Source organism: Lactuca virosa, chromosome 6, assembly GCF_052849685.1.
Source record: "Lactuca virosa cultivar CGN04683 chromosome 6, Lactuca_virosa_CGN04683_v6, whole genome shotgun sequence".
NCBI classification, from domain to species: Eukaryota; Viridiplantae; Streptophyta; class Magnoliopsida; order Asterales; family Asteraceae; genus Lactuca; species Lactuca virosa.
The window spans coordinates 275,248,068-275,309,759 of record NC_136431.1 but is presented as its reverse complement, the minus strand read 5'-3'; the positions used below and the strand labels follow the sequence as shown (position 1 = coordinate 275,309,759).

At 36.4% G+C, this 61,692-nt stretch overlaps 3 protein-coding genes across 3 annotated transcripts in view; 2 read left to right on the top strand and 1 right to left on the bottom strand.

Annotated features, from left to right (window-relative positions):
• Positions 1-29,327: 29,327 nt before the first annotated feature.
• On the bottom strand, positions 29,328-32,034 carry LOC145122554 (uncharacterized). Its single transcript, XM_079058144.1, has 6 exons — positions 31,978-32,034; positions 31,664-31,778; positions 31,472-31,554; positions 30,000-31,416; positions 29,697-29,885; positions 29,328-29,629 (listed from the first exon to the last, which is right to left on the bottom strand). Exons 1-6 carry the CDS (start codon positions 32,032-32,034, stop codon positions 29,328-29,330), a joined length of 2,163 nt encoding a protein of 720 aa, XP_078914270.1.
• A 5,668-nt stretch (positions 32,035-37,702) lies between these two features.
• Positions 37,703-39,366, top strand: LOC145119757 (small ribosomal subunit protein uS11x). The gene is made up of 6 exons (XM_079055472.1): positions 37,703-37,813; positions 38,343-38,462; positions 38,553-38,598; positions 38,711-38,796; positions 38,880-39,009; positions 39,105-39,366. The coding sequence occupies exons 1-6, from the start codon at positions 37,811-37,813 to the stop codon at positions 39,170-39,172; spliced, it is 453 nt and encodes a 150-aa protein (XP_078911598.1). The 5' UTR covers positions 37,703-37,810; the 3' UTR covers positions 39,173-39,366.
• Positions 39,367-61,691: 22,325 nt separating this feature from the next.
• Position 61,692, top strand: part of LOC145119756 (small ribosomal subunit protein uS11x) — a 1,669-nt gene continuing 1,668 nt past the window's right edge. The window contains exon 1 of the mRNA XM_079055471.1: position 61,692. This exon is cut by the window's right edge and continues 115 nt beyond it. The gene's annotated coding sequence lies outside the window, so the exon portion shown is untranslated.

Here is a 61,692-nt window from a genome sequence, read left to right as displayed (position 1 = left end):
TTTACCTACCTTCAACTATTTTATAACTCGGATTACGGCATCCCTCTTCCAGTTATAAATAGGTTGTTGGATCCTAGCCTTAATATTTCATATTGGGTGTCATATTAAGGACTTTAAATCAACTATCTTGAATATCTCCCAAAAAGATGTCTGGTCTAGACATTTATGATCTTCCCAAATCTCTTGAAACAAGCTTTCCTAAATGAAGATGATGTCCCATGGATATCATACTTCTTTCACCTCCTCCAATTATTCTCCCTAACCCACAAGTTCCTAAAAAGTTTAAGGTCACTCAAGCCCTATTGGCAAGGCAAGGTCTAGGTGTGATCACATCTTGGAGATGTAGTCACATATTGACAAGCCGGGAGAGTTGGGTGTCAAAGTCTTGAGAAATTTGGTGGCTCAACTACTTTCTAAGTCACATAGTGAGTTCTTTTGGGAATCCTATGAAACAGACTAAGACAAGACCCTTAATGATCTTATCTATTTGCTAAGATCAACTTCCTAAAACGCTATGGACATTGACAATGATGACATTGGATATCCAGTAAAGCTCTCTCTTCCCAATGGAAAGGGATCGGCCATAGTCAACTCGGTTGACCCAATGATAAAGAGAGAGGCGAAGTCTGAGATAGTCCCATTATCAAGGGTCCATAGGTAACTATTGCCAAAGGAAGGGGCATTGGTTACGAAGCTGCCAAATTTACTTAAGGATGTTAAAGTTAATAAGTTTGGCTCTACTTCAGGTAAAGTCCATTGTCTAACTCTATTAAGTACATGCTGATTCTGATCGTGAAGATGGATTTCAATCGCATGGTTCGGTGATCAGAATTTTGGGCTATTACTTAAGAGTTATGATATTTATATTGCTTAGGAATAGATAACAACAAGGTTTTCATATGGATTGTAAGGATAAGTTTTTCCGCAAAGTTTTAAAATAAAAGAAAAAGGTTTTGATTTTATTTATTTTAAGTATCCTTACAATGGCATTTGTGAAAAGTTGTTGCTTATAAGATTCCATTGATAGCAATATTGGAAAAATGGATTTGATTCTTTCGGTTGTGGTAGTGTCTAATATTACCAAATAAGGAAAGATTCTCATCACCCAAGGTTCAATTGGACCGAAACTTGGAATCATGCAAGTTGTATAGTATGATGAATGAGAACTTTCAGCTTGGAAAATTAAGACTAATTCCTTATGTGAATAAGGAAAGGACTAAGGGATCGAGTACACATTCTTGTGCACTGGTCAAGTCCACCACAAAAGATCAAGAAGACTATTCGTCATGATTTACTTAAGTTTAGTAAATATGGTTATACTTATAAGTTTAAGTATAAGTCTGTAGCATTGAAGAAGTTTCAATGTGAGACAGAACGAATAAGAAGAATCAAAGAATGGCAGAAAGATAAAAGTTTCTCAAATCTGAAAAGATGGGAGAGTACTTTAGTATCATGTTTTGTGATCATATTAATGATTTAAGAACCACATCACAATTGGTCTTCTAAGGACATCTTAGTGCATTCTTATGACTAAGAAGAGGAGTCATGAATTGTTGAAATGGTTAAATCAAGAAGATGTGTCATACTTCGTTTCAAAACAAGTCTTAGAGTCATACTCCAAGACTATAAGTTGAGTGGCATATCTTAAAGAAAGGTTTATAACACTTGTCAAATGTAAGAGTAAAAGTGTCCTACTCTTGTACATTTGAAGTTGGTAAGTTGTGATGTTTTGGATTAAACAAAGACCAACTAAGGCCAATTATGTGAAGTGTTTGTCTTGATAAAGAATCTGCACTATCTCTTGAATATTTGGCAAGATAGTCTTATATGTCAAGAGGACAGTGGGAGTCTTAAAGATCCTAAAAAGAATTTCAAGAACTAATCAAGAATAAAACCTGAGGTTCTTCACTAGCACACGACTTGAGGTTTATAACCTATCATGTTGACATATTCTGTGCCCATTCCAGTTAAGTTGGCTATACATTTGAGTTCTACATGTTCTCAATTGTTTGCATAGCTACTTGGAAGCAATGGCAGACCCTTGAGCTGCCAGGTGGCAAGAAGTTAAGATTGCACAAGTTCAATCCATATGAGTTAGGATTTGTCACTAACCTAGTCTTGTGATTATGGTTTGACAAATTCACATGGATAAGAACACATACACCATAAAATCTAAGTGTCATAAGGTTTCTCTCCGATTCATGAAATTGATGGAGAGGAAATTCTTTCACTAAGTAGATTTTAAGTAGATAGCAATTGTGATATTTGCAGTTCTCAAAGTCGTTAGTGGAGCGTGCGTGGTTAACCGGCACACTAACATGGACCTATGAGAAATGGCAAAAGGTCTAAACAATTGAGACTATGATTATGACATCCCTTTTCATAGTTCTGAAATTGTTTAGACACACCTGTGATCTATCTAAGATAAGGTGTATGATTTTGATAAAGTCTTATCAAAGCATCTCGTATCAGAAATCTGAACTTTGGTAAGGAAGTCAATAAAGTATTGATTTCTAGAAGTCCAGCTGATTTCTGAGTACATGTCAAAGCTAGTGGGAGCATAAGTGTTATGCTAATAATCATCATGTTAGTGGGAGCATGATAATTATTGTTAGTGTTGCAAGTTAGCAATGTTAATTATAGAAAACAAAAGTTTCAATTCGTGAGGCTGCAGGGATTGAAAAAGTTGTTTTGCTATAATTAAGGGAGAGGATATACTTCATTTCAGTTGTAAAGGCTTAGATTGAGACCTTAATCATCTTTAGTCAAGAATATATATATGAATTTCATGTTGGATTGGTTCAACTTAAGGAAATTCTATATATTGCGTTCTCAAAATTCGATTATGATTACGGCATCCCTCTTCATAGTCAAATTTTGAAAACATGGCAAATAAAAATATTGTAGCAAAAGACTGGTCTAGAATCATGTCTTTATGTGAGACATCATGAATCGTGTACCATTTGCTTTGGGTACAGGATCGATTGCATGTGCTATAATATTTTTCATTTCTAAATTTTTCCAAATGCCCAGAGGCATTAAGAAGGGAAAAGGTCTAGAATTGGATATGACTAAAATGATTAAGCAATTGTCGAGGACAATCTGAGGTTTACCAAAGATTGGTTGCTCAGGGACAGTTGGAAGTATAGTGCTAATTTTGGAAGGACCATATTGACATATTCTGAAAAGAGGCATCTCTTATTCAGAAGTGATAGTCAAAATGAGAATATGGAGTTGTCTCCATAGGTGGAAGTTATCTGTGTAAGATTAGAAAACTTAATGCAAGAAGCATGTCCAAAGCAATGTACTTTGAATATGAGTCTTAGTTTCCATGGAGTTGATCTCCATTGGAATACCTTATAATGACTGTTGACAAGTCTTGTGACTTTGTACATATTCATTACAGGAGGGTCAGTGCATATAAGTTTAAAATCTAAACAGATTTCGATAAATGATAGGAATTTGAAATTCTCACATTTTTCGATAAGGATTTGGGAGTGTGAAATTAGAATCATTGAAATTATGTTCAATTGGTTTATTTCACAAAGTAAGGATCATAGACAAACATAGAGTGCATACTTGGTGTATGGCAAAGCTATTGTTTAAGAAAAACATAGTGTACATGCTTGGAGCATGGGACAACTAGTGTTTTTAATTCAAGTATAAAGTTGATAAAACCGAAACAATGAATAATGAGTAATCAGTATGGTGATAAATAAAAGTGTTTATTTATATTCATAGGGTTTGATACCATATTTGATTCATTTATTCTTGTGTTTCACTTTGCATGTTTTGACTTCCAGAATAACTAAGTCGCTCTTCCTGAATGATTAAGTTATTCAAACCATCCACAGTCGGTCATATGTTGGAAGTAGATATGAATCAAGACTGTCATGGGTTGGTTTGTAGAGGTCCAAGTTTGTGGACAAAGTGGTGCTACAACACTCATGAGTGCTCATAAGTTCTGAGTATTGGATTCAACCCGCTCTCATTTGAATCACTTCATGGATTTTATCACGAGTGATCATGAGACGATAATATCTTATATTCTTCAAACCTAGAGATATGAGTTGTTACTATGAGTTGGTTGTACATTGATTGCACGAAAACGCATTCGGTAACTCGATGTTATAAAACGTGCCTTTGTGTATGATTCAACAAGTAGTAGAACAAGCCATATGAGTCGAAGTTTATCCATTCCTTTTACCTTCGGGATAAAAGCGATATTTGTGGGCCCCTCGATGATTTAAAGATGATACATGTGAGTGCTTGGCCAAGCCAGGACTGATTTGATTTGTTCAATCAGTCAGTCATCATGAATCGGAAATCGGGAAACAACAAAAGGACATAGAGAATGATTGATAATCCATGTCTCAGTCCATATGATATCTAGAATGGAGGAATATATGATCCCTTATCTAATGGACAAGTCATTGACAAAGGTCAGAGTTCGACAGAAGCTTTTGAGAGCTACGATTGCTGATCGGTTCCTGAAGTCATACGCAATAATAGTTTTAGACTTATCCAAGTGGGAGACTGTTGGATTAATGTCTAAGTCCATAACTATAATTGGTAAGACTTGACCCGACCCGGCATGGTCCATTTGGGTTGCATGGCATCATGCATTTGGATAGACTATAATGAGAGAAATAACACTTAAGGTTGGTTAATATATTATAAGTTCTAATATATTAATAAGGTTATTTAATTAGTATTGATCAAGAATTAATTTGGAACTAATTAAGTGATCAAAAGGAGACTAATTAAATATATGGGTTGATTGTGTAAATCATTCATTCTTATATATGTGGGCTTGTGATCCAAGATTCCTTATGTTGGACTAAGTCCATGGGGTGACCCATGGAGGTTAAAATCCATGGAGCATAAGGAATGGGTAAAGTTATGAGTTACATGGTGTAACCCTAATAGCCACCATATAAAAGAATCTCATGGCTAAAGAAATCGTGCACTAATGTGTGAATATGAGGGCTAGACGATTTCAAGGAGTGTTCCATTTCTCTCAAGTCATTCCATGTGCATTTGGTGTTGTGTGAACCATTTGAGGTGTCACACTTGGGGCACTAGGTACTCAAGCTTCATGGAGACAAGCTACATCAAACAAAGGTATGTATTCTATCCATTTGATTACCCAAGTATCAAGTATTGTATGCTAGATAGGGTAATACCTTGGAAAGTTCATAATTGCTTGTATAATAGAGAAAACATAGATCCAAGGTATTTAGGGTTGCATGTACACTTAGGAGTGTTAGAATGCGCAAAACCCATCACTTAGGAGACGAAATCTTGCATCAGAACCGAAACCCCCCTCAGCCGAAATGGACCGAGGGCTCTGTCTATTTCGGTCCCCTGATCATGCTGAACCGAGACCTGACCTTCGGCTCTCCTTTCCACTTTCGGTCCGAGAAGACCACACCTTCGGTCCGAGAGGCGACCTGCGCAGCCGAACCCCACTCTCAGTTTCTTCTTCTACTCTAGGTTCCATGAGCATTGACCGAACCTCCAGCCCTGAATTTCGGAAATTGACAATTCTTACCCGGTTTTCAACATTTTTAACGTTTTAAGCCCGTTTTTCGAGATTTTAACAAGGGATTTTCACCTAAACTCGTATTTTAACATAATAAACCCTAAATATTCATATTTAATTATGTTTTTGGGGAAATCCTTACTTAGGAATAAAAATCTAATGGGTAAGGCTTAGAGGTGGAGTGTTGACTTTGCTTTAGTGTATGACACAAGCAACCACCCCATGCCCACTCCATGAACCACCCTTGTCCTTCCACCATACCTAGTCATTCAATTGTACTTTCCCCACCATTTGACCAGACACACTCTTGGTCAAAGGCTGAAAACTCTTATCTCTCCTCATATTACTCTCATTTCTCTCATTCTCCACCAAATGAACAAACTCCTTTCTCTCTCACTTTCTCTCTCTAAAATTCGAGATTCAAGGCTATTCTCCAGACTTTCCTTCTACTTTTGGTAAGTATTATCATCCTCCATATAATTATTACACTCCTTTCTACTCCAATCATAGGTTACTTACACAAACTTTGTGTTAGTTCTTCGAATCTTCAAGCAACCTTCTAAGTGTTCTTGAGTTGAACACTACCCTTCTTTAACATCCACCCACTGAAATCACACAAGGTGAGTTCATACCCCTATATTTTCATGTTTTTCTTAAGTTTTAAGAGGGGGAATACAAGTTAAAACACCAAGAACACAACTAAACTCATTTAACAGCTTTCATCAGAAAAGTTTAACTCCATTCATGGACTGTTTTGGTCCACTTAAACATCTTAGTTTTCAAAACTGTATTAGATGCAAATAGTTCAGGTTCATACCTTTAAAATGACTACTTGCACACGTTCATACGACTTTTCTACTAATTATGGTGATTTTTACAAAACTGCCTATCACTGTAGCTACGAATTCGGACCAGTCAGTGAATATGAACGTTTTCACACCAGTTAGAAACTTCTAAAAATCATAATAAAAATTATGAACAAACTAGACACATTTTCTAAACTCTCAGAGTTTACGGTTCTAGTTTTTGGTTTTGTATGAATTTTCTGTGATTTCCTAAATCAGTGCAAAAATGGTAAAAACGAATTTACAGTTTACAACTTTCATAACACTTGTAACATGTTGAGCAAAGTGTTAAACCTTGATGACTTCATACTTTGCATGTGTTTTCTGTTATGATAAAATTATATAACAGAAAAATAGACATTTATTTGTAAGAATCCTTATTATTACAAAACGAGTCATAATAAACCTAGTTAGGTTTTTGCTATAATCTACATCACAGAAAAAGGTTCTTTTACATTACAAACACTTATGATAAACTATGGTAAGTATAGTTTATGTTTCATACACATTACAAACAATTATGTTAAACTATAATAGGTATAGTTTATGTTTCATTAACCAGTCAAACTCATTATCAAGGGGTTTTCAGTTCAGTTCACGTAAATCTGTTAATGAATAAAATTGTGAGACATTCGCTTCGTGTTACCTTCATGGTAACAAAGTCAAAAGTCCTGTAAATTGTAACCAGAGTCTCTCGTAGGGAGAGCGTGATAGTTGTGTATAGATCTATATTGGGTCTGACAAACCCGCACCTGAGCTGCATGCAACAGCTAGACCGGCAGGTCTGAGGTGACAAGTGTCATTTAACTTGCGACGCCTGAAGAACGTCGTATTATGAGGCCGTCTGAGTCTTAGTATGGTTATAATAACTCACATGGGGTATTAACAAAACATAAGATTTACGGGTTTTACTTCTAAATTAAACGAGTTTATGTCGATTTAAACTTGCATGAATTACTTTAAGTATGGAAAAATACTTGTACATTCGGTTTTGACTTTTAAAACTACAATGCATTTTATAAGAGAAATATTGGATTTTTCTTGAACAAACATTTCTTTTACAAAGAAAAGGATTTTTATCATCGCCTTCAAAAGCTTATGAACTCACCAACTTAATTGTTGACACTTTTTCAAAACTACTTGTATTCTCAGGAAATCAGTAAAAAGGTAATCAGCCGCTTTTGAGGATGGAACGCCAAGGAGTCTAACATTGTATTTTTGTCAACATAATGTAATTGATTCAGAAACATGTAAACATATACTATGATGCAACTTTTTCAATTATATTTATGTTGGTTGTCTATACTTTAAACATTATTATATTCGTTGTTGTGATACTATACATGAAGTCCTCCACCCCCGGACGTTTCCGCCATCCTAGGTTTGGGGGTGTGACATTATGGTTCTGCATCAGTAAGGATAATGATATTTCGGAATTTTGTGGCCTGCTTGTGATTGAGTTATATGCCAGTTGCATACCGAGAATTATTAGCGGATAGCGAAAGATCATATCCCAAATTGCGGGATTGGGAGAGTACAACGTCATCTTGGCTTATTTCAAGACTGAGGAGCAGCACGAGAAGCACCTGAGGGAGGTGCTAGAGACTTTGAGGAAGGAGAGACTTTTTGCAGGGTACTCAAAATGTGAGTTCTGGTTGCGCGAGGTGCAATCTCTTGGGCACCTTGTCAATCAGAAGGGTATTCTAGTTGTTCCGGCCAAGATGGAGGTCGTGATGTTGTGGGAGATTCCGAGGTCTCCAATTGAGATTCGGAGTTTCCTAGGTCTAGCAGGTTATTACCGGAGATTTATTCGGGTTCTTGAAAGTAGTGTGATCTTTTGGACTGACTAGTATTGAAACACTAGCAATGGTAAACGTGGTTTTCAGCAGATTGGGCATAGAATGGTAAGAAGGATCGAGAATCATTCCAGTATTGTGTGCCGTAAGGCGTTAGTTAAATCAAAGTGGGGGAGAATCATCCAAGGATTCAGAAGTAGGAGCAGTTTTGAGACTAGGATAAGTTTTGCATCCTTGTCTGAAAGGAAGACAGCCTATGTGGTTGTATGGTTCAAGGAGAATGGGAGATGGAAGTTCGGAAAAACTTGCCAAGGATGAGATCGAGTTCTTGGAATGTTTGCTAGCAAGCCTTAGGGAATCAAGTTGGGGATTCCAGTCAGGACATGAGTTCAGTTGAGTGCGGTTCAAGCACGTGTCGATCCAGTATTAGAGTGTTGTAAGTCTACGGGTGTAGCCGTAGCATTCACTAGCAGCCAGATAGTATTAGAGTGTTGTAAGTCTGCGGGTGTAGCCGTAGCATTCACTAGCTGCCAGACAATATTAGAGTGTTGTAAGTCTGCGGGTGTAGCCGTAGCATTCACTAGCATCCAGATAGTGTTAGAGTTCTGTAAGTCTGCGGGTGTAGCCGTAGCATTCACTAGGTTGGTAGATAGCGTGAGTGCGTTGTTAAGACGCAGAAGGAACAGTAGTACCCACCAGTTCGGGTGTAGCAGTGAGGATATGAAAATCCACAGATTGGATTTCGGAATTACCTAGACGGATTAGACCTGGTTAAGCCAGTGATAAGACTATAGAAGCGTCACTACAACTATGAGAGCAAGGAAGCAGGGGTCTGCTTAAGGTCATTCATGACATGAGGCTACCAATGGCCATGTAGCAATCACTTTTAGCCTTGGGTTTGGTGACGTCAGGATTCAACGTATGGACTCGATCAGTTAGATCAGAAAGTTATTAGAGCCTCAGGGGCATGGTAACTAGTAGTAGCTAGTTCTAGAGAAGGAATTCGTTCAGAAGACGTGTGAGGCGACTAAGTGGGAGTCCTTTGGCTCCGCAGCCGGGCTGGAACCCGGTATTTCGGATGACTGACGAATGAATTGAGACCAAGAGGGTCTCGATAGATTTTGGAAAGCAGCCATGTAGCAGCATGTTGTTTCAGGCAGTTCAGTGTTTCAGGCAGTTCAGTGTTTCAGGCAGATCAGTGTTTCAGACAGTTTTGGGTCTCCAGCAGTAATGGTATTTTGGGATTTTATGTGCGGTTAGAGTCACATATAGCTTGTGTTATGCTAAGTCACTTACAGCACGATTAACTGAGTTATGGTCAAGTATAAGTGAATTGCAGGGATAAGTGGATCTGTGAATTCTGTTGCTCTAGTGGGAACCTGGAGTAGTTAGCATGTAAGGAATGGTAAGGAATGAACTCGAGGATGAAATCTAATTTAAATGGCTGGAGTAATGGATAGCGTGAAAGGTATGTCCTTCGCAGTGGCAGTGGAGGTGGTTAGTTATGAGGAGTTGCCTTGGGAAAGCCAGAAAACGCGCAAGGAAAAGGGGGGGGGGAGAGCCCCTAGGATGTTCAGCATAAGTACTCGGGAAGTACCAGATGGATAGTCAGTTGGGTAAGATGTGTTCTCAGGATTGTTGAGATTAGAGTGCACTCAAGGTGATAAGCTACAAGAACTAGTTTTAGCTGGAATGACCGGGCAGAAGGCCATTGAAGGCGGTTCCCCGAGGGTTGGACCGACCAGATAAAGTGTGCATCGTACAGGAAGGTTGTGAGCAGATTGGAGGACGGTTGGTCGTGGCGGACTTCGAGGACGAAGTCTAGTTTAAGTGGGGGAGAGTTGTAACACCCAGAATCAGAAAGACCAAGGAAGGAAAGAAAAGCCCTAAGTCGAAAGAGTCAACTCGTCGAGCCCAAGGAAGAACTCGACGAGTCGGAGCGGGCTCCGTGTGGAAGATTAAGTGACCGACTCGACGAGTCGGCTAGTGGACTCGGCGAGTCTGGTCTGGGTCGGGAAACCCTAATTTCGGGACTTGGTACCCTATTTAAGCATCTCATTCTCTTCCCTAGGGTTCATTTGCGGCCCCTATAGTCCAGAACTCAAAACCCTAGCCTCCATAAGTGAGTTTGAGTGATTCCTTCTTTATTTTTGAGTGTTTTGGTGTATTCTTGGAAGTGTAGAAGGGAAGGAAAGAGAGAAAGTGCAAAGGAGAAGAAGGAGATCCAGAAGCTAGCTTACATTTGCTACTACATCTGGTAATAAAGTCTCTACCTTGTTCATTTTCCTAGTAGATCTTCATATATGCTTGTTTTGCCACTTTTGGGACATTTCAAGGTCCAAACTCGAGATTGGAGCTCCCTTAGGGTAGTGAGCTATAGATCTGGACATCATTGAGCCCCAGGAGCTCAAAGTAGCTACCTTTATGCAAAGCAAGGTCTTGTTCCAAACCCTAGGTTCCCATTTCTAGCTTATTTTGGTGTTTTAGCTTCATACCTCTATGCATGTACGTAAAGTTGGCAAATTTACTTGTTATATCGGCCCCAGAAGCTCAGATCTATGAATTGGATGCACTGGAATCGATTAGAATCAACTGTTTAGTGAGGACATGCATATGACTTGACGAGTTGTTCTTGGACTCGGCGAGTCGGAGCGCAAACTCCCGATTTCTCCGATTTTAGAGTTGTGAGCTGAATCGGCGGTGGAAGAGGACTCAGTGAGTTAGAACAAGGATCTGGAAGTAGAGGGACTCGACGAGTCTACGTCCCGACTCGGCGAGTCGAGTCGCGAGTTAGAGAAGTGTGAGTCCGGGAACTAGGCGAGTTCATAGTAGGACTCGGCGAGTAGAGTCAACCAGGAAGTTGACTTTGACCAGGAAGTTGACTCTGACCAGGAAGTTGACTTTGACCAGGGGTAAAATAGTCATTTTACCCTGAAAACAGTTATCAGTATCTGATTTAGTGTTTATGGGATTGTAGCCGGGGAGTTCCGGAGCAGCAGTCAGCCAGTTTCAGATTTAGCATCTCAGCAGCCAGCGTTACGAGGTGAGTTTCCTTCCAGTAGGAACGGGTCTACGGCCACAATGTCGGCCCGTTTAAGTTAGCAGTAGTTCCGGACTTCGGTCCGATGCATTAGTTCAGTGTGCTTGATGTCTTTGTGATTCAAGCATGTCTTCGTGTTATGTGTTCCGGACTTCGGTCTGATGTAGTATGCAGTATATGTGTTTATGCTAGTAGTTATGATTATGCTATGTTATGTTCAGTCAGTTCCGGACTTCGGTCCGATGCAGAGGGCAAGGCCCTGGTTAGTTCCGGACTACGGTCCGATGCAGTTTCCGGACTACGGTCTGATGCAGAGGGCAAGGCCCTGGTTAGTTCCGGACTTCGGTCCGATGCAGTTTCCGGACTTCGGTCCGATGCAGTGGGCAAGGCCCAGTAGTTGCTTTATATATTATTGTATGGTATGTGGTAGTTTGGGGGAGCTCACTAAGCTTTGTGCTTACAGTTTCAGTTTTTGGTTTCAGGTACTTCCGCTAGTAAGGGGAAGAGCTCGGGATGATGGCATGGCACACACCACAGCTTCAGTTTATCCTGGGAGTTTTATTCGGATATTTTGATATGTTTTGACATCAGTTGATTTGATAAATTTATTATGACATTTTAAGACGCATGATCCATGGATTTATCTTTTAATATTTGATATTATGGTTTAGTAAAGTTTTCAAACGAAAATTTTTGGGTTGTATTTTTGTGATGTTACACCGCAGTACCTGAAACACAAACTGAAAACCATAATCACAACGCCTAGTGAGTTCCCCCAACATACCACATACCAAAACAAACATACGACCGAGCATATATGGGTGCTCGACCTACCCCCTACAGTCTATCGCAACCGGACATCGGGTCTATTTCACCCCTACTACTACCACATAATATCATACACAAATCACAAAATCATCAAGCAATACATGTACGACCGACAATTATCACAAAGATAATCATCATAATATAACATAACTAATGGGCCGACCTTGGTGCCTTCGACCCACAAATTTTACGAAAGGAAACTCACCTCAAAAAGTTGAATCCACGAATAAGCCTCTGACCGCAGATCGCTAAAACTCTCACGCTATCAATCACAATTACTCATTCCATAAATGACTGGGTCCCGACTTGCACTAAGAGTCCAATACAGGGTAAAATACCTTTTTACCCTTTCCCTAGCTAGGCCCAAAACCAAGGCCCAATCCAATGGACCCAAAAGCCCAAAGTCTAAAATAATCATTGAAACCCATTTATGACCCAATTTTCCCAATCCATTTCACGGGCCTTCTCCCAAAAGTTCAACAAAGTCTCATTGGCCCTACCATAAAATTTTGATGGCCCAATAACCTGAAACCCAACCTGCTAGTGACGAGAGCCCAACATGGCCCAAAACTGGCCCAAAACACTTCTCACGTCGTGACCAGTCCTCAGTCACGTCGTGGGGTCTCACTCGGTCAAATACCACTCATCCCGACTCCACCTAGCCAACTCACTCAAGGAAAAGTCAAAAAGATGACCTCATGTCGTGAGAGGCCCGTCTCACGTCGTGAGCCTCAAACAACTGACCAAAAACGGGACCAATACATTCCTCACGTCGTGAGGACAGTCTGAAGCTAAAAATCCAACTTTTTAGTCCTTAATCCATTAAGCCATCGACCCTAACTTTCCAGAGGGTCTTATAACTCCTTAATATACCATAAAGTCGGTGCTTTTAAGACATATATGTCTAATATATGTCTATATCTCATTTAAGCCAAAAATCGAAGAAAATGCATCCAACTTTCATTTCATGCTTCAAAACTCAACCATTTCCTAGATCTATACTTCAAGGCATCCCTAAGGTCCTCATAACTCATAAAGTTGCCAACTTTACGGTTTCTATCCACTCAACAAGCTTGACCAATAAGAAATGTGGGACAAAAGCTTAGATTTGGCCTTATATAATCATAAAGGTAGAAGCTTTATCACTTACAATGGTCCAGAAACAATGTAAGGTGATGTTGATGATGATTCCTTGCAAGACACAACACATGACCACCTTATTATTCTTCTTTCCTCCTTATTCCAATCCAAGAAAAGCTCCAAAACCACCAAAGATCAAGCAAGTATGGACACTAGGGTTTTTCTAAGGTGAAGGAGGGTTTGAGGCTGATAAGAAACCCTAAAATGGGGTTAGAGATGCTTAAATACGAAGGAAACCCTAAAATGACCATGGGCTTGCGTTGCAGCATTGCTCACATCGTGAGCTTGGTCCTGGACAGAAATCTTCATCCAACCCTCCTCACGTCGTGAGGATCCTTTTCCTCCAAAAATTCAACCTTTGACTCTTTGAACCTCGAATCGATTCATCCAGGAAAACGGGTGTTACAAAACCAATGATATATAAGGACTCTATCCCAGACTATCTTCATGCATATTTAATTATCTATATAGCAAAAAATTAATATAATAGAAAATTAGCAAGCACAACTCTCTCTATCCCAAACTATTTTCATGCATATTTGATTATTTATATAGCAAAAAAATAATATGATAGAAAATTAGCAAGCACAACTCTCTCTATCCCAAACTATTTTCATGAATATTTAATTATTTATATAGCAAAAAAATAATATAATAGAAAATTAGCAAGCACAACTCGTAGGCAACCCATGTGTTTATATCTCTTATTTTACAACTTGATAATTCAAACTTAGAAACCCTAAAAATTACCATCATAACAATGTCGACCCGACTTCATTCCCCCCTAACAGAATAAATAATGGCTTCATGTGTTTAAAAGAACCCATCGTTCCTGAATCTAGATACTCTTAGAATGAAACGATTTGATTATTGAGGTGGGTTTGTATTCTCGTTTCTTTATCAGATTTACAATTTATGTTTTGTCTATTTTTTTTATAAAGATTTAAACAAGTGACAATTTATTATGTGCTTGCACAATGACACTTGAACTTTTTAAAACAAAGTTAATACATGGTAGATATTTCGATCATATTGTCTTTTGCATTGCGGTAATTACTTAAGATGACATGTGAAACATGGTTAAATGCATATAATAAAAATGGTTTAATGTAGTAGTACTTAGTACTCAATACTCGTGTAACATCCCAAATACGATGAATTTTTTTTTTCATTTTAATAAAACATTTTTATAAAACCATAAGATAATCAACCATTGTTTTCAAATAAAATCCATACAAAATCAGAGTATCAACAATCTCTTGAAACATAGAATAACATGAGGATGTGTTCAATCATGCATTCGTTTTGCCCCGAACATCGTAAGTACCTGAAAACATTGAAATCAATAACTATAAGTCAGAGCTTAGTGAGTTCCCCCAAAATACCCCACACGACAATACATATACAATGCATGCACATCCGCCCCACAATATAGCATTGGATTGCCCCCGGGCCCAGACTCATCCGACTGGATTGCCCTCAGGCCCACAATCCTCATACTGGATTTCCCCCAACCCACAACACACGACTGGATTGCCCCAGGTTTGTTGGCTTGCTGCACAAAGTCGTACCGCCTCAACCCTACCACATTATGTCGACATATGCAAACAATAGCCAACAATACATGTAATCATGTAAATCTACAAATCTAACAGTTCACTACAATATACCAACATCCTACATACATGGACACATATTACAATACAAAGTATAGTGAGAAAACTCACCTTGCATACTAGCAGACAAACAACACAACTCTCGCAAGTCCAAAATTGGTACTATAGGTCACCTATTCAATAACCAGGAACCAGGTTCTTAAACTAGGATCCAAAATCCACTAGCTGACTTAAAGTGAAATTTGGTCAAAAGTCAACGATCAACCTCTAGTCGACCTACGCTCAATGTAGCATGTAGCTCACGCTCAACGTAGAGCTCAAGGTGGCAAAATGGGTATATTCAGAGTTACGCTCAGTGTAGGGCAAATTAAGCTCATCGTAGCCACCTAATGTCCATCTTTTTATTAAGCTCTTAAATTAGAAGTTTAGCTCCTCAAACTTTCATATCTATATCAAATGGATTCCTTAATGGATAAAGTTTGTGACTTTATCCATTTGAATGGTCTCAAAGAGCACAAAACCAAAACCTAGATCCATAAAGCCACCCATTGCTCAAAAGCTCATGCATGGATGGATGAGTGTGACCAAGCTCTTATTTTTATGACTTAATAACCCTTAAAACAGATGAAAATGGTACTCAAATGGTCTGGAGTAGCTCATACTCATAAAGACCAAGGTTATAGGGATAAAAGCATGTAAATCTCAAGAGTAACTAGATCTATCATGAAACATCACCAATGTAGGAACTTTATACCTTATGGAGGAGGATTACAAGATGAAAATTCCAAATCTACATGCTTGGAGTTTCCCAAATGCTTCCCCAAAGTGGTTCTTCCTTCAACAATGCACACAAAACCCTCACAGGTCACAAAACTCTTACAAGATGGCTAAATTTTTAAGGTGACTGCTTAGGAGGGTGGAAGGTGAGAATGGAGATGGCCTCAAGGGGTTAGAGCCTTTAAGTAAGGCTCACAACCCCAACGATTAGGGTTTTGGTGTTCTGCACCTATGCTCGGCGTAGCTTAACCTACGCTTAACGTAGGTCACTAAATCCCCGCATCCAAACTCCCTCCTATGCTCAACGTAGGGGACTATCCTACGCTCAACGTAGGGTAGAATTCTTGAAATTAAAATTCAAACATAATAATAATAATAATACATGTAAAAATCGGGTGTTACAACTTGATGAATATTCTAGTTGTATATAGACAATATTATTTCAGGTAGACTCGAATAAAAAATAAATCATTAATATGTCACTCATCAACATCAAATAGATATAGAAACTTTAGATTAATTGGTTGATTATTTGAAATGGGTCAATGGAGTCCATTTTACTTGATCTTTTCATGTAAGGTGTAATATTTTTTGGTTAGCTTTATGCTATTTTTACATATAAAATTGTTTGCTTGTTCCAAAAAAATAGTATATTTTTATAATTTTCAATATAAACTCATACCTTGAGAACATTTTTTTTATAGAAAGTTAACTAACTAAATTTCATATAATATCACCAACTGAATATAATTGAATCAATTATGTTGAATAGCTAAACCTAAAAATTAAATGAAACAAAATTTTTGATTCTCAATTATACCTAGATGGAATCATGCGCGCCCGTTGGCGCTGACTCATTTTTTTTTTGTTCTTTCAGCTTGTATATGTACTACAACATACCATTATATTGATGAACATATATTTAACATACAATACATTTTTGGATAGGTCTTATATAGAAATTTAGGAAAGGAAGTAGTTGAACACAACAACATATCAAAAGATTATAAAACAAACAAACATATTACACGTAGGGATGTTTGTCTTCAGGGAGGTTTTTGATATCTTTTTTTAACATTGTTGATAAGTTCCTCATATTTCTTTTCCATTTCCTGCATGGCCTTCAACATTTTGAAGTCTCATAGTTGTTGTCCAACAGCAGCTTCTGCATTTTCAGGTAGTTTTCATATGATGGTTTGGAGTCCATCTTTGTCATGAGTTCCTTCTTTTACTTTTGGTGTTCCCAACATTCATCCTGCATGTTTTTGAGTGATAGTTTTTCAGCTTCATAGTGAGCAATGAGGTTGGTTAGGATGCTTTCCATTTGTTGCGGCTTCATTTTTGTTGTGTAACTTGTATCTGGATTGTGGATGGTGGTGGTTTGGAAATGTTGAAGGGAGACAATGGTTTTTAAATATAGAATTTTGTATTTAATATGGTTGTTGGGTGTTTAATGTAACTGTTAGTTTTCGATAAGATAATGACGCATGATGTAACGTATGGCCGTCGTTTCAGATCGTTGATGATCTACTTTGTGCATGTATTGTAGTGCCGTTTTAGTATAATAGGAGAACATTTATAAAAACGTACATTAAAGCCATAATTTTTTTTCATAAAAGCATAATAACTTAAAGTTACATCGTTAAAACATTACATGCGTCATAACATAAAAATTTGAAGTAAACATTTACTTCACCAGAAGATGGAAGATTATCTGGGACTTTCTTTAGTGTTGTGATGGTGTCCTTAATCTCTTCTTCCAATGTGACGAGTATGTTGCTTGCTTTTGTGTTGAAAGCGTCTTCGGTGTCCAATATTTGTGCTGAGATTGCGTAGTTGAGAAAGTTTGGCGTTTCCGTTAATGTTTTTGCTAGAGTTTCTTGGATAGCTTTGGCTGCTCTAATGTTGCGTTTTAGTGTACAAATAGTTTTCGTCATTTGTTTTTTCTGATGGAGGATTGTGTTTATCATGTGTTCAACTTCGCAGCCTTTCATGGTGTGGTGGGAATTTTATTTTTGCAAGTTTTGTATGGACTGTGGTTGTGTTTGTTGTCTAATATCGGATTTATAGTGGTTTTTTAATTAATGTTTTTATGTTAGCTTATGTGAGTGTAAACCGTGTGAACCTGACATCAGTAGCTGCGCCTCTATCTATGTTGACAATAAGAACTCAAATGGCAACTTCGTATGTTCACATAATGAACACAATAAATGGTAGCAGTAGTAATTGTAGGCTTGTTTAAGTATAAATAGAGGCTCTAACCTCAGTTGTAAGACACCACAAACAGAGAGTGTAGTGTGTAATACTTAGAGTGAGTATTAGAGGGTTGTTTCTTTTTCTTGTAATATTGAGCGTGTAAGCTCTTCTCTTTTGTTCTAGTTCTGAATAAAAGTGTGTTTCAACCCCAACAAGTGGTATCAGTGCTTGGTTAAGCTCCGGGGGAAGCATTCTCTGTTTTTTGGTCGAAATTTTTTTGTCTCAAAAACAATTTCGGAGTACACCGTTGGAAATGTCTCGTTCTGAGGATTCCGAAAATATGTTTTTTTGAATTTTTTGACCACCGGAAGGACTCCAAATCACCGGTCAAAGTTGGTCAAATCTGCCGGAAAAGTCGCTGGAAAAACCGCCGGAGAAGACGACACTGTAGCAGGTACTGTAGCAGCACTGTAGCAGTGACATCAGCAGTGACGTCAGCAGCTGACCAAAGTTCTGGAAATTGCAATTTAGCCCCTGTTTTTCCGGAAAGTGCAATTTAGCCCCTGTTTTTCAGAAAAATTACAATTTTGGTCCCGTTTTTCAGAAAAATTTCAATTTAGCCCCTGTTTTACTTCTGTAAAAGTTCTGTTTGCCCCCTGAACTTCTGAAAAGTTCATATTGGTCCCCGTACTTCAAAAAAAAAATATTCTTACTCGTGTATGCCCAAGTATATGCCAAGAATGACTACACCAACCTCGTCATCTTCTCAAGCCGGAGTTGAAAGTTTTCAAAGGACCGGGAAAGACGGTAGCGTTACGTTACACTATCCAATGCTCACGAAGATGAACTACGCGGTGTGGGCCATAAAAATGCGAGTGAATTTACAAGCACAAGGAGTATGGGATGTAATTAAAAATGCAGAAACGGACGAACGTAAAGATCGGATGGCTCTTGCGGCTATTTATCAAGCAATTCCAGAGGACGTACTTCTGATGTTAGCTGAGAAGGACACAACTAAAGAAGCATGGGAAACGCTCAAGATGATGCACATGGGAGCCGATCGGGTCAAGGAGGCTAAAGCTCAAACCTTGAGAAGTGACTTCGAGGTGATCCGGATGAAAGACAGTGAATCGGTAGATGATTTTTCCATGAGATTGAATACTATCATAACTGGTATTCGATCTCTAGGTGAAAAGATTGAAGAAATTACGGTTGTGAAGAAGTTTTTGCGAGCCGTACCGATACGATTTATACAAATCGTAACATCGATCGAGCAATTCGGAGATTTGAAGAATATGACGGTGGAAGAAGTTGTGGGTCGTCTTAAGACCCATGAAGAGAGACTTCGAAGCTATGGAGAAAAAGAAGAAGGACCTTCTCTATTGCTTACACATGCCGAGTGGGCATCTCGTTCGAAGCAAACTGGCGAGAGAAACTCGTCAAACACTTCAAGAGGACGAGGAGGACATGGTAACCGAGGCCAGGGACGAGGCCGAGGTCGTGGACGTGGCCAAGGAGGTGGTCGCGAGTACAATACAAATCGGAATGACCATAATCCTTCTCGAAAGGATAAAAGTAAAATCAAATGCTTTACTTGTGAACAATTTGGTCATTATGCTTTGGAGTGTCCAAACAAGAATCGAGGTGAGGAGGCAAACCTCACTCAAGCCAACGAAGAAGAGCCTATTTTAATGATGGCAACCTCACAAGAATATGCACACAAAAAAGTGTCTCTAAGAGAGAAGATTTGTGTTAATCTTCTTGCATCGGGAGAAAGTCGAGTCGAGTCTGAGGTATGGTATCTCGACAACGGTGCTAGCAATCACATGACTGGAGACCGCTCAAAGTTTCGAGAACTAGATGAGCACGTTACGGGCCATGTGAAATTTGGGGATGGTTCGACCGTCGCTATTTTGGGAAAAGGGTCGATTTTATTCGATAGCAAAAATGGCGACCAAAGACTCCTTAATGAGGTATATTTCATTCCAAGTCTAAAAAACAATATTATTAGTCTTGGACAAATGACGGAGGAAGGGAGTCGGGTCATAATGGATGGGTCGGATCTGACATTGTTTGACAGAAACAAAACTCTACTTTTGAGAGTTAAACGATCCCCAAACCGGTTATATAAAACTCCTTTAAGGACCGGTAGACCGACTTGTCTTTTAGCAACAAAAGACGAACCAGTTTGGATATGACATTCTAGACTCGGTCATGTTAACTTTCTCGCCTTAAAGAAGTTGTCCGAAAAGAATATGGCAATCGGAGTCCCAAAGATTAAGCACCCAAACCAAGTATGTGAAGGGTGCGTTCTTTCCAAACAAACCCGAATTCCTTTCCCGGATCATGCAGTTTTTCGAGCTCAAAAACCTCTACAACTTGTTCATGCGGACTTATGTGGTCCGATCACACCTACGTCTGTTGGAGGGAGTAAATATTTTCTCCTTTTAGTAGACGATTTTAGCCGGTGGATGTGGGTTTACATGCTATCGGAGAAGTCTCAAGCCTTGAGCGCTTTCAAACGGTTCAAGTTGATGGTTGAAAAGAATTCGGGTTATCAAATAAAGACACTTCGAACGGACAGAGGGGGAGAGTTCACTTCAAAATAATTCTCATTATTTTGTGAAGAAAATGGTATTCAAAGGCATCTTACGACACCATATTCGCCTCAACAGAACGGAGTTGTAGAAAGGCGAAATCGGACCGTTATGGACATGGCAAGAAGTCTGCTCAAAGGTAGAAATGTTCCGGGAGAGTTTTAGGGAGAAGCGGTTAGACATGCAGTTTATCTTCTCAACCGCCTGCCAACAAAAGTACTTCCCGACAAGACGCCTTATGAAACGTGGTTTGGCAAAAAGCCCAACCTTGAACATCTAAAAGTTTTTGGTTGTGTTGCTTTTACTAAACTTGTAGGTGGTCACTTGAAGAAGCTTGATGATCGAAGTAAGAAGATGGTGTATTTAGGTGTGGAAGATGGAACTAAAGGCAACCGTTTGTTTGATCCGCAAGACCGAAAGTTGCGAGTTAGTCGCAATGTTGTTTTTGACGAAAAAGAAGAATGGAATTGGTACAAAAACAAAGAAGAAGAGATGGCGACTCCTAAGACCTTTACCATAATTGAACCACAACCCCAAATACACCTCGAAACACCTCAAAATGACCCCGAAATCAATCCGGAACAACCAAACAGCCCAGGAATCGATGCTATCCAAGTTGGACAACCATATGCTGAATTTGACGAGCCTGAACCAGCTCCACATACTCCTGTCTCAGCCCCGTTTTCTTCAACCTCGCCCCATATGGAAAGCCCTTTTAGTGAGATTGGGCCAAGGGGATTGCGTCCGTTAACCGATATTTATTCTGAAACCGAAAATGTGTTCCTTGAACCCGGAGAATTGTTGATGATTGCAGCGGATCAACCCTTGAATTTTAAAGAGGCGGTAACCTCTAAGGCATGGCAAGAGGCTATGCAAACAGAGTTGGATGCAATCGAGAAGAACAAGACATGGCAACTTACCGATTTGCCATCCGGACACAAAGCAATCGGTTTGAAATGGGTGTTTAAAGTGAAGAAAGACAACTTGGGAAAAGTGGTGAAGCATAAAGCTCGACTTGTAGCAAAAGGATTTGTACAAAAGGAAGGAGTCGACTTTGATGAAGTTTTTGCACCGGTAGCACGACTTGACACCGTAAGGCTCATTATTGCCTTAGCAGCTCAACATGGGTGGGTTGTCCACCATCTCGATGTCAAATCGGCTTTTCTCAATGGAGATCTCAAAGAGGAGGTTTATGTCACCCAACCAGAAGGATATGTTGATAAAGCAAACAGTCACAAGGTGTTCAAGCTTTATAAAGCTCTTTATGGTCTACGACAAGCTCCTCGAGCTTGGAACATTCGTTTGGATAAAAGCTTAAAAAGGCTTGGTTTTACAAAAAGTTCACAAGACCCAGCTGTTTACAAAAGGAACTCAAAAGACAAAATTCTTATTGTTGGTGTCTATGTTGATGACTTGATCATTACCGGGTCGAACACTAATGATGTTGTCGAATTCAAAGAACAAATGAAGAAAGAATTCGAAATGAGTGACTTGGGATTACTTTCTTACTACCTTGGAATCGAAGTTTCGCAAAAGAAGTGGAGAATATCTTTGCGACAAACGGCTTATGCAAAGAAGATTTTAGAGCAATTTGGGTTGCTGGATTGCAATCCGACAACGTCACCAATGGAACCTAAGTTGAAGGTTAAGAAGGATGAAGATGGTGAAAAAGTTGATCCAACTGAATATAGGCGAGTGGTAGGTTGTTTGAGGTACTTGACTCACACTCGACCAGACCTGTCATTTTCGGTTGGAATTGCAAGTCGTTTCATGGAGGAACCAACCACTTTGCATTTCCAAGTTGTGAAACACATCTTGCGATACGTAAAAGGAACCGTTGATTATGGAATCAACTATGGAAGAGGTCGTGAAATTGAAGATTTGGTTGGTTTTACCGATAGTGATCTTGGAGGTGACCCTGTTGATAGCAAGAGCACAAGTGGAATGATTTTCTATCTGGGAAGGAATGCGATAACTTGGCAATCCCAAAAGCAAAAGACTGTTGCTTTGTCCACGTGTGAAGCCGAGTTCATGGCAGCTACAACAACAGCATGTCAAGCCATTTGGCTTGCTAATCTCGTGAAGGAGCTCACGGGACATCATATTATGCCTATCACCTTATATGTCGATAACAAGTCAGCAATCGCATTGATGAAAAATCCTGTGTTTCATGGTCGAAGCAAACACATTGACATTCGTTATCACTTCATACGAGAATGTGTTGAACGTGGGCAAATTATAGTGGAATATGTCAACTCAAAGGATCAACGGGCGGACATCTTTACAAAGGCTTTAGCATACGTGAAACATAGTGAAATGCGAAACATGATCAGCGTGACGAATCTCTAGCCAAGTTCGGTTTAAGGGGGAGAATGTGAGTGTAAACCAGACTTGGTGTGAACCTGACATCAGTAGCTGCGCCTCTATCTATGTTGACAATAAGAACTCAAATGGCAACTTCGTATGTTCACATAATGAACACAATAAATGGTAGCAGTAGTAATTGTAGGCTTGTTTAAGTATAAATAGAGGCTCTAACCTCAGTTGTAAGACACCACAAACAGAGAGTGTAGTGTGTAATACTTAGAGTGAGTATTAGAGGGTTGTTTCTTTTTCTTGTAATATTGAGCGTGTAAGCTCTTCTCTTTTGTTCTAGTTCTGAATAAAAGTGTGTTTCAACCCCAACAGCTTACACGTGTTGTAGTTGGCGTGTAATGGCCAATTTGTTTGTTGAATACGTGTTTTTGATGTGCAGAGGTGTGGTTAGAAGTTAGGCGTCCATAATTTATTACGTTTGGATTGTTTTAATATTTATGTGTCTTTTAATACATAAAGTAACTTTATTTATAAACATTGCAACGATTACACCTCTTGTTACACTGTTGTATTTACGTAGAGCGTCTAATTTATTTAAAGTACGAAACCGGGTGTTTACTTGGTGGTTGTGTCTTTCATCGCGCGTTTGTACTTCCCGATTCTTTTGTGGATCGATCCCAACATGAAAGAGATGTTGTCTTGCATGGATTGATCTTCTGTTTTTGCTTTCTCAAACATGTCATGCAGTGTTTGGACGTCAACATCGTCTGCGTTATTTGTTATGTATAGTATGATAATTTCGTCGATGCTGAAACTTTCTTCTAACCTGTATTGAGCTGCTTCAAGTATGTCAGCAATTTCCCTAACGAAGTCGATCATAATCGTCAAACCTTTGTTGAAATCTTTGTTATTCATTTTGATATTTATGATGTTTTATGTGGTGTTTGTGGTATATATTTATAAAAGAGACAATTTATATGTGTGGTATATTGTCACTTTGTGCGTGTAAGTCACCTAACGTTTACTTATAGACCTCCATGTGTGATGTTTTCCTGACTATAGCATTAGACTTCCATGTGTGATGTTTTTCTGCCTATATCATTGCTTATTCATACACTGTATTGTTTATCGATGGACTGTAAAGTAATTGATAATACAACGTGGCTCGTTATGCTTTTCGTTGGTAACGATTGATATGGTAGGTTGTAGTTTATAAGGTCATGTTACACATACGTGTCTATATAGGGTACATGGTAATGAATTTTATTATATAATAAGTATTTAAATTGAAGACAAGAGTAAAAAATGGACGGATAATCATGAATATAATTTTTAGTTAGGTAGAAAAACATTCAATGGTGTTAATGCTAACGTCTATATAGTAGTCATAGATATTAGAGGTAATCATAATCTATAGAAATTTATATTTTGCTTATTTATTATATTTTTTTTATGTTCTTCAATTAGGTTAATTATAAATATATTTATGTAAGGATGATGGAGGATTAAATGTAAAAAAACGAACGGCCAATTACTATGAAGTTCTATTATTTTTTTAAATTTTTTGTTGAATAAAAATTGGAAATTAATTTTAAATATTTATTTGTTTATGGAATGATATGGTTATTATTTAATTATAAATTAATGTAAGATGATACATGATAGGTTTAAGCTGTTATATATAATAGGTACAATACATTTCCCTTTGTCAATACACGTTTACTTATATGTAATATCATACAAAACACAAAAGGTAATCGCTTGTTGTATGTGCTTCTACACATAATATACGAAATTTGTAAAGAACGGGTAATAAGTTTAAACAGTTATTTACAATACGGTTTGCTTTGCGACAAAGTGTTCACTTGTATATCATTTAGTACAAACTACAAAGCGTAAAAAGATGTTTTCCGAACTTTTACACATATTATATAAAACTGATAATGCGGTTATGATCAACGTACAAGGGGAGCGCCTTTATTCTGTATTGCGTGCGCTTTTACGTTTTGTACTTGATGTCTCTGCAATAATAAATTGTCATAGGTAATAGTTTGTGTATTTTTTTAATAAAATCTAATAAGCAGGTTTGTAGTGTATGTATAAAACAAATTACCATTTACCTTGGTTTTCAAATGGTAATGATCTTCTAACATTCAGTCTACTGTGTTGGGGAATTGAAGAAGAGTCCTTTTCAGTGTGTTTTGATGGTGATGGATGGTCTGTTATTGGTGTTGTTGCGCATACTGTTTCCTGAGGATGTGTTTTTTCAATATTTGTAATCATAAAGTGAATGTTGTTATCTGTCGATGTGTTTGTGATACGAAGTTTCATTTTTTTGGGTATTCCTTGTACAACAGTAGCAATTGGAGGTAATCGTCCTCTGTGGTTTATGTCATCATCTGATATAAGTTTATCGAATGTTGAGCCGAATAAGTCTTGTGTTGCGTTATCAGAGAGCAGAGCAGTTATAGAATGATTTTCATCTGTAATTGTTGCACTAAGCTTGAACCTAAGGTTTTGCATGATAGAAGTTATTATAAATTTTTTGTTTTTGTCAAATATTTTTTAATGACTAATTTTAGATATGTATACTTACATTGTAGTTGGAGTACTAAGTATGCCATCTGAAGGACAACCAATTTTTCCCCTGTTTAAAAGTTGGAACCTTACAGTTCGGACATTGCACTTGGTACCAACAATTTGAGAACACATAGTCAGTTATGGCAGCTTTTGTAGTGAAAGTTTTGTCCTGCGTAATAGATATCTTGTTATAATTTCTATGAGAGAAAAAATGTTAATATGTTAGTTAGTTTTCATATGTAAATAGAGAGGTAACATACCAGGAGTTCAGGATGACTTTTTTGTATTATGTCTCCTAATGGTGTTGGGACGTCAAAAACTACAGATGAGTCAGTAAACGCACCATAACTACATCATATAAAAATTATAACAATCAGTAACAAATGATTTAATATGTATTTATATGTTTTACAATACCTGTCCATTAGAAGTGTTGTTTCTGGAATTGGTGGATTGATGTATAAGTGAGTTGCACTGCTTGTTCCAAGTCTTAGGGAGCCTTTAAGTTATGAATCATAGAAAATATAAAAAAAATTATATTTTTTATAAGGTAATTGTCATTTTGAGAAGAACAAAGGATGAATTTACCAGCATAGGTCGAAATCTTTATGCTACTTATAGCAACAACAGCAGGAGCAACAGTGTTTTCCAAAGCAATACCATCAAACTTTGAAGGTATATTGGTGCATTCTTTCCACAAACTTATTGCAATATCGTCACCCCTAATGTTTGTAATTGTTATGCATGTTAGCATCTTATGAGAATAATAGTATAAATACATTACTTACAACTCATTCTTTAGTATCAGTAACAGATATGGGTCTTTATCTTTCTTTGTACACCTAATAAGTTTGCTGAAGACACCAACAAATTCTGCAAATGAAAACTTGTAGTTGAGAATAGTTATATGGGATAAAAAATATTGTTATTGGTTATTAACAATCTATGTAACTGGTTATTTTTAATGTACGTATGTTGTATAAACGAATGAAAACCTGCATGTTGATCAACATAATATGGAATTTGTTTTTTGGCTATGAAATTAAACCAGTGTGCGGGAATTATACGCGTGTCTGGAATAGATGTAATTGATGACGCCATTCCAACAACTATATAAACCTCATTATCCAGCCATTTTTTATATCGGTTTGGGATTTCGCATGCATATTTTTCAATTGTATAGCATTTACTGGGAATGAGGACAGATTGGAGATATCCTTGATCTTTTCGCTGGCCTAAAATTTGGATGGCATCACCCTTATACATAATTGAAAAAATTAGTAAATCAATATGCAGTTGTGAAAGAAGAATGAAGTATAAAGTAATGTCATAACTTACATTTCTATCAACAGCCAAGAACCATGTTTCCTGACTTCTTACCTGTGGTGTCCACATTCGCAATATTCGAACCTAGAAACATGAAATAAATTGTTATTATGTACTCATATACAGAGTTGGTAAATGAGAATGTAGATATTATATAAAGTGAAATATAGTCATAAACTTGTATTGCTGTTCCCGGACATCCATAGTGTAAGTCTGAGATTGTTGTTACTGTTTGGGACATGGCTGAAGTTATAAAAAAAACAAAATTAACCTATAATCTTTTGTTGCATTTAAAAATATAATGTGTTATGAAGTAGTGAAATGAAATAGATAGGAAAAAAAATGTAACATGTTGTATATAAGTATAAAAGATGAATTTGTGTTTAACCTCTGAGGTATTTATTTTTTGTAGGAAGTCTTTGAAAACAACGTTTTTTGTCGTGTTATTTGTGGTTTTGTCATCAGAATGCATACGTATTTTAACTGAATCCGGAGATGTAGCACGTGACAATGCAACATAAAGCTGTATGTGCGTGAAAACTGGTTCTGGTAGATAAATTCCAATTTTTTTTAAAGATTGCCCTTGACTTTTGTTAATAGTCATAGCATAACAGACTTTAACTGGAAACTGTTTTCTAATGAATGTAAAAGGTATGTCAGGAGCTTTATGAATAAATCTAATACGAGGCAGAAAAACTTTTTTTCCAACACAGGTTCAGTGATGATCGACGCCTCAATCACGTTCGGCAGCAATTGTGAAACCATTAACCGTGTCCCATTGCACAAACCTTCTTTTTGATTCATATTACGAATCGGCATTATAGGTGTGTTAATTTTCAATAACAATGAGTGTGCAGGTATGCTAGTAAATGTAAGCCCATTCAGATATTCCAATGGATAGAATGTATTAAACTCTGCGCTTTGCTTCCCATTGAATTCAATGCTATCAGCACTTTCATAAATCTTTGAATGCCCAGGAATTTTACGCATAACAATGTCATTTATTTGTTGTATTGTTTCATTTTTGGGACAAACTATTGCCCTAGCAGATAAAATGGTGGGTGAAACTTTGCTTTGAAGGATATATCCATAAACAAAATTTATAAGGGCATCTAATCCCTTTTCTGATGGAGGTATAAGGAGTGACTTAGGAATTTCAATCCATTTAGCATTTATCTTATCGACTGTATCGATTTGACCAATTACTCCATCTCCAACTTGAAGTAACCATGATGCAAAATCTCTTGCATTTAAGTCTATTTCCAATGAGTTACATGAATCCTTAAGCCTCATATTAGCATTTAATTTATGTAATTTGAAATAGGGCCATAAGTATGAGTTAGGCAAGGTCAGAGAAACAATGTCAGAGGGTGTACTCTTTGGAGACACAGGCAATGTTTGTCGGAAGTCCCCTCCTAATAGTACGTACATGCCACCAATTTTCATTTCGCAGTCAAGAATATCTTTTAAAGAACGGTCCAGACATTTGAAACAGCGTCTGTCACTCATTGGTGCCTCGTCCCATATGCTGATAGAAGTTTGCTTTAGCAGCTCAGCAAGCATTGTGCGTTTTCTGATGTTACATGCACTTTTTTCTGAAAAGTCAATCGGAATATTAAATCTAGAATGAGCAGTCCTTCCTGATGGAAGAAGCAAAGAAGCTATTCCTGAGGCAGCAACATCAAGCGCTATTTTTCCTCTTGAACGGAAGTAAGCAAGCAATGTATTCCACAAGAAAGTTTTCCCGGTTCCTCCATGGCCATAAACAAATATAAGCACCTGTTGTTGTGTCTCTTCTGCAGACCGAACTTTATTGTACACTTGCAGTTGTGCATCATTCAGAAGTAAGAACATATGTTCGTGAGTGGAAGTAAGACTTGCCTTATCATAAGATGTTTCTTCTAGGAAGAGGCGATTTTTTAACAACCTGATGGTGTCCTCTGTTAGCTTTGGTAGATGAAAGTAAACAACGGATCGCGATGGAGTAGATGATTTGAGTATGTGATCTAGCTCAAATAAAACCAATTGTTGTATATGAGTATCATCTATATTTAATTCAATACTAGGATTGGATGTCTTCATATCATACACTAAATCATCACTCATTTTTTTCCATCCAATGTACCACAAACACATGGGATCATTAACATCACACAAAAGGAGAAGATAACAGAATAGAGAACGCAGTTGAGATGAAGTATCCCATTCAGAAGCCTGTACAAAAGCATCCATCCATTCTCTGTCATCTCCAATCAGTCCTAATGCATTACAAGCACTACGGAAATCATCATACACTATATTTGAAACAGTGCGCAACTCTTCATAAGACTTAGAACCTTTTTGATGAGAAAGTAACATCCTTAGGAAAAATAATTCTCCAGCAGTTGGGTGAACGAACATAAGTCTGCCAAGTGCATGGGAGTTTGAACGTTTTCTTCTTTTCCAACATTTTCCCCTATTAGCCCACCAATATTTCGTAGGGTAAGAGGCGTAGGTAAGATCATGATCGGTTGTATCCCACCTATTCTTTTCAAACCAACCTAACAGCAAACTACTACCAAAGTTGGGATTTTCAACAACTTCTTTGATGCGAGTATTTTCCTTAAAGAATATTGACTGCATATTCGGCAAATGGACAGGAAGAATCATAACAGGAGGATCACGCTCATGAATGGGATAATCAAGTATCCGCCATGCAGCCTCATGAGGACAGAGGAAACGCCCATCAATATAATTTTTTTATCTCATCAACAATCATACCTTCTACAGAGGTAGAACCTTCAGAACATTGAACATCTTTCTGAATTACAAATCTAACACGTTCCATTCCCTTTGATACATACTTGAATAGATACTTGATCATCATATTCCACCCGTAATATTCAACATTAATATGTGCATTGAAACGACTACACAATCTCTTGTTATATGGAACTATGTATATGTTATCTATTTGAATACCATTTTGTAACGTGTGAACTGCATTTGAATTCCTTTTATAATGAGCATAACCATCCTTATCAAAAACTGTAGCAGAAATAAATGACTTTGGATTTACCATCTTTCATACAAGGTGCCTTACAATTTAGCAAACCACATGGTCCATGTAGCAGACACCTTGTAACAATGTCATATAACACTGGTTCAGAAACAGGATTAGGCAGCTCAGCAGTAATGTAAGCATCAACTTTTGAAGGATCCTTTATCTTATGGGAATCTTCCACCCATACAAGTACATGACAATGAGGCAATCCCCTATTTTGGAATTCAATGGTATACAAATCTACAAAAAAAATTATTATTATAAAAAAATAAACAAATGTTAGCATTTATGGGTTAATTTTTTTTATAAAAAAAAAATAGTAAATATTTATATACAACTGAAAAAGAAACTTACATGCTGAAACAGGGCCAAAAGTCTTATCAGATTTCAGATATGCAATAAACGCATCAACTTTGATACGAAAAATTCGTGAAATTATGTCAGCTCTGCTACCAACATCACTCTGATGATGGGAATTCATGTAGCGTGTGATTTCTGGCCATCCAACATTACATGTAAAAGTTATAAAATACTGCGGATTCCCATACTCCCGACAAATAGAAAGAGCGTCCTGATAGTGACTATACATGTATCGTGGACCACCAACAAAAGATGGAGGCAGAAGAACACGGTTTCCAATAGAACGACTTTCAGTATCACCACGTGAAATTGCATCATAAATACCACTAACATATGCTGATATTAGTTGGCTTTGATTGTGTAAATAAAAGTCAAGACGCGACAACTCAATACACGCATATGCATCAACCAAATACTGCTGGAACAATCTACAAGAATTCAACAAAAGAGAGTATACACCATTCCTCGCGCGTATTTGATAACTATAATACATGTTGATAGTCAGATTCCTAACCTTGCTGCTCATTTCATTACGAAGTTTCAAACGTGGAGACCAACCTGTCTCACCATACGGAAAGAGGATAGGATACTGCAAAGGCATGTAGCTAGGATGAAGTTTACTAATCCTGCGTGGAACTCCAGTCCTGGAATGTATAACTATGTCGTACGTACTGCCAATTGCATCTTCACCAACAACAATACAACCCAAAGTACCAGGAGCCGGAGGACCGTACAAACGGTCAGGAACATCATTAAATAAACAGACTGCATAGTCAACCAAACTCCTCTCAAGAGCAACCTCCTTGGCAGTCTTAAAGGTCCTAACATACTCATTATGCACATTAAAAATACCCATAAGACTTTCAACAATTGTTGGATCCAAAGACAGACCGTCATTCTTTTGTAGTGCAGACAACCTGTTTTGCAATTCATGCTCCGTATCAACAATATACAACTGTAGGAACCTAGGTCCCTTTTCATCAACTATACCAAAAGCACCTATCCAATGACAAACCTGACCAGAGACCTTGAACACATAAGGACCAGCCGCCCTATTAATATCCTCATCGACCTTACCTCCGAAAGATGTCATACTGAACATGTTATTATAACCCCTTATATTTTTTATAAAAGGGGGGAAATCATACAAAGCCAATAACAATTGAGGAGGTACAGGCGGATACGACAGGACAACAGACCCAGACCTACAACAACGAGTATAAGCAGGAGAATTTGGACGTGATAAATACTGAACCCTTTCATCAAACCAGAAAAGAGCCGAACACGACTTACAAATAAAAATACAATCACCAACATCATCATAAGCAGACAAAAGTAAACAGTTATTAGAAACAGGCGAACATGGTATCTGAGGAGGAATTATCGCAGCTAAACGCCTAAAGAAGGAACGCTTGCAAGACAAAATTCCAGACATCAAATAACCGTATAAGAGGAATCATACATACATAAAGAAGAAAAAACAGAGGCGTGAGAACAGAGGAACAGATAATCGCGAGAAAGGGATCAACAGATATAGAGAACGACAACACTGAAGGCGGCAATCGCAAATGCAAAATAGAAGACAACGCTCACAAAATTTTTAAGGCGGTCTAGAAGATAACGATCACAAAAATTTTAAGGCGGTTTGTAAAAAAAACCTTTTAAAATAAAAGTGACGGCGAAGTAAAAAGAAGCAAAGAGTATAGCAATCGGTATGGCAAAAGTAGTAAATGAAGGAAAAAATGTGGCAGAAATGAGAATTGACAAAGGTTCCTGTTCACCAAGTTTTTAACAATTAATAGTATATATAATATTGAAAATAAAAAATTAATTAAATTGGTAATCATTATCTAATTTCCTTTTATAACATTTAGATCTATTTGACCCAATACACATCCAGTCGGGCCCAAATCGGCCTAGTCCAACCCATGTTTTTTCGTTTAAATGGCACAAAACCCTAAATCCACCCTACCTGCAATCGGACATAACTTTTGAGATACAAGAGTAGCAAGAAGGAACACGCCGCCATGGTAATTCATCTCTATTTCGCAATTGATTTGTGAGTCTTTGCAGTTACATGTTAAAACTTCGTGGATGGTCTTCTATTGAAGCTTGTAAACAAAACGTAATGCTTCGAGTAGATTGTAATTGTGAAAATTAACGACATTCTATTTCAGCCTTGTACGTCTGTAAGGTGGAAATACGAAAGCGAACATTTCATCTCTGTGTTCCAGATTAGTATCGTGTAACTTTTGTTTGATGAATTTCGATTTTTGTTTACATGGACTTGAAGTGATTTTAGCTCTTCTGATTTTAGGCTAATCGTTATCATCAATCTGTTAAATTATACTGCAATGAGGTTTAGGTGTGTAATAACCAATAAACGAAGACCATGGATGCTGTCGTGTATTAAACTTTTGACGGTTGATCTAAATTGTAGCCTTACTTTGTTAGATCCTAGTTGCTTTGTGCGTTCTCAAATATCGTTTTTGTTTCCTAAGGCTTTTGATTTTGACTTACAATGTCAAAATACCAATTGTAGATCCAAGGCCAAAATACCACTGAGAGTCATAAAGTTTCCAACTTTATGGCTTTTCATGTCCCTTAAGTGCTTAATATCAACAAACTTAACTTCTTAACACCTAAAGACCTTCTAGAGCATGCATGGGGAAGAAATAAGCATCGAGATCTCATTTTTATGACTCAAGACCCCTCATTGGGTCTGAAAGGACGACTTAGTTGGTTAAGAGCATGCTATGCTCAAGAATCACAAGGGTTGGGGACCAAAAATGCCCTAAATGAAGAAATAACTAGATCCATAAGAAAGGGTGATCAAGCTAGGAGCTTTTTACCTCCTGGTGGTTGCTAGCAAGTAGAGAATCCCAAATCAAAGCTTCTTCCAAGCTCCAATGTCCTTCTACCATCTTCTCCTTCTTAAGGAACACCACCAAATCACACAAATGAGCTCAAAGTGCACTCTTCTCACTTAGGGTTAGCTAGAGGGACGATTTTTAGGTGGACGCTGATGAGGGTGAAGGTATTGGGGCCATAAAGAGGATTATATAGGGTGCAAACCCTTAAAACTAGGATTTTGGTCTTAACAGCATACACGCTGCGTACCTGATGAGTACGTCGGGCGTACGCGTGCGATATCTAATTCCTTCATACATGAGTACGCCATGTATACACCCCGAGTACGCACAAATTATGGACCAGAATGTCAATATTTTAAAATTTAGGGTTAAATATGTACCTTCTCGGAACGAGTGTTACATTCTCAGTTTGCATTTAGCCCCAACATTTACGTATGAGTTTGCATTTAGCCTCAATATTTTTTTTGTTCCCCATTTGCCATTATTTTTTTGAAAAAAAATCTCATTTTAGTCATTGGCCAGTTATGAATAGGTATTTTAAAACGTAATAACTTAAAATGAAAAAGGAAAAAACAAAGGCAAGAGTCGAAACTATGAATTCTTCTTGAGGGCGGGGCGTGTTAGCCAGTAAGCCAATGGCTCTCTTTTTCGTCTTATCGGTGTTTGTTGTATTTAATATACACATGTATTTTAAAATGAATAAACAATATGACATGTTAATCTTTGAACCAATAAAATTTGTCATTTCTTTGGTTTCTCAATAGATGTCATTAGAAATACTGGTTTCTCAAAAAACATGTCATTAGAAATACTGGTTTCTCAAAAAACATGTCATTAGAAATAACCAATTGTTTCTTAGATGAGTTGCAAATGAATTAACAATTTTGATTTGCTTAAAGATTAACATGTCATATTGTTTATTAGATATCACATAATTAAGACTTACACTAGGTCTTTTTCCTTCATTTTAAAATACATGTGTACATTAAATACAACAAAACTGATAATACAAAAAATGTGTCATTAACTTACTAGATAACAAAGCCTCACCCCTCAAGGAGAAGTCACAGTTTCGTGTATTTATAAATATTTGGTTTCTCAACAAATATGTCATTAGAAATAACCAATTGTTTTTTAGATGAGTTACAAATGAGTTAACAATTTTGATTGTCTCAAAGATTAACATGTCATATTGTTTATTAGATGTCACATACTCAAGACATACACTAGGTTTTTTTCATTCATTTTAAAATACACAACAAACACTGATAATACAAAAAAAGAACCATTGAATTATTAGCTAACACGCCCTTCCCTTCAAGGAGAAGTCGCACTTTCAACTCTTTAGAAATATGTAGTTTCTCAACAAATATGTCATTATAAATAGCTAATTGTTTCATAGATGAGTTATGAATGAATTATAATTTTGATTGCTCAAAGATTAGCATTTGATATTGTTTATTAGATGTTACAGACTCAAGACTTACACTAGGTCTTTTTCCTCCATTTTAAAATACATATGTATATTAAATACAACAAATATTGATAATAATAAAAAAGAGTGTCATTGACTTAGTAGCTAACACGCCCCACCACTCAAGGAGAAGTCGTAATGTCGACTCTTGCCTTCGTCTTTTCTTTATTTCTCTATTTCTTTTTTCATTTTAATTTATTACGTTTTAAAATATCTATTCATGAATGGCCAATAGCTAAAATGATTTTTTTTTCTAAAAAATAATGGAAAATGAGAAACAAAAAAAAATGTTGGAGCTAAATGCAAACTCATGCGTAAATATTAGGATAAATACAAACTAAGAAAAATGTCAAACCGACACGTCATCATGACCCGTTGGTGACTGGCCAAGGGTCCGAAAATGAAACATTTTCTAAAATATAAAGCAAACGAGGAACAAAAATTAAAATTGAAGTTAAAAATAAACAAAGTTGTATATATAATAGCTTTTATAGCATAAATAGACAATGACTTAAAAGGGTAATATATTTTTCATTTGTACACATTTGCTCACATATTTTTTTTTCGTTCATATTTGTCCCTTCAACTTGTTTAAATATACACATCCAATCCTTATGACCTGTTTACTCTAGGTAAGCCATAAAAAATGACTTAATAGGGTAATATATTTCTCACTTTGTACACATTTAGTCATCCATATTTTTTGCATATTTAGTCCTTAATAATTTTTTTTGTTGAAAATAAGTTCTTGTTGTTTCTGTACACATTCAATTATGACCGGTTTCTTTAAGTTTTTCTTGCGATATCCTACGTGGGACAATCATTAATGAGATGTTCAAGGCCGTTGATGCTTATGGCCACCGCGACTTTGGCCGCTTGGTTGCTTGGGTCTTGTGGTTTTGTCTAGATCTTCTGTTCTAAACGTCGTAAATTCTTCATACGATCTCGAATTTTAACGATCTTTATATCCAAACGTTCGTATTTGAGTCTATTACAATTTTCGATTAGACTACTCTTGTTAAAAAGTAATATATTTTTACTTACGATTTTATAAAAAAAATGTTCATACATACATTTATAAATAACACATGTATATAAAGATCATAAGTAAAAATATATTAATTTTTAACGGGGGTAATCTAAACGAAAGTTGTTGGTAAACTCAAATACGAACGCGTGGATATAATGATAGTTAAAATCTAAGATCATATAAAACAGTTATGGCGTTCAGAACACAAGACTTAAGCAACTAAGCAGCCAAGGACGTGGTTGCTATAAGCATCAATAGTCCCGAACACATCATTAATGATTGTCCAACGTATGGTGCCGTGAGAAAAACTCAAAGAAACCGATCATAAGTGTTGAATGTGTACAAAACAACAATGACTTATTTTGCAACAAAAAAATATTCAACGACTAAATGTGCAAAAATATATTAATGACCAAATGTGTATAAAGCGATAAATATATTACCCTATTAAGTCATTTTTTCTGGCTTATCTGGAGTAGCCGGTCATAAGGACTGAATGTTTATAGTTAAATAAGTTGAAGGGGACAAATATGGAAAAAAAAACTCAGTAACAATATATATAAAAATTAAAATATATTATCATTTTAAGTAATTATTCCTAGGGATGAGCTTTGGAACCGGACCGGTTCGGAACCGGAACCGGTTTTCCTATATTATAAGAACCGGGAACCGGACCGCCGGTTCTAGCGCCGGTTCCGGTTCCGGTCCCGATTTTTCGGTTATTTTTCAAAATAAACCGGTTGAAATACTATAGATTATATGTTATCTTCTAGAGCTTGTAGATGATTCAATATTTAACCAAATTATGACTTTTTACATTCTAAATTGAAGTACAAACACTAAATTACATGATGAAAAAAGAATCAAGTAATTCCGACTTCATATAAGTGAGTTATGCGTATTTTAAAAGCGGTGACAGATTCAAAAAAAATAAAAAATGCTGAAACAGAAAAAACGCAGCATTGATATGTAGTCTTCCGGGGTCTATAACTGATTCAATATCTAACCAAAATATGTGTTTTTATAGTCTAAAATGAACTACAAACACCAAATTACATGCTGGAAAAAAAATTAAGTAATTCCGACGTCATATGAATGAGTTATACACATTTAAAAAATGGGACATATTAAAAAAACAAAAAAATAATGCTGAAATAAAAAAAACGCAACATCGATATGCTTTCTTTCGGGGCATGTGTCTGATTCCATATCTAACAAAAATATATGTTTGTACCGTCAAAAATGAATTACAAACTCCAAATTACATGTTGGAAAAAAAATCAAATAATTTCGACTTCATATGAGCGAGTTATGCGCATTTTAAAAAAATGAAAAAAATGTCAAACCGGTTCCGGTTTTTAGAACCGGGACCGGTTTTCATAAAAATGGAGAACCGATAACCGGACCTATTACCAATTCCGGTCCCGGTTCCTGTCCGGTTCCGGTTCCGGCGGTTCTAATGCTCATCCCTAATTATGCCTATCATATTCCCTCAAATCAACTAGTTTGTTTTCCGGTTTAATACTATATAGTTTGTTTTGCGTTTTAATTCTATAGATCAGTACACAACAAAGTTTCTAGAGAAAATTGCAAATTTAGCAAAATACACTAACTACTTTGTGGAAAATAGCCAAAAAAAACCAAAATTGCATTTTTAGCCACTAAAATCGCAGATGGGTATAATCCATCTGCGATTTCGCCATGCCATCTGCGAACGTACAAGTTGCTAAAGCACAAATGTGCTTTAGCGTAGTTGAGGTTTTTTTTTTTTTTCCGTTGTATATATACCCCTTTTTCAGCCAAAAATCGCAGATGGACTATGTCCATCTGCGATTTCCTCTCCTTTTGACCTGCGATTTTGTGATTTTTTTTTATTATAAATTTTGACTACGAAATTAATAGGAAATCGTCCATGATATCATCCATGATAGCTCTAAGGAAATCGCAGAGAAAGAAAGAGTTTCTCCAAGAAAGAGAGTGGAAAATGAAGAAAAAAAAACGTTTTTATACTAGATCCCACGAAATCGCGGATGGACTTCACAAAATCACAGATGGACTTTTCCATCTGCGAACGTACAAGTGTCTAAAGCACATCTGTGCTTTAGGCATTTGTACATTCGCAGATGGAAGGTCAAAATCGCAAATGGGTTTAATCTGTCTGCGATTTTAAGGGCTATTTTTTAATTTGAGTTTTTTTGGCTATTTTCCACAAAGTAGTTAGTGTATTTGGCTAAATTTGTAATTTTCTCAATTTTCTATTATTAAAATTATCGAATTTCTTTTTATAACTTGACCCAATACACTTACAATCATCGGGCCCAAATCGTCCTAATCCAACCCAAGTTTTATTCTTTTTCGTTTAAATAACACAAAACCCTAAATCCACCCTACCAGCAGTCGGACATAGAGGAAGAAGGAAAACGCAGCCATGGTAATGAATCTCTATTTCGCAATTGATCTGTGAGTCTTTGGAGTTACTTGTTAAAACGTCGTGGATTGTCTTTGATTGAAGCTTGTAAACATAACGTAATGATTCGAGTAGATTGGAATCTTTAAAATTAGCGACATTTTATTTCAGTCCTATGCATCTGTGATCTTTAGGAAAGTTTTTCTTTTGTGAATTATAGATAATTTCATGTCGACATGAAGTGAAATATAGTAGCTATCTGTGATTTTAGGTACATATTCGTTAGATTATATCGTAAAAATGTTTTGGTCTCGACATACATTACATACGTGAGGCAGCTAATTGGTTGAATATAGATATTTTGTGTATATAGCATATCTAGCATATCTTTGCATCATCTTCTAAATTTACTTCATGTCATTGCATTTATAAGAACACAAACAGGTGGTCAGTCTATGGGTTCGGGTAAATTGGTCTCTGTTTGATTTTGATTGAAAATGAATATTCGTTATTAATTAATATTTGGTTATGGTGTTTTGTTTGATTTTGATAGTCTAAAAGAAAGGTTCGGGAACCAAAGGAAGAAAATGTCACTCTTGGACCTGCTACTCGTGAAGGAGAGCTTGTATTTGGTGTAGCACACATCTTTGCATCCTTCAATGACACCTTCATTGTAATAAGCAAGCAGCTCAATTCGTTTATATGATTTCTTTGTTTTTGAAACTAATGTTTATACTAATAATTCATTTATGTGAATTTGCAGCATGTGACTGATATTTCTGGAAGAGAAACCATGGTTCGCATTACAGGTAAAAACACTAAAAATTTCAACTTTTTGATATTGATTAACCAAATTTTGAATTCAGTTGTTTTTAAGCTCTTACTTTTTTTGATAATGATTTTTTTTTCTTTTGTATTTAGGTGGGATGAAGGTGAAGGCTGACAGGGATGAGTCGTCACCATATGCAGCTATGCTTGCAGCACAGGATGTCTCCCAAAGATGCAAGGTTTTTTTTTTTTTTTTTTCAGTTCTTTAAATCAAGAATTGCAAAATGCTTAAAAGGTTTTTTGTTTGATTTATGATTTATAGGAACTTGGCATAAATGCTCTTCACATAAAGTTGAGGGCAACTGGAGGTAACAAGACAAAGACACCTGGCCCAGGTGCCCAATCTGCCCTCAGAGCTCTTGCTCGTTCTGGCATGAAGATTGGTCGCATAGGTAAATACATTCCAAATTAATATATGTTTGGTAGGATGGAATGGAATCAGAGATTACATTCCATGATTCTAATTCAACTTATAATGTGATTGCAGAGGACGTGACTCCAATTCCAACTGACAGTACACGTAGAAAGGGTGGAAGGAGAGGAAGGAGGTTGTGATTGGGATCTTTTACCAAACAAATGGATAAAAGTTTCATGTTTGAACTAGTTTTTTTGTTTACATTTCAAGACATGTTTTGTTATTAATTGTCAGATTGATAATATGACAAGGCTGAGTTTACTATTCCCTATTAATTACCTAAATTTTGTGGAAATGATGGTTATAATTTAAGTTTCATGTTTGAACTAGCAAAGTATGGATCAGATTTTATAAAACAAAAAATTAGTTACTTTTAAACTGATATTTAAAGCTTTATAGCTGGGTTTGGGTTTAAAGAGATGACTATCTGTTTTGGCCTGACAATTTTGCCCCTCGGTTTTTACTTCTTTTGTATTTTTTTAACATATTTTGCTGTTCTAAAAAAAGTAGTTTGCTTTAGGTACAGCATTGACTTCTCGAGTGTCAAGATACATTTTGTAATTCATTGATTTGAGCCGCAATATGCAATTAAGCCCTTGAATGTACCAAAGTGCTGTGATTTTAGCCCCTATCATTCAATCATAGTCATAGTTCTATAATTAGGTTTTTTATTTTTTACTTTCCAGTCCATTTTAAGTTCGAATGGATATGAAAATCTACAAAGACTAACTTGGCTATATTCACAGATGAAACAAGTAAAATATATTTATTCATAAGATAGTCGTCTCTAGTATTCTTGGATTATTTCTGCAATGATGGTAGGTACATCTGCCTATTCATCTAATCTTGTGGCATGTGTTTAGGACCTATCATCTGGTTAATTTACATTTAAGTCGTCAAATACAAATAATAATAATTGTTTCCCTTTTTTTCAAAAAATATAGAACACTCATATTCCAAAAATATGGAAATGTTCTTTAAGTCAAGAAATGATGAAAGTATTCTCTTATTGATGATTGTTGTACACCGATTACATGAACATATAAATAGGACTTTGACTAAGACTATTTCTACACACGTGTGTGTGTATACTTAAGGTTACCGTTATCACCCCTACAAGCTTAAAGTCGGGTCGAATTTGAAGATTGTGTCCGAGAGTCATTAATCGATCTTTATGTGGTGAATTTGTCAGCAAACTGGTCAATGGAAGAAACATAGTTGATTGTGAGTTCCTTGGTTTCAACTTGCTCTCTAATAAAGTGAAAATTCAGGGCAATATGTTTGGAGCGTGTGCATATCATTGGATTCTTAGTCATAGTATTGCACCAATATTATCACACAACAGTAACTGATAACGCAGGAGATGTACATGTAATTCAAACAATAGTTGCTTAATCTAAATTATGTCGGCAACATTGCAGGATAAGGATCGGTATTCTGCTTCAGTGCTAGAGCAAACAATGACTCGTTGTTTGCATGATGCCCATCTGATGAAATTGGAACCATGGAAGATTGCAAAACCATACGATGATCGACTGTCATCTTTAACGGAAATCCATCCAACGTCTGAGTATGCGAGAAGAGATGAAGTGTGAGTGGGCTTAAAGTGCAAGCATTCGTTGACAGTTCCTTTGAGATACCTGAGAATTCTTTTGACAGCCTGCCAATGTGCAATGGTATGAGAGTGTATATATCGACACACTTGATTTATAGCGTATGCAATGTCGTGTCGGGTGATAGTGGCGTATTGTAAGGATCCAACAATTTGCCTGTATAGTGTCGGATCAAAGAAAGGATCACCATGAATAGTTAAACGAGATTGACTATAAATTGGTGTGGAGATGGGAGTTACATCAGGCATATGGCAATGATGTAGAATGTCAGTGATGTACCCTGTTTGACTCATAGTGTCACACCCCGTTAACGTGGAAACACGAAGGGTGACAGGCTAAGGTCTCATAAGACAAGGTACATAGGATTACCAACCATAATCATTGAGAATTTTAAGTTTACATCATGTTCAAAGCAAAATTACATTTTAGTTCCCTAGTACAAAGTCTAATACATAACAAAAGAAACATCAGGTGCAAATTCTTGTTGATGTCTAATTTAGATCACCGACCGTTCCCTGAAAAGCATGCAAAAACGAGGGTCAACTATAAAATAGTTGGTGAGTTCACAGGTTTATATAGGTACATCATTTCAATAAGAAAATATAGATTTGTTCACAAAAGTTCAAACTCAAAATGAGTGTTGAATGCCAAAGCACTCTGTTCACAATAAAGCCTAACGACCATTCTTGCCCCATTCCATCATGTCCATGGTTTCCATGATGTCAGTTCACGGAAATATGCACTCACGGTTCTGAGTGAGTGGGGGCTGTCTACCCCAAATAGCGCTATACATAAGACCGTCGGCTCGAAATACGAGTTAATAGGTTGTAGTTCGGTTCTCGGGGACTTAACATACAAAGTTCATAACAAATTCATATGACAAAGTTCATATCAAGAGTTCATCGTATAAAGTTCATAACAGAATGTTCATAAAAGAGTATCGTTCCAAGTTCATCAAGTTCATAAAACAATATCGTTTCAAGTTCATTAAGTTCATAAAACCATACCATTCCAAGTTCATTAAGTTTATAAAACAAGATCATTTCAAGTTCATTAAGTACATAAAACAAGATCATTCCAAGTTCATTAAGTTCATAAAACAAGATCATTCCAAGTTCATTAATATAGTACGGATAGCTCATAAAACAGTAGCATGCTTTTCACTCCAAAACATGAAAATAGTAAAAAGGGGGTTGTGAATACTCACTAGGGAGAGTTTGCGGTTCGAGCTTCGCGGTTCGGTGTTGTAGAGATCGATTTCTACTAGTGCCCTATGGAACAAATAGTTTCTAGTGAGATACAATTCACTAATCCATTATCTAATAACTACCTATCCAACTAGTGGTGTCGTAAAAGTGCCCAAAGTGTGTACGATTCATTATCGGTATTATCGAATTCACGGTGCCTTGTGTTCAAAAATCTATAAAGGCATGAAAATGAACTCCAAAAATTGTAAAACTTTACATTCTGATTCTAACAGAAGGTATTAGTGTCCAGATATTTTATAGACATTTTTGAAGGTCATTTGTTATTTATTTGCAATTTGAGTCTAAATAATAAGAAAAATTCAAAGTTAATAGTAAACAGTTTCAAAAATTCACAAATTAATTTCCACAGGTTATAATAATGTTTCTAAAGCTGGGAAAAATATTGGTTTGTGCATTTGAGTTACAAGACCTAGTTTTGTAAATTCATGCTCTAATTCAATGAAAATTTTGAATAAAATACCAAACAGTGACAAAATTGTATGAAAATTTAGGTGGCATCCTTAATTAGTACATAAATCAGTTATTTAAATTTTCAGATTTTTATCTCATTTGTAAGTATTTATTTTGAATTTTTGACCATTAAATCCTTATTTTTGTAGAAAAATAAAGAATTTGTTCTAGCACTTTGGGTTTTACACAACATCACTTGATGATATGAACTTACATAAAAAAATTTTGCTCAAAATTATTTCGGAACTAAATGGGGGCATTCAACCCCAGCAAGTTTAGAAATGTTGCACCAACTGGGGCATGAGTTCCAAATGTAGCCGGAAATTCAACAATTTTTGTAGAACATTATATGATGTTTTTGCTCATGATATTTTATGTACTCTGAGGTAATTGTGTTAAGTTACTAAAATAATTTTATCCAGATTTATTTTTCGGTTTAAGGCCTTTGATCATGTAATGAAATACTAGTGATCACAGAAAAAGTGCTGATGGTGCAACTGTTTTGTAAAAATTGCTTAAAATCTAAATCTTAATGTTTTACACTAAGACTAATTGGGTTCGAAAGTTAACTCAAAGTACTATGTCTCGGAAAAAGAATCTTATGATTTCGTTGAGAAATGAGTGAGTTATGACCTTTTAAAGTCGAGTAAACAAATCTGACAAGGCTAAAACTCATGAAAACATAGTTCAAGTTCCTATTTTACCGAATGATATGGGTTTATTTTGCATAGATTGAAATATAAAAACATTATATTAAAGATATTCTGTAGAAATACTTGTTTCTAACCATTTGATCTTACATGCAACCAAGCTAGATGAGACTAAACTTTTGAAAAATTGGTTTTATGTGCTCACCTTTGCTCTTGACTTTGGTTTGGTCATGGATCATCACCATTTACAGAACATGCAACTTGTTTTTGGTGGTGATCTACAAACATCAAGATCAAACAAAGGTTATTTGCAAGAACATGCCTTTGAAATCGGAAATTAGAAGGAGAAAGTGAGTAGAACTTGTAAAATTTGTTATGGATCTTCAAGAGATGTATGATAACCACTTACCCTTTGATATGAAGCTTCAAGAACACCCAAAAAAAGTGCTGAAAATTCATGGTTGAGGGGCTGATTTTTAGAGAGAGAAAGTGAGGTTTCTAGAGAGAAGGAAGAGAGAAATTGAGATTCTGTCTCTCTGGATAGACCATCTCTCTCGTAATCTCTTTGGGTCTATACGTCATTAAAATCGGCCACAAAACTCCAGAAATGTTGTTTAATATCCGAAAAATGAATTGGAAAAATCTCTCCCACAGAAAATGCCTCTAAGGTCGGTTTTGCCCTCTCACATTGACATGCAAAATCTGACCTCGGGATTTTGCATAAATGAGTAATAATGAGTGAAAGAGAGAGAGAGAGAGAGAGAGAGAGAGAGAGAGAGAGAGAGAAGGAATGGAAGAGCCTATGAACGAATTTTGGGAGGAGAGAAGGGATTAGAGGCTTGTTGAAAAGTGGTAAGCTTTATAAATATGGCCCCATTTCAAATTTTATAAAAATTATCTTTAGTTTTTATAAAAGTTCTAGATATATTATATAAACTTCCAAGAGTTTATTTCTTGGTTTTCATTCAAGTACTTTTTTTTTGAAATAAATTCATAGACTTGAATTTTAATTTATAATTGTAGGAATTAATTATTTTTGTGATTTAAATTTTCTAAAAAAAATCAAATATATAGTTCATGTAAACGGAATAAGGGTTCATAATATAAGAACGTAGGATTAGACAATCCTTGAATTGTACTTTTGATTCATAAATGAAATTATGAATTGCATGAACATTGTCTCAAATTTGTAATTAGTTATTATTATGATTTAATTTTGTTCATATTTGCTTAGAATACTTAACCTTGTTAAGCATTTGATTGTTCCAATATGGAAATTTTGGGTTGATAGCATACCCTTGAGTTGTGATCTACCGAACATAGTTTTGTGTTTAGACTTAAGGTTGAACTTTGGCACTTTACCACATAGTTGGTTCATTCACATGTCAATGTGATTGTTCCACACAAGCTAATGTACACTAATTGTTCCGAAGGATCTATTAGGTCGCGAACCTAGTTCAACTTGTAACTCTAAAGAAAAGATAAGTGCACACAATGAAATGACAAGGTTCTAGATGAGTCCTAACCTGAGATTTGACGGTTGTCACACATAGTGAGACCATTGGTGTTGCGTGTAATTTGAATCCCAAGAAAGAAATGCATGTCACCCAAATCTTTAAGAGCGAACACATTGTTGAGTTGCGTAATGAACTGTTGAATAATTGTTGCATTTGTACCTGTGAATAGTGGCGTAGCTAGAATTTTGTTTTAGAGTATGTCAAATAATATACAAAATATGAACAAGTGACAAAATTCTTCAAACGATAATGAAATGTAACTATATATGCATTCTCAACTAAATTGTTTATTTTAAGTTGCACACGATGTTGTCTTACATCATTAAAATAATCTAAAGTGGAGTCTAATCGACATAGACAACAATGTATTATCTTCTACTAATTTCAAGTTTTGAATGGAATAGGCCATATCACAACCCTAATTCCTTTTATTTAACAATATATATATATATATATATATATATATATATATATATATATATATATATATAACCTTAATTTTGTATGGGTGGGCCAAGGCCCACTCTTTCCCTATATTGGCTATGCCCCTGCCTGTGAATAAACCAATACATACATGGTTAAGGAAGATGAGTGATGAACAAACAAGGATGTATCGGATTGACAAGCACAGAAGCCTTGAGTGATGGGATAGGTCTTTAGTTTAGTGAACCAAGCTCGTGGAGCTTGTTTAAGGCCATAGATTGCTTTATGAAGACAACACACGTGATTGGGTTTGGTGGGATCTTCAAAACCATGTGGTTTCTTCATGTAGACAACGTCTTGCAAATCACCATTAAGGAAGGAATTGTTGATGTCAAGTTGTCGTACACACCACCCGTCAGAAACTGCTAATGATGGCACCAAGCGGATTGTGGTTGGTTTGGTAACTGAACTGAAAGTTTCAAAGTAGTCAACGCCCTCCTCTTGACTATATCCATGAGAAACGATACGTGCCTTGTATCTTTCAATTGTACCATTGGATTTCTGTTTGATCCTATAAATCCATTTGTACCCTACAAGATTGATATTAGTGGGACAAGATACAAGAGTACATGTGTTATTTTGCATAAGGGCATCATACTCAGTTTGCATAGCATATTGCCAACATTTGAATATAATTGCTTGTTTATGAGGGCATCATACTCTGTTTGCATAACATCTTGCCAACATGTGTTATTTCGCATAAGGGCATCATACTTAGTTTGCATAGCATAAGGGCATCATACTTTGATACCAACTTGTAACGTACCAAAATTATGAGGTAAAAATTTCATTTTTAATTCAACCAAAACATTAATTATCTTAAGTAAACATTCAGTATCCTTTTTCCAAAAATTCAGAAATACTTTATAAGAAAACAGTTATCAGGGTACAATCCCAAAATCATCATAATACGGAAACATGGGTGGATGCGCTGCGATCAAGTCGGGCCCTTCCCTTTCGAACCGGAAATACCTGAAACCATAACCATAAAAATCGTAAGCACAAAGCTTAGTGAGTTCCCCAAAATACCACATACCATACATAATAAACACATACTGGCCCTCTGCCCTACATCGGGCCTCGCCAGACATCAGATCCCGTCCGGCATTGAGCCCCGCTCGGTATATAGATCTGTCATTAGGCCCCGACCGACATCAAGCCCCGCTCAGTATACAGATCTGTCAGTCATCAGCTGCAAACCACGACATGGTCAAGAGGCCACCAAGACGTGGCGACGAAGACAATCGCGATCCATGTAGATACCATGACGTGGTGGAAGACTAGTCACGTTGAGGAAAAGAGGCAAAATGACTAAAATTGTTGTTTTAAAGCATAAACAGATTCAATATTAATCAAGGAAAATTTCTAGACTTTTAGAACAATTTAAAACAAAAAACCCTACACATACAAACCCTATCAAACTCAACGGACAAAGTCTAAGTGCAATAGACTTGAGTTAGCCATGCTCTGATACTAATGATGATAGCATAAAACAGAATTAAACAAATCTTTTCTAAACTCGAAACAATGGATATAAACTCAACTAATATGTGAAATTAACTTATAGAACTCAGTGGATAAAAAACATACCTTTGATTTCTTAGATAGTTTTTTCTTATACCGAGACAGCAGATTGGACTAGAGAACCTAAAGAAGATTTCATCTTCTAAAATTGCACCCAAGAAACAAACAAGAAACATATCCAAACAACCATCGAACAATGAGCTTCAAACATAATCGAAATCTCAATTCTATTCTTCAACCACGATGTGGAGATCATGTCACACCCCCGACCGAGGCGGCGGAACATGTCGGGCTGTGCGATTTAATTAATGTATCACATGTAAATTGAATATATAGCACAAGTACAACAATAAACAAAACAATATTTGTATTCCATCTTGATGTTTGAATACATGGTTCTTACAGATAATAATATAGTACATGAATTGTTTTAAACAGGTAGGCAGACATAACAAAAACTAGTAAACTAGATTACATGAAATCCATGACTATCCGTAATCTGACATGCTTAATTATTGATTCCCTGAGAATACATGTAGTTTTGAGGGTCAACACAAGGTTAGTGAGAGTTTTAAGTTTTCTGCTAACAACAATAATACTTTTAAAAATTCTCAAAAGTATTTTTCTTTGTAAGTAAAACCATACTTGAAACTGTGTTTGTAAAGAGACCTTGAGTAAACTTTGAAAACCAAAATGTACATTTATATAAGTAAATTCATACTTAAAATAGTTTTGAAAGAAACCAAGCCCATGGTTTCTAGTTAATGTTTATAGTGAGTCCTATAACCAAGTTATGTGAATGAATGTATCCCCTTACAACGCTTCATTGTACGTTTTCGTAACGATAGTTGATACTTATCACCCGCTTTGATTGATCAGTCGAGATTGTAGCTAGCAACCGCAGGTGGGGATGTCAACCCCGTATTGATCTATACATCTGTATCTCGCTCCGAGGATTAACAGTTACAGTAGCGTGGGTATGCTAAGTGTTTAGACTTAGATAATGAATAATGTCTCACTATAAAGACCTTAACTGAGGTATGTGAATAGCTCTCATACCTAACTTATCAGTGGATAAGTTACTAGGCATAATGAATTGTATAAAGTTTATAAAAGCCGAGTATATCTGGTATGTATGTATAGTGTAAGATACTCGCTTTTATAAAGAGGTACGTCTCAAAGTAATGATCACAAGTACATGTATAAACTTTATGTATTTAAACATATAAATATACATGCATGGTTATAGTTTGAATTCTTGAAATACTATAAAGTTTTATGACATGCATTATCACATAATTTATAGGGTTTTGTAGTAAAATGACATATGTTATTTATATTAATTGTTTCATTTTTAAAACAAAATAACATAAGTGTATCAAATGTATGGCTAGTTTATGTGTACATAATATGTATTTGTCAAAATAATATTTCATCAGTTAAGGTTTTTAAATATTTTTCACATAAAATAATAACATTTTATGTACGTTTTTCAAGAAAATTGACGTGAGAAACCGCAACTAGATGCTTTTAAAACGAACCCCCGGGACTATTTTTCGTACCTATTTAACCAAAGGGGAAGTTTTGATATTATTTAATAAGTGTGAGGCTGTTTTCTATCCTAATTAAATCATATGGTTGATTTGTTAAACTAATTGAATGGGCCTAATTTGTTTAAAATAAACCAAAGGATGGGCTAGAATGGTTTAAAAGAATCAAGGTTTGAGATTGAGACATATTTTGTCAACAATTTCCTAGGAGGGGGCCTTTTTAATTAAATGGAAATGGAGTTTGAGGAGGTACTTCCTCTTTTGTTTACGTATGCACGAACACGGCAACCCAAAAAGATGGGTCTCTCATCCCTTGAATTTCGACTAAGTACAAATAGAAAAGAATAAAAAAATGGTGGTGACTTACGATGGCAACAAAACGGTGGCAGGGGGTGATGGCTGAACAGCAACACCCAGTGGCAGTGGGGGTGGCGAGGGACTCCGACAGCCTCTTGTTGCCTCCTTTTTCATTTTCTGCCAGCGAAAAAAAAGGAGAGAGGGGAGGAGAGGCAGTCGGTTGAAGGGAGTGTTTGGGGTGGGGCTTGATCGACCAAAGCAGTGGAGGATTGAAGATGGGTGGCTAGTGGCGATTTTATGGTGGTGTTGTGGTGACTATTGTGGTGTTTTCTAAACCAAGAAAGAAAAGTGTAGTGGGTAGATAGAGTTGGTGAATTTATGATGATTAAAGGAAGCCTTAAGCTTCTATTTATAGTGTTGAAGGCCATCTCACAAGCCATGCACCACCATGCTCTTTCACTTAGTAATACACTCAAGGTGAAGCCATGCCTTGTACAATTGGAGAAGGAGTGTAAGCAAGAAGGAGGAGGTCACATGGTCAAGGGGAAAGAAGATCCAAAATCATATCTTTTTTATCTCTTGCACACATATGTGGGCCCAAGCTCATGTCATGTTTAGCAAAGAGTCCCAAAAACAACATTAGTTTTGTGTATCGAGATCCCGACAATGAATATTACTTTTGAAAGTGGCGAATGATAGAGTCGAGTTTAAGGATTCCAAAAACTTGAACAGGTTAATTTTTCGAGTTGTAGAACTCTGGGAAATCACGTTTAAAGTTTCGCGTGACCCGAAACGCTTAATTTTTCGACTTTTGCAAATACATTCGCTAAAAATATTTCAAATATGAAATTAAATATTAGACCATAGTCTGAGTCCAAAAACACTTTCGGGATTTCCATATGAGGTGTGCGAGTGCCTCAACAGATCGATTTAGTTTTAGTAGTTTAAAGAAAATCAGTGTTTTTGGAAACAGGAGAACATGTAATATTAAATTAGAATATTTTCTTCGCTCACAACTGCTTAATACAAATTTTCATTTTTCAGACGTATTAACTAGGGTTGTAGTTTACGATGTTTAATTTGTTTGAGATTTTCCAAAAATGGAAGTAAGATACCATTCATTATCTCATAATAGTTTTAACGACATTATTTATTTTAAAAAAGATGAACTAAAACTCAATAAGTCAAATTACAAAGAGGTTCACTGTAAATTGACTGTTTACACTTTTAAACTTAAATTTTGGGATGTCACAGATCAATAGACTACGACGTGGGATCGGTAATTCGGGATTCTTTAGGGTTTTGAGGAATCTGAACTTTTGATAACTAAGATGTGTTTTCACAAGTTCCAAAACCGGATTTAGAGCCCTTTATTTATAGGGAGGTGATTTGAAATCCTAGAGATCATTACCAAATATAATAGTAATTATCTATGGTATTTAGATCATTGTGAAATATTTCATATTCCATTTATTTACTATTAATTACGTAACAAAACAAGTCCCTCAAATAAATATCTTTTTAGATCTGCTTCATTTTGTTCTTGTGTGTAACCCAAAAGGACAAACTTGGTCAAAACTCTGGTCAAAGGTCAAGGTCAACGAGTTAACTCGGTCAACTCAACTGAGAACGCGGGGCGTACTCAGCTCTTATGTTGGGCGTACACGGGCCTTGATCGGGATCGCGAGGTTGGCTTCATACGTGTGGCGTACGCACCGAAACCCCTTTTTCCTTAATAAGAGCTTAATGCGTTAAGCTCTTACGTTCCAATTATAGATCCAAGGCTAAAATACCACTGAGATGTTGGATTAGGTGTCTAAGCCAATAACTATAATTGGTATGTACTTGAATTGATAGCAGCACAGTCCTTTTGGGTTGCTCTCAACCTAGCAACTGGACAAGGAAATTATGAAAGGAGAAATATTAATTTATAAGATTAATGAATTAATATAAATGATTTATTAATATGTTAAAAGATTAATATATTAATTAGAAATCAATATGTTTAATTAATAGTTAGCCAGAAATTAATCAGAAATAATTTTGGGGTTAAAAGAATTAATTATAAAGTGCAGGGACTAGTTTGCAATTAACTAATAGTTGAGTGGAAGGTTCCAGAACCCCCTTGGAAGGAGGTGGACGAAATTCTTAGGGGAAACCCTAGAGATTTCGTCCAAGGGGTCCAAATAAGGCCTTTGGATCTTGCTTAGGCCCTAAGCAAAGGATAACTAGGGTTTTCCCTAAACCCTAGATCCCTCAGCTATTTAAGGAGCCTCCCGGCTCACATTTAAGGTCACTGATTTCTTTGGAAGAAACCCTAAGGCCGAAATTGCATACTCTCTCCATCCTCTCTCCTCCAAGTTTCCTTCTTGCTAGTTCTTGGGTGTGATTCCATTAGAGGCATTACATTTGTGGTGCTAAGCTTCCAAGAAGATCAAGATCAAGATCAAGAGGATTATCAATTGTTTGCTATAACAATTGAAAGGTATGTAACTCCTAAACCCTAGTTTGTTAATTTCGAAATTAGCCTCTCTCCTCTAGGGTTCTTGTTTTGCAATTCAAAGTTATATGTTCAATAGTTAAAACATAGATCCAAAGTAGGTTGCATGTGAACTTAGGAATTGTTTTCTAGTTTATTTGTTTTACCTAAAACCCATCAGTGGTATCAGAGACATTGTTTGTTTTAAATTGAATTGCTATAATTGTTGAATTGCAAATTAGGGTTTATAGCTATTAAACCCTAAAGGCCAAATTTTCGATTTCTAGGGTTTTGGATAAAAGGGTTTTTTCGAAAACCCTAGCCTCCAAAGAACCCTAATCAAAATTAGGGTTAGGGTTTTGAAAACCCTAGCCTCCTCCCTTGTAAATTTCGAAATTGCTAGAAGTTTTAGGGTTTCTTGTTTTGGATAATTGTTACTTAATTAGATTAATTGGATAATTATCCTTACCCTATTTTTCGAAATTTAGAAGGATAAGGATTAGGATTAAATTAATTGATTAATTTAATTAGATAATCCTTACAAAATTTAATAATTTGATTAATAGTTAATTAAAAGATAAATATTAAATCTAGTTAATTGGTTTATTTAAATTTAAATTTAATAGTTTGAATTTCGAAATTTATATAAACCCTTGAAGTTTTAAAATGTTTTAAAACACATCCTATATATGTATTATGATTAAAAGTTTAATATTATATATGTATAAGAATATGGTCAGTCAAATCGCTAGTATGCCTCATTCACGAAGCTAATCTATAAGGGGGGTATAAGGAAACTGCCTATAAAATGGTAGTTGAATGGGTGTCCACTCTCACCCACCGCTTCCTTGATTAGTGGAGGGTCGTTAGCAGAACGGATTTGATAGGACAACTACTTCTCATTAAAAGTATAATGACATTAAAGAAAGTACTAGAACATTATTTTTAAAATCCCAACTCTAGTTACTTTAGGAAAAATGTGAAAAGTATGCTAATCCATGAAATTGCACATTATGCTTTATTGGTCGTTAGTGGAGCGTGTGTGGTTAACCAGCACACTAAAGGGCACTAATAAAGAGTAGTAATGGGTATCTCATAATTGTCATTTTGATGGAGCGTGTGTGGTTTACCAGCACATCAATAGTTAATGATAAAGAGAATGAGGTTACCAAGCACATTTGCATGGTTATTCACATCTTGTTTGTGATCCTCGGCATCCCAGTCACAAATAGAAGAGCATAATCTGAGATTAAAACATGCCATTGAATAGTTTTAATGTATCTCAAAAGAATTAGGAATTTCACTTCGTTTGTTTCGTCTAATGGTGGAATTGGTGAATCGTCATTCACCTACCTTTATGAAATTTACACTTGGATCTCGGCATCCCATTTCTAAGTTGTGAATCTTCATAGTTGGATCCTAACCTTGATATTTTATCTTTGGGTTATTATATTGAGGTATCTTGAAATCTAACTAAAACTTTCTTTCTTTTCAGATGTCTACTTCTGGAAACACTTCTGCTTCATCCTCCTCCAACCAGAACTTCTATTTGCTTAATATCTGCTCCAAAGTCGTTATGGATGGCTCAAACTATAACGATTGGATGCGCAACATCAAGATGGCTCTTCATTTTGAGAACAAAGAATATGTTCTTGAAAAGGAGCTCAAAGAGCTTGATGAGTCTGAAGCTACTCCTGAAGATCTTGCTGCCTACAAGAAACATTACGATGATGCTACCAAAGTGGTGTGCATCATGGTGGCAACCATGTCCCCAGAACTGCAGAGGTACTATGAGGAATACTGGCCTTTTGAGATGAACAAGGACCTTATGGAAAAGTACCATAAGCGAGCTCGTCAAGAAAAGTTTGAAGTAGTCAAGTCACTCATGGCTTGCAAGATGAAAGAAGGGGAATCGGTTGTGTCACATGTGCAAAGAATGCAACGCTACATAGAGCGTTTGGTCAAGCTCAACATTCACTTTGATGAGGAATTGGCCATTGACATGGTCTTGAACTCACTACCTGATTGTTATGGTCAGTTTATTCTAACTTACCATTTGAACAATACTTAGCAGACCTTGGCCCAATTGCACAACTTGTTGCAGACAGCTGAGGCAGGAATGAAGGGTAAAAGTATACCCTCCACGCCTACAAGTGCCCCTGTGTTGGCTATTGGACAGGGAAAGGGGAAAAAGAGGAAAGGTCCTCCCAAGCAAAACTGGAAGAGCAAGGCTCAAGCTGGGTCGTCTAGTAATGGCCCAAAGGCTAAGCCCAATGGTTCCACTCCCCATGTTTCTGATCTAAAAGAGGCCGTTTGCTTTTACTGCAATCAAAAGGGGCATTGGAAGAGATCTTGCCCACAATATCTGCAAGATATCAAGGATGGCAAAGTGAAGCCATCTTCGGCAGGTATTTACACTATTTCTGCTAATAACTCATTATATTCTCGTTCATGGGTCCTTGATACAGGATGTGGTTTTCATATCTGTTCTGATTTGCAGGGACTAAAGGAAAGTGAGGAGATAGAGCGAGGAAGGATAAACTTGATCATGGGAAACAGAAAGTCTTCACCAGTGACCAAGATCGGAGTTTATCAGCTTCTGCTTAGCAATGATGTTAGATTAGATTTAATAAATTGTTGTTATTCGTCTGAGATGACGAGAAACATTATTTCATTTCATGCATTGTTCAGACAAGGTTTCAAATATTCTTTTAATGATTTCAATGGTTCAATTTCTGTTTATAAGAATGGTGTTTTTATGTTTGAAGCTTTACCTTGTGATGGTGTGTATGAAACAGTGACTTGTGTTGATAGCTTAGGAAATAGTGTACTTAATATTGACTTGTCTACTAGTGTAGACAAGGCATGCTTGTGGCATTGTCGTCTTGGACACATTAACAAGAAACGCATAGCCCAACTCCAAAAGGATGGAGTGTTGGAATCATTTGACCTAAAATCAGATGATATGTGTGAATCTTGTCTTTTGAGAAAGATGACAAAATCACCATTCACAGGGTCTTGTGAAAGAGGTGAAGGTCTGTTGGATCTCATACACACAGATGTGTGTGGGCCCTTCAGATCAACTACAAGAGATGCTAATCGATTCTATGTGACTTTCACTGACGATTATAGCATATATGGATATATCTACTTGATCAAGCATAAGTCAGAAACTTTTGAAAAGTTCAAAGAGTTTAAGCATGAAGTCGAAAATCAATTGGGCAGAAAAATAAAGATACTTAGATCCGATAGAGGCGGGGAGTATCTTAGTATCGAGTTTAACGACTATCTGAAAGAATGTGGGATAGTCTCACAATTGACTCCTCCTAGGACACCACAGTTAAATGGTGTAGCTGAGAGGCGTAATCGAACCTTGTTAGACATGGTTCGTTCTATGATGAGTCGAGCTTCGCTTCCCATTCACTTCTGGGGGTATGCCTTAGAGACAGCCGCCCACATCCTCAATCTTGTCCCTACAAAGAAGGTTGCCAAAACACCTCACGAAATGTGGACAGGGAAAGTTCCCTCGTTAGCACATATTAAAGTCTGGGGTTGTGAAGCTTTCGTAAGACGAGAGACTCACGACAAGCTAGCAGCTAGAAGTGAGAAATGTGTTTTCATTGGTTACCCAAAGCAGTCTTTTGGATATTTGTTCTACAGGCCTAGTGAGAACGTGGTCTTTGTAGCACGAAGAGGAGTCTTTCTTGAAAGAGAGATCATATTCAAAGAGGACAGTGGGAGCACTATTGACCTTGAAGAAATTCAAGAGTCAGCCAATGAAGGAACCTTAGATGACACTAGCACTCAACCAGAGGAAACAGTTCCTGTTGAACCAATCGATAACTCATTACCTCTTAGAAGATCCACTAGGGTGAGTGTACCACCTGAGTTGTATGGTTTTCATATTACTTCAGATGGTGACACATTCATAAGTGACAGAACACTGGTAAACTTAGATGAACCAGTCACTTATAAGGAAGCAATGGCAGGCCCAGAGGCTTCCAAGTGGAAAGAGGCAATGGACAGCGAGATTAAGTCCATGTATGACAACCAAGTTTGGAATTTGGTTGATAGTGCACCAGGTCGTAAGACAGTTGGGTGCAAATGGATCTTCAAGAAGAAGACAGACATGGATGGAAATGTGCACACATTCAAGGCTCGACTGGTTGCAAAAGGTTTCACTCAAACCCCAGGGGTTGACTATGATGAGACCTTCTCGCCAGTGGCTAAGATTAAATCTATTAGGATATTGCTCGCCATAGCTGCCTTTCATGATTATGAAATCTGGCAGATGGATGTCAAAATTGCTTTCCTTAATGGGAAGTTGGCTGAAGATGTTTACATGAGTCAGCCAGAGGGTTTTGTTGATGCAAAGTTCCCCAATAGAGTGTGCAAGCTTGAGAAATCCATTTATGGATTGAAACAAGCATCTCGCAGTTGGAATCTTTGCTTCCATGAGAAAGTCAAAGAGTTTGGTTTCTCTAGAAGTGAAGATGAGTTTTGTGTGTATATCAAGGCTAGTGGGAGTATAGTAACTTTTCTGGTGTTGTATGTCGATGACATATTACTCATTGGTAACGACGTTCCAACCTTGAAAGAAGTCAAGTCTTGGCTTGGAAAGTGTTTTGCCATGAAAGACCTTGGAGAAGCTGCCTATATTCTTGGGATTAGAATATTGAGAGATAGAAAGAAGAGACTAATTGGACTTAGTCAAAGCACATACTTGGATAAGGTACTAAAGAGGTTTAGTATGGAAAATTCCAAGAAGGGAGAGCTACCTATCCAGAGCAATACCAAATTGAGTAAGACTCAATGCCCGAGTACAGATGTTGAAATAGATGACATGAGTCGTGTACCTTATGCTTCCGCTGTCGGATCGATCATGTACGCTATGACATGTACTCGCCCTGATGTGGCATTTGGTTTGAGCATGGTCAGTCGCTATCAGGGAAACCCAGGTAGAGCTCATTGGATAGCAGTTAAGAATATACTCAAGTATTTGCGAAGGACAAAGGACTGGGTCCTTGTGCTTGGTGGCAGTGATACTTTGAGAGTAGATGGTTACAGTGATGCCAGCTTTCAGATGGATAGAGATAACTTCCGTTCTCAGTCGGGCTGGGTGTTTTTACTGAATGGAGGAGCAGTTACTTGGAAGAGTTCCAAGCAAAATACGGTGGTTGATTCTACTTGTGAATCAGAGTACATAGCAGCAAGTGAAGCGTCAAAAGAAGCAGCTTGGTTGAGGAACTTCATCGGGGATCTCGGAGTTGTTCCAACCATCCAGGAGCCTATGGAACTGTTCTGCGATAATGAAGGAGCGGTTGCCTTGACAAAGGAACCGAGAGATCATGGTAAGACCAGACATATCGACAGAAAGTACCATTTCATCAGACATAGAGTTGAAGAAGGCCATCTTATAGTAAAGAGGGTGTCATCTGAAGATAACCCAGCAGATCCCCTCACAAAGGGTCTGAGTAGGGCTAAGCATATTCAACATGCTCGGAGCATAGGACTGAAAGATGATATTAGTTTTAGTAGTTAGATTAGTTTTATTATGAAACTTGTAACAAAGTAAATGTAATTGACTTTTGGTGATTAAATAATAAAGTATTATTTATAAGTTTGGTTTCTACCTTTTGTCAATTGTTTATTATTGTGTTTCATTTTTGCATGTTTTACTTCCAGAATAATAAGATTATTCAAACTCCACAGTCACTTATACTTTTGGAAGTAAGTAGTGAATTAAGACTGTCATGAACTGGATTGTAGATTGTCTAAGGATAGACATGGCAATAGAATTGCTGCAACGTTCATGAGTACTCAGAAATTGAGATTTGAGTACTGGATAAACCCTCGCTCAGAGTATCACTTCATGGAATTCATCACGAGTAATACTGAGACGATAATATCTTATAATCTTGAAACGAAGATATATGAGTTGCAATTTACAAGTCGGTCATGCATTGGTGATACGAGAACGCATCAGTAACTTGGTGTTATAAAACGTATTGTCATGTATAATTTGATGAGTAAAAGATACAAGCATATGAGTCAACGTTTATTTGTTCCTTTTGCCCTAATAGGAAAAGCGATATTTGTGGGCCCCTCGATGATTTGGTGTTGACTTATGTGCTGGGCCCAGCCAGGACTAGATTGATGTGTTCGATTAGAAGTCCTACATCATCACAAATCAGAATCGGGAAACATAGATTCTGGACAAAGAGATTGATTACATCCCATGTCTTTTGTCTAGGGATATCTGGCAGAACGAAGGATTATATGATCACTTATCTTAGGACACGTAACTGACTGGGTCAGAGTTCGGCAGCAGCTTTTTGGAAGCTACAATTTGCTGGTCAAATTTAGAAGGCATACTAGCAATTATAGTTACAGACTTATCCAAGTGGGAGACTGTTGGATTAGGTGTCTAAGCCCATAACTATAATTGGTATGTACTTGAATTGATAGCAGCACAGTCCTTTTGGGTTGCCCTCAACCTAGCAACTGGACAAGGAAATTATGAAAGGAGAGATATTAATTTATAAGATTAATGAATTAATATAAATGATTTATTAATATGTTAAAAGATTAATATATTAATTAGAAATCATTATGTTTAATTAATAATTAGCCAGAAATTAATCAGAATTAATTTTGGGGTTAAAAGAATTAGTTATAAAGTGCAGGGACTAGTTTGCAATTAACTAATAGTTGAGTGGAAGGTTCCAGAACCCCCTTGGAAGGAGGTGGACGAAATTCTTAGGGGAAACCCTAGAGATTTCGTCCAAGGGGTCCAAATAAGGCCTTTGGATCTTACTTAGGCCCTAAGCAAAGGATAACTAGGGTTTTCCCTAAACCCTAGATCCCTCAGCTATTTAAGGAGCCTCCTGGCTCACATTTGAGGTCACTGATTTCTTTGAAAGAAACCCTAAGGCCGAAATTGCATACTCTCTCCATCCTCTCTCCTCCAAGTTTCCTTCTTGCTAGTTCTTGGGTGTGATTCCATTAGAGACATTACATTTGTGGTGCTAAGCTTCCAAGAAGATCAAGATCAAGATCAAGAGGATTATCAATTGTTTGCTATAACAATTGAAAGGTATGTAACTCCTAAACCCTAGTTTGTTAATTTCGAAATTAGCCTCTCTCCTCTAGGGTTCTTATTTTGCAATTCAAAGTTATATGTTCAATAGTTAAAACATAGATCCAAAGTAGGTTGCATGTGAACTTAGGAATTGTTTTCTAGTTTATTTGTTTTACCTAAAACCCATCATGAGAGTCATAAAGTTTCCAACTTTATGGCTTTTCATGTCCCTTAAGTGCTTAATATCAACAAACTTAACTTCTTAACACCTAAAGACCTTCTAGAGCATGCATGGGGAAGAAATAAGCATCAAGATCTCATTTTTATGACTCAAGACCCCTCATTGGGTCTGAAAGGACGACTTAGTTGGTTAAGAGCATGCTATGCTCAAGAATCACAAGGGTTGGGGACCAAAAATGCCCTAAATGAAGAAATAACTAGATCCATAAGAAAAGGGTGATCAAGCTAGGAGCTTTTTACCTCCTGGTGGTTGCTAGCAAGTAGAGAATCCCAAATCAAAGCTTCTTCCAAGCTCCAATGTCCTTCTACCATCTTCTCCTTCTTAACGAACACCACCAAATCACATAAATGAGCTCAAAGTGCACTCTTCTCACTTAGGGTTAGCTAGAGGGACAATTTTTAGGTGGAGGCTGATGAGGGTGAAGGTATTGGGGCCATAAAGAGGATTATATAGGGTGCAAACCCTTAAAACTAGGATTTTGGTCTTAACAGCGTACGCGCTGCGTACCTGATGAGTACGCCGAGCGTACGCGTGCGAGATCTAATTCCTTCATACATGAGTACGCCATGTATACACCCCGAGTACGCACGAATTACGGACCAGAATGTCAATATTTTAAAATTTAGGGTTAAATAGGTACCTTCTCAGAACGAGTGTTACATTCTCAGTTTGCATTTAGCCCCAACATTTATGTATGAGTTTGCATTTTTCCCTAATATTTTTTTTTGTTCCCCATTTGCCATTATTTTTTTGAAAAAAAATCTCATTTTAGTCATTGGCCAGTTATGAATAGGTATTTTAAAACGTAATAACTTAAAATGAGAAAGGAAAAAACAAAGGCAAGAGTCGAAACTATGAATTCTTCTTGAGGGCGGGGCGTGTTAGCCAGTAAGCCAATGGCTCTCTTTTTCGTCTTATCGGTGTTTGTTGTATTTAATATACACATGTATTTTACAATGAATAAACAATATGACATGTTAATCTTTGAACCAATAAAATTTGTCATTTCTTTGGTTTCTCAATAAATGTCATTAGAAATACTAGTTTCTCAAAAAACATGTCATTAGAAATAACCAATTGTTTCTTAGATGAGTTGCAAATGAATTAACAATTTTGATTTGCTTAAAGATTAACATGTCATATTGTTTATTAGATATCACATAATTAAGACTTACACTAGGTCTTTTTCCTTCATTTTAAAATACATGTGTACATTAAATACAACAAACACTGATAATACAAAAAATGTGTCATTAACTTACTAGATAACAAAGCCTCACCCCTCAAGGAGAAGTCACAGTTTCGTGTATTTATAAATATTTGGTTTCTCAACAAATATGTCATTAGAAATAACCAATTGTTTTTTAGATGAGTTACAAATGAGTTAACAATTTTGATTGTCTCAAAGATTAACATGTCATATTGTTTATTAGATGTCACATACTCAAGACATACACTAGGTTTTTTTCATTCATTTTAAAATACACAACAAACACTGATAATACAAAAAAAGAACCATTGAATTATTAGCTAACACGCCCTTCCCTTCAAGGAGAAGTCGCACTTTCAACTCTTTAGAAATATGTAGTTTCTCAACAAATATGTCATTATAAATAGCTAATTGTTTCATAGATGAGTTATGAATGAATTATAATTTTGATTGCTCAAAGATTAGCATTTGATATTGTTTATTAGATGTTACAGACTCAAGACTTACACTAGGTCTTTTTCCTCCATTTTAAAATACATATGTATATTAAATACAACAAATACTGATAATAATAAAAAAGAGTGTCATTGACTTAGTAGCTAACACGCCCCACCACTCAAGGAGAAGTCGTAATGTCGACTCTTGCCTTCGTCTTTTCTTTATTTCTCTATTTCTTTTTTTCATTTTAATTTATTACGTTTTAAAATATCTATTCGTGAATGGCCAATAGCTAAAATGATTTTTTTTCTAAAAAATAATGGAAAATGAGAAACAAAAAAAATGTTGGAGCTAAATGCAAACTCATGCGTAAATATTAGGATAAATACAAACTAAGAAAAATGTCAAACCGACACGTCATCATGACCCGTTGGTGACTGGCCAAGGGTCCGAAAATGAAACATTTTCTAAAATATAAAGCAAACGAGGAACAAAAATTAAAATTGAAGTTAAAAATAACCAAAGTTGTATATATAATAGCTTTTATAGCATAAATAGACAATGACTTAAAAGGGTAATATATTTTTGATTTGTACACATTTGCTCACATATTTTTTTTCCGTTCATATTTGTCCCTTCAACTTGTTTAAATATACACATCCAGTCCTTATGACCTGCTTACTCTAGGTAAGCCATAAAAAAATGACTTAATAGGGTAATATATTTCTCACTTTGTACACATTTAGTCATCCATATTTTTTGCATATTTAGTCCTTAATAATTTTTTTTGTTGAAAATAAGTTCTTGTTGTTTCTGTACACATTCAATTATGACCGGTTTCTTTAAGTTTTTCTTGCGATATCCTACGTGGGACAATCATTAATGAGATGTTCAAGGCCGTTGATGCTTATGGCCACCGCGACTTTGGCCGTTTGGTTGCTTAGGTCTTGTGGTTTTGTCTAGATCTTCTGTTCTAAACGTCGTAAATTCTTCATACGATCTCAGATTTTAACGATCTTTATATCCAAACGTTCGTATTTGAGTCTATTACAATTTTCGCTTAGATTACTCTTGTTAAAAAGTAATATATTTTTACTTACGATTTTATAAAAAAAATGTTCATACATACATTTATAAATAACACATGTATATAAAGATCATAAGTAAAAATATATTAATTTTTAACGGGGGTAATTTAAACGAAAGTTGTTGGTAAACTCAAATACGAACGCGTGAATATAATGATAGCTAAAATCTAAGATCATATAAAACAATTATGGCGTTCGGAACACAAGACCTAAGCAACTAAGCAGCCAAGGACGTGGTTGCTATAAGCATCAATAGTCCCGAACACATCATTAATGATTGTCCAACGTATGGTACCGTGAGAAAAACTCAAAGAAACCGATCATAAGTGTTGAATGTGTACAAAACAACAATGACTTATTTTGCAACAAAAAAATATTCAATGACTAAATGTGCAAAAATATATTAATGACCAAATGTGTATAAAACGATAAATATATTATCCTATTAAGTCATTTTTTCTGGTTTATCCGGAGTAGTCGGTCATAAGGACTGAATGTTTATAGTTAAATAAGTTGAAGGGGACAAATGTGGAAAAAAATATAAAAATTAAAAATATATTATCGTTTTAAGTAATTATCCCTAACATATTCCCTCAAATCAACTAGTTTGTTTTCCGGTTTAATACTATATAGTTTGCTTTGCGTTTTAATACTATACTGTATAGATCAGTACACAACAAATTTTTTATTATTAAAATTATCGAATTTCTTTTTATAACTTGACCCAATACACTTACAATCATCGGGCCCAAATCGTCCTAATCCAACCCA

Excerpts from the sequence above, each read along its gene's own strand:
- LOC145122554 (XM_079058144.1), bottom strand. The coding sequence starts at position 32,034 with ATGGCGGCGTGTTCCTTCTTGCTACTCTTGTATCTCAAAAGTTATGTC. Across the intron at positions 31,779-31,977 it reads AAAGTTATGTCCGATTGCAG|GAACCTTTGTCAATTCTCAT; the intron begins GTAGGGTGGATT and ends CTTGGTGAACAG. Across the intron at positions 29,630-29,696 it reads TCTGCTACATGGACCATGTG|TTTTTGATAAGGATGGTTAT; the intron begins GTTTGCTAAATT and ends TTTCTGCTACAG.
- LOC145119757 (XM_079055472.1), top strand. Across the intron at positions 38,463-38,552 it reads CCTTCAATGACACCTTCATT|CATGTGACTGATATTTCTGG; the intron begins GTAATAAGCAAG and ends GTGAATTTGCAG. Across the intron at positions 38,797-38,879 it reads ATGTCTCCCAAAGATGCAAG|GAACTTGGCATAAATGCTCT; the intron begins GTTTTTTTTTTT and ends TATGATTTATAG.